The 71482-nt window shown below is 46.3% G+C and overlaps 4 protein-coding genes across 6 annotated transcripts; all 4 read right to left on the minus strand.

Annotated features, from left to right (window-relative positions):
* Nucleotides 1-5393: 5393 nt before the first annotated feature.
* LOC142497166 (gap junction alpha-4 protein-like) lies at nucleotides 5394-10136 on the minus strand. The gene is made up of 2 exons (XM_075604605.1): nucleotides 10024-10136; nucleotides 5394-6469 (listed from the first exon to the last, which is right to left on the minus strand). The coding sequence occupies exon 2, from the start codon at nucleotides 6449-6451 to the stop codon at nucleotides 5429-5431; it is 1023 nt and encodes a 340-aa protein (XP_075460720.1). The 5' UTR covers nucleotides 6452-6469; nucleotides 10024-10136; the 3' UTR covers nucleotides 5394-5428.
* Nucleotides 10137-13077: 2941 nt separating this feature from the next.
* LOC142497167 (gap junction alpha-8 protein-like) lies at nucleotides 13078-21637 on the minus strand. Of its 2 annotated transcripts, none has more exons than XM_075604606.1 (2): nucleotides 21528-21637; nucleotides 13078-15058 (listed from the first exon to the last, which is right to left on the minus strand). In XM_075604606.1, exon 2 carries the CDS (start codon nucleotides 15054-15056, stop codon nucleotides 14385-14387), a length of 672 nt encoding a protein of 223 aa, XP_075460721.1. In that variant the 5' UTR covers nucleotides 15057-15058; nucleotides 21528-21637; the 3' UTR covers nucleotides 13078-14384. The 2 variants fall into 2 exon arrangements, with proteins under 2 accessions (XP_075460721.1, XP_075460722.1); XM_075604607.1 differs by lacking the exon at nucleotides 21528-21637 and adding an exon at nucleotides 17239-17471.
* Nucleotides 21638-27859: 6222 nt separating this feature from the next.
* Nucleotides 27860-28945, minus strand: LOC142496476 (gap junction alpha-2 protein-like). The gene has a single exon (XM_075603164.1). It carries the CDS (start codon nucleotides 28874-28876, stop codon nucleotides 27860-27862), a length of 1017 nt encoding a protein of 338 aa, XP_075459279.1. The 5' UTR covers nucleotides 28877-28945.
* A 4410-nt stretch (nucleotides 28946-33355) lies between these two features.
* On the minus strand, nucleotides 33356-42362 carry GJB3 (gap junction protein beta 3). Of its 2 annotated transcripts, none has more exons than XM_075604608.1 (2): nucleotides 42228-42362; nucleotides 33356-36332 (listed from the first exon to the last, which is right to left on the minus strand). In XM_075604608.1, the coding sequence occupies exon 2, from the start codon at nucleotides 36316-36318 to the stop codon at nucleotides 35512-35514; it is 807 nt and encodes a 268-aa protein (XP_075460723.1). In that variant the 5' UTR covers nucleotides 36319-36332; nucleotides 42228-42362; the 3' UTR covers nucleotides 33356-35511. The 2 variants fall into 2 exon arrangements, with proteins under 2 accessions (XP_075460723.1, XP_075460724.1); XM_075604609.1 differs by lacking the exon at nucleotides 42228-42362 and adding an exon at nucleotides 41024-42196.
* Nucleotides 42363-71482: the final 29120 nt, after the last annotated feature.

Genomic DNA, 71482 nt, shown 5'->3' on the forward strand with positions numbered 1-71482 from the left:
GTTAAGTAACTCATATGTATACTATGGATGGAAATATACAGGCAGCTCAGCAGCAAAAATGTCATAAAGAGATACATTTTAATTTGACATCTTTGTCTCCATCTAGCAAGATTGGCCCCGCGTGTGTCAGCTTGTGATTTGGGGAGGGTCAGTAAGGGCATATATTATATAGAGATGTCAAATCTGCACAATTTTCCCCCTTTTCTTTGCTCCAAAAATACACAGAGGGATCTTTGTGTCAACACAAAACTAACACTAGGTGTATCATAGAAAATAAAAATGCAAAGAATGTAATTTTATTCTTTGATACATTCAGTGCAATTTTGCAAGTTTGCCCTAAAACAAAACCTGCCAGGTTTGACGTGGTGTGATCCGAGATTAACAGCTTTCTGGCGGGAGCACAAAATGGAGCAGTAGTGTTGTTCCATCTCCTGCCTTTGCGCCAGATCCTTTATGAACATAGCAACATAAGATAGTAACGGAGTAAATTATGTTAAACAAAAAACATAATGATATACTGTATCCATCATCCTTTGGTAAAGTCTAACTGGAAATACTAATGATATTTTCCATACTCTGCCGGCACTGGCTCAGTGAGTCTGTCACCAACAATCATTGTTGCAGGGAGTCTCCGGAGCTGAACCCCATTCATTTCAGTGCCGGGAACCCCCACGCTCTCCCAAGATACACACCTCCGAAGGGGGTGCTGGCATCCTGGCAAAATGTAAAGCCCCCAGCCATGTTTGCCAAGAGGAAGCCTCACCGGGTGATGTCACGGCTTCCTATTGGCCTGCAGGGCACGGGAGTTTGGAGATACCGCCATTACGTGATCCCTGGCAGCCACGCGGAGCGTCTACCGGCACCCCCTATGGAGATCTCTATCTTCAGAAGCAGGGCATCCTGCAGCTGAAATTAATGGGGTTCAGCTCCCGAGACCCCCTGCATCAATACTGTGTTAAAAAATAAAATCGCCTGCTTGGATTGCTGCTTTAATGCTTCAGTCCCCATATGTCCTGCAGCATAAATTGTAACCCGCAATATCACCATTTAAAAGTGTCGTTTCTGATCTTTCAGTACAAATGACCACCCATCCGCCCTTTTTGACCTTGCGCCCAAACTTCACAGTGACATCATCCAGTTCTTTTGTGTTTCCGAAGCCATCAAGAAAAATGGTACAATAGGGAACATTTTATTTTTCAGGATGGACAGTGAACTGGTTAATGATGTTGGAATTCTGTCCCTGCGGTTTAATTGCATTTTTCACCTTCCAAAAGGAAATATCACGTGCCGGTATTTGTGGATTGCTGCATCAGAACAGGGAAAGATAACAGTCACCAAATAGAGCATATACTGTAGGTGACAGTGACAACGGATTCGTTCGTCAAATTAGAGTATCGGGGATTGCACATTGTAAATAGAGGAGAAAATGACGGCAAGGTACATCAATTATAATAAACCTCTTTATAGTATTTGATTGAAACGTCTTCTTATTGCTCCATATAATCTATCTCCTGTAACAGAGAAGTTCTAGACTGTCCAAAATGCAGTTGCTACATTTTAAGCGTGTTCCCCCCCAAATGTAATTTCCTGTGAAACGTTTTGCCAAGCCTCAAAGCGCTAGTAATGTCACCAAATTAGTAAGCGTTCAGCAAATTAATCACCAGGCCGTGAGCGAAACATAAAGTGTAGGCCTTACTTATAGTGCCAGCATTAAGCGAATCTAAGTGATTTAAGACAATTTAGCAAAAGAATCTGGCGCTTTCAGGAGGTTTCGCAAGTTACAGTAGCGTATTAACCCCAATGCACACTGACTCCATGCCTGGCGCTCCGTCTGCGAACCCTGACTGAGCTGCGACTTTTTCCGTGACCAAACAGGGGCCAAACGGTTAGCGACCTCATGCGGAAGGTTTGCACATCTGTACATGGCAAACGTGGTGTCAAGTATGTAGACAGAATGATGTTAGCAGGCACACTGTTGTAATGGCTCAATGTCGGGTTAAACATCCTCGATGCTTAGCTGAGTAGAGCCACATCTTTCTCTTTACAAGCTACCGCCTGCATTTCATATCAGAAAGAAGTTGAAAAGCCTTTTTAAGGAGAAATGTCGCAGCACGGATATAACACCAGTAATGCCATCAACCTCCCAACAAATTCGCCCATCTCATCCCTGCTATATTCCTTTGGTTCCAAATTGTTCGTATATGCCTCACGTGACCACATTATGCGGGCCCTGGATTCAAATTTTCCTTTATATACATGTCTCGCGCTATTTGAAATTACATAATGATGCATTAGATTTGTTAGAAAACTACCACATTACAACGTATTTGCTGTGTAACTTTAAGTACTGTCAGACCTTTGGTGTAGGAGCCCTTCAATTACCCCCTGTATGATCTCACGAAAAGATTTAAAGAGGCAATTCAAGCAGCTTACATTTATATATATATTTTAATATATGCAGCATTTGATTACCTTTATTGAGACCTAATTAGCTAAGCTGCCGATCGATTGGTTCTCCCGTGATCGATCAGCAAAATCATTTCAATCGGTGTAACTTAGCAGCTACAATGTATTCTTATATCACTACGGTAACATTATCTAATGTTACAGTTTGCAGCTCAAACTGCTGGGAATATTAGCAACAAATGATCACAAACAGGAAAGTGTTGCAAAGATCTTGCACTTCTGGGGATGTGGGCTAAACCTGCTATAGAAATCAAAAGTTGCTCAGTTCATGTATATAAAAACGTGCTAAAAATTGCATTGAGTTGAATTTTAAAATAAAAAAAGGTAGTAAGTATTATCTAATACTACAGAACTGATTTATTTAAAAAACAAACACACGTAGGATATTACTTGGATTGGTCCTTTTTTAATGCCCATACATACCTGCAAGGGTCAGAGCGAAGTGTCTACCTGTAGGACCCCCAGTGGCTCTGGCATGCCCAGCATAGGTGTGTGGGGTCAGGAGTGATGCCAATCTCCTCTGTGAGAGCCATGTGAAGTCCCTGGTGCCAGGAGCTGTGTGTGATAAGGGACGCAGTCAGGCTTTACCCTAACCCTATTCAAATGATACCACTTGTAAAGGAAACCATGGGACGGGCTAAGGGAGGTGCAGGATATCGGGGGTGGGCACAGGGGAGTGGAGAGTCTATTTTTTTTATTGGAGGTGTGGAGAGGTTCTTAACCCCTTTGATGCCAGATTGTCCAGCAATGCATTGAGAATGAATGTACAGTATAATGTTACTAACCCATTCCACCACTTTAACTTAAAACATTTGGGCTATAATGACCTCGCTCAGTATTTGAGGAATTACTAGCTCCATTGGTTGTGATGGCATTAGCACATGTCATAATACTGTACGTTACCAAACCCATGATACATTTAGCATAGTATTCAGTAGTAATGTTTGCACAGTGGGACACTATACCATCACGCCAAAAGTAACATATCTAGCATGCTCTGAAGGCTACATCAGAGTTCCCTCACTTAATGATCACATGGATCCTAACTGTGGCATTTTAATAAATATTCCACTACCTCATATAGTGGTTGTCTACTGGATCACACTAATAAGATACAAAAAATAATTAGTCTAACCCATACACATGATGTTTTTCTTCTAATCTTATGTGGACCATCTGAGATATAATAGCCGTTTCGGTCCTGGAGAAGTGTAGATTCTTCACATAGTAGGTTGTGTTACATTTTAACGAACAAGAGAGTTCATAGATGCAACAGTGTGCACCGAACTTTCCAAACCTCACAAGTCTCTTCAGGTTGCACAATAGCACATCTCTTAGTCTGTTAAAAGGTATAATTTACAACGCATGTGTCCATCTCAGAAATCTGACATTACAGTATCTCTTCTGAATCTCTACAGGGGGAACATGCATCGTGTCACAGCCTGGAGCATTGCTCCAAAAACAGGCACAAATTGCACTCTACGTCACTTTGTGGCAATGTATCAAGGGGCATTGCTCCAAATTGCTCCACTTGCACCAGTGAGTGTGTTGGGGAGTGGTTACAGGAAAAGTTGGGGCAAAAGAAACTTGCCACAATATTATAATGAGATGTATCAAACTTTTTACATATAACTGATAGCCTTCCTCGCTCTTTGCATCAAATACATTCTCCATGTCTGAGGTGATGTTAACATCTGATCCTGAATGATGCAAGCCAAATGTAAGAAGCAACATTAACAAGATTCATACATATGGCATAGGAGCAAACTGACGTAGAGGAACGTTTTCCCTTCGTATTTTGGAGTAGATTGTTCCTCTTGATACAGATCCCCCACCCTATGTGTTGTGTGCTTCCTGTGGCATCAGTTACCAGGCCCGGGATAGTAAAGTTACTGTACATTAAATCCCTAATCTTATACTACTAATACGATGTAGACATTCAGTGCTGTAGGGTAGTTTTCACAGAGCCACAGTTGCTGATTCCCTCTCTCCACCCATAATGTTTGTTATGAATGCCAGTTAAGTGACCCCTAATGTGGGGAAAGACTTCCCTGTTGGTTTATATTGCGAGTACGATCCATAAATAAGTCGAAGGAAGTTAATATTAGAACAGCTGTCTAGCCTGTGCTGATAAAGAGATCTTCATTTAGATTAAGCGGTCTAAAATCTTCCCCAGCACAGAGAAGAGAACCGCACAGCATAATAAGGGCCGAAATGCAAAAAAGTTTCCTTGGAATACAGAGTATACAGTATATACTGTAGTAGTGCTTTCTTTATGGATCAACAAGGGGTCATACTTTTATTAAGTAAGAATATTGCACTGACCCCTAAACTGCAATGATTTGGGATGCATTGTAATGCATCTTATAGAAAATTCACAATGGTAGCCATATTTAATTGGCCCAATAAACATTTTTTCATCAACATTTGCTTTAATATTAATATTTGACAGCACGGTTTGTGAATAGGATTTAAAAAGCAAATGTAATGGTCATTTTTTAAAAAGACATTTTTATTTTTAAATAATCTGTTTAGTACTTAAACCTCCGTTTATTCAATACCTTACTAATCCTGACATTATGGGTCTTTGGCAGGGACATTCTCAGGCAGGAGAAGGGAGCGAAACCACAGTCATGACTCCCTAGTAGAGATAAAGCATTTCAGCTTTTCCTCTGTGGCAGTGAGATAGTGCGTCGGAAATGAAAGAATGGAACATACCAAACTTGGGCAGGACAGCGCTTCCATGTCATGCAGAATCCTTGATAACATTTGTCCTTTAGAGAGCCATCCTTTGTCATAAAGTGTATAAATCCTTGTAATGTTCACCAATATGTGGGAAAAGGATAGTAAAAATGGAAGCAATGAGCAACATCTTACCCACCCCAACCCACCCATCAACCAGCAATGAAAGAGCTCAGGGTGAGAATCCCTGCCCTGCCTGGGCAATGTCAGGATCTCAAGCTTAAACATACTGTTTGTTGGAGGTGCAACTACTTGCTCTGGTAGAAGCAGACATAGGATGGCCATTGAAGGCACTATGGTCCAAAGTTGATGGGATTCCAACATTCATGGCCAGATGCTTCTCAGTGTTGTAATTGGCCCAGTTTTGCTCGTTTGACATTTTGTAGGCTGGGTATGGTAGGTGGTTCTTGTCCATGGGAAAGTAAAGGCAGGGCTTGTCCTGGACTGGGGCACTGGGCAGGTTGTAGGTTTTATCTGGGAATATACCCACTTCTTTGGGGTATTTGGCTAAGGAACAGCTCTTCACATTCCGGCAAATGCACCGTCCAACAAGATGGATCAGCTCCAGCAAATTTAGCACAAGGGCGATAAGAGACACCACCAGCATGAAGATGATGAATATGGTTTTCTCCATGGGTCGGGACACATAGCAGTACACTATATGGGGACATGGGTCCCTCTCACACTCATATTTTGGAGGCATCACAAAGCCGTAAAGGTACCACTGACCCAGCAGGAACCCAGCTTCGAAGATACTCTTGAAGATGACACTGGTGATGTAGGTGCACATCAGGGCTCCCCGGACCTTGACCCTCCCGTCTTCCTGGACGCAGAGTTTCAGGCGTTTCATCTCTATGTCAACTATGGAATGGTCCACCTGCTCATCTTTGTCCTCCAGAGCCCTCAGTTCATTCTCCTTCTGCCTCAGCTTCTCATCCCTTCTGGACAGGTAGATAATGTGGCCCAGGTAGACCAGGGTGGGGGTGCTGACAAAGAGGAACTGCAGCACCCAGTAGCGGACATGGGAGATGGGGAACGCCTTGTCGTAGCAGACATTAGTGCAGCCTGGCTGCTTAGTGTTGCAGATAAAGTCTGACTGCTCGTCTCCCCAAACCGACTCCCCAGCCAGGCTTAGGATTAAGATGCGGAAGATAAATAACACCATGAGCCAGATTTTTCCAATGGCTGTGGAATGCTCCTGCACTTGATCCAACAGCTTTTCAAGAAAGCCCCAATCTCCCATAGTGCCTGGATGTAGTTCCTGCAATTCAGAACCACAGAAGTGAATTGTTAGTAATACAAATGTCTTACACACACACACACACACACACACACACACACACACACACACACACACACACACACACACACACACACACACACACACACACACACACACACACACACACACACACACACACACACACACACTACTTCCAAAGGCTGCTCCCCTTACAGCTGTCTTGATTCAGACATTCCCAAAATTATCAGTAGTATGTTAGGTGTTAATTTAAATCAGTCCCACCCACCATGTCACATTAGTCTGTACATGCAACCCCATGTTGGTGTCTGGTATATTTCACCATGGCTTGGGTTAATCTTCTAGTTTATGCTGCTAACACTGGGGGACACACAGCCTGGAATATTTAAAGCTCGATTATACATTGGAGAAGGGGAGATACTGCAGGAGGGAAGAGAACAAGCAAAATAAAACCTAGTAGGTGGGATAGTCTAGTCTAGGCTGAGCTATATATTTCATCTCAATGCGTCACTGTGCCAACCTACCGTGGGAGGGACAGACTCAATGGTCCATTCCAAACCTCTTGGCTGTGAAATTATCCTTACCATCAGCCTAAGCTAATTCAGTTAAAAATAACTGTTACTTTTATTACATAAAGTCTGTAACATTGCAAAGTTTTGGTGATAAACTTGCACCTCAAAGCTGGAATTTTATAAAGTGAGATTATAGATAAAAACAAATCTATATCGAGCTTGCCTTCCAAGTGTATTCTGTTCTGTCCTAGTGACTTTTGAGGTGATCCGTAGAGGTATTTTGTGTCAATGTCACTGTCATGCTACTATGAAATGGCTTAGGGTCCTTTTTGTCTGTCTTATCCCTTCACATTACTGTGGATGTGAGAAAACATGTAGGAAAGGAAATAAAACAAACAGTCACCCTGTGTGTTAGTGTAAAGTGACAGCTCCGTCCCCATTATTTATGGTGCTTTGTTTTAATGAGTCAGCTCCCAAACCTGTGTAAATACATCATATCCTTCCTGGAAGGCTCTGTGATCTCAGGCACAGAAGGGGAAGACGTGTGCCCTGTCTTATCGTTCACTGCTCAGCAAAATCATCAGAACAAGCTGTGTTACCACGTTATCAGTTCAGGTTTTCTGTTATTCTTTGCCTACTGCCAGGGGCGTCGCTATACAAAAATATTGCAAAGTTTAGACTGCAATGTCAGTGAGTAACATTGGAAAGCACGTTAAACAACTGGTAAAATATATACCAGAGTTTAGACTGCTCTACCCAGTTGGCTACAATGTCTACGTGAACAATAGACCCTGAGAAGTTGCCAGTGGGTAATGCTGCTGGGAATGGCTGGCACCAGTGATATTTAAGTAAACCAAAACATTACATCTACTGTGGGATCTGCGTATCATGCGTCACAGAGCCCTGTTTTGGCCTTCAGGGTAATGATAGGAGTAACATTGAGGGGAAGAGATATCTCTTGATTACTGGTTGCATCACTAACAAGAGGCCTTCCCATGGAGAGACAGAAAATGAGGGCAGGTAAGGGCTGTTTGTCCCACCAAGTCTACCCATTTCTGCTATGATAGACTCAACCATGGCCATACATCTGAGCTTGCTACCTCTGTCGGTGTTCCTTCAGTGTATCCCAAGCATTCTTGATTTCTCTGAGTGGATTTGCTCCCTACCATGTCTGTTTGAAGGCTGTTCCTTGTACCTGACTACCCTTTTCAGCGCTTCCTCACACCCTTAGGGGTCTGAAGTGGCCGTTTGCAACCGAAAATCCCTATTGAAGTTGATAGGGGGTTTCAGCAATAGACTGTCCAAATGGCCACTTTGGATTATATACTGTAGAATCAAATCAAATAGCTTTATTGGTATGACAGAAAGCATTTCAGTATTGCCAAAGCATGAATAACAGGGGATACGGTATAATGATTGCACGGTACATGGGTAACAGTTACACACAGGGATGTGGGGGTTAGTGGGCGTCTCTCAGTCTGTGGCAGGTGCTGATATAGTGTGTATCCAGTCCTGCTGTGGTTTTGTCTTCTCCTAGGAAGATCGTTATTTTTTGGTTCTCTTTTATATTATTAAAGTTCTGGATATGAGCTGTGAGTATTTCCAAGTGGGACCTCCTCACATCGCTGGTATAGAATTACCCCCTCAATCTAGCATGGAGCGGCTTCAAAGCGAGACTCTGTGTCCTGGTGTATCCTGAGTTCTGATAACAGGAAAGCAGAACTGAGCTAAGTGTTTATTTCTCCCGCAATGTCTCTTATAAGAGACGGGACTCTCTGTACCTATTATCATAAATCAGGCAGTGGTACATTCAGTGTGTGTCTTACACTACTGTATGTGCAGGCTGTGTGTGCAGTGATGATTCCCAGATGTGCAGAAACTGTTCCCTATGCTCCGTCCCTCTGTCCTTCCCCCTGTGACTCTGCCAGCAGGCAAAGTGTTAACATGGCAGCCCACACCAGCGGTGGGTGAGTAGGTATCCGTGAGTAGGTGCTCCATGTCTATATCAGGCCTCTGTTTGTGGAAAATCTTTCTGACTTCACAGCTCTGTGACATTATCCAGAGATGCCCAGTGCAGGGAGGCAGCTAGGATTTCAGCTAACCCATGCACTGCCAGAGAGGCCTGCAATCCATTGCTACAAACTACTCTGGCTGCAAACAGGTTAACCCCTTCTCTTCTGGACTGATGCAAAAATGTCCATCAAGCTTTAGAACATTTCAGGAGTTTGGTGACCAGAACCACTCCACTTCTTTACAACGTAACCGCACGGCTTTCAACTTTGGACCAAGGGACATTTTTTCTGATTGTACAGCCGAAAACTGCTTAGCACAGCTGTGGTATATGGAAATTCTGGTATATATGTTGCTGCAGAACATGGAGACTGGATACAGTATTAGATGTATGAAGGGATATGCTAAACAGCAACATATGAAACAGAAGCAGTATTGATCCTCACAGTGATCTGATTGAGCAAATAATCATTTCTTATAATGTGCTGACAGTACACGCAGCACTGTACATATCATTTTACAGACATCAGTCACTGCCCCAAAGAGCTTGCAATCTCATTTTTGACAGGGAGATAAAGTAAATTCCCACTAGGTCACAACGGGCCAGACCCTGGGATTCAAAAGCAGTGATATTACTATGAGTATTGATCCAGGGAGAGATCACAGAAATATTTCACGACCCCATATAGTGGAACTGAGGTTTTTGCCTCATCTGGATCAATAGAAAATAAAATGCGAGTATCTCAGTTTTTAGCGAAGGTTGAACTAGATGTACACGTGTCTTTTATCAACCTCAGCTACCAAGTTACTGCAGATCCAACCCATTACTCTGCTATATACAGAGCTGCGCACATCGCCAGCGCTATATACAAAAATGCCACGGATCAGCTATGTTATGGTGCTGTGCTTCAGTTATATTACACATTAGAGTGTATGCTGTTTGGAGACGGTGTCTCATTCTGCACTGCTGCATGCTGCATACTGCCAGTTCTGTATGGAATTGTTATTAATCTGTATTGAGCGCTCACTCACCTGTGGTGGGGTCCCGCTTCCCGCTCGGAGTCTGGGATGGCTGGACAGGGGGGCAGACAGTGGTGCAAACGTTGCACCCCTATCACGAAAGGTCCAAAATGCTAGACTCCGACTTATTACTAAAGGCAGGAGGAGGGAGTGCAGGATGTATGGGGGAGGGACAGGGAAATGGGGCAGGGCAGGTTATTTTAATCCTTTACAACACTCTGCAAAGGATTGTAATATATGTCTATCACCCTCCCAGCTCACACCATGAGGTGCGCCCCCCATACCTCTCTCCCCCTCACCATGAGGTGCACCCCTCAAACCTCTCTCCCCCTCACCATGATGTGCGCCCCTCAAACCTCTCTCCTCCCCCCTCACTATGAGTTTCGCCCCTCAAACCTCTCTCCCCCTCACCATGAGGTGCGCCCCTCATACCTCTCTCCTCCCCCCCACTATGAGTTGCGCCACTCATACCTCTCTCCTCCCCCCCCACTATGTGGTGCGCCCCCCATACCTCTCTCCTCCCCCCCCACTATGAGGTGCGCCCCTCATACCTCTTTCCCCCTCACCATGTGGTGCGCCCCTCATACCTCTCACCTCCCCCCCCACTATGAGGTGCGCCCCTCATACCTCTCACCTCCCCCCCACTATGAGGTGCGCCCCTCATACCTCTCTCCCCCTCACCATGTGGTGTGCCCCTCATACCTCTCACCTCCCCCCTCACTATGAGGAGCGCCCCTCATACCTCTCTCCTCCCCCCTCACCATGAGGTGCGCCCCTCATACCTCTCTCCTCCCCCCTCACTATGAGGTGCGCCCCTCATACCTCTCTCCCCCTCACCATGTGGTGCGCCCCTCATACCTCTCACCTCCCCCCTCACTATGAGGTGTGCCCCTCATACCTCTCTCCTCCCCCTCACCATGAGGTGCGCCCCTCATACCTCTCTCTTCCCCCCTCACTGATGTGTGCCCCTCATACCTCTCTACTCCCCCCTCACTATGATGTGCGCCCCTCATACCTCTCTCCTTACTATGAGTTGCGTCCCTCATACCTCTCTCCTCACTATGAGTTGCGATCCTCATACCTCTCCCCCTCACTGTGAGGTGTGCCCCTCATACTTCTCCCCCCTCACTATGAGGTGCGATCCTCATACCTCTCCCCCCTCACTATCAGGTGTGCCCCTCATACCTATCTCCTCCCTCCTCACTGAGGTGCACCCCTCATACCTCTCTCCTCCCCCCTCACTATGAGGTGCGCCCCTCATACCTCTCACACCCTCACCATGAGGTGCGCCCCTCATACCACTCTCCTCCCCCCTCACTATGAGTTGCACCCCTCATACCTTTCACTTCCACCCTCACTATGAGGTAAGCCCCTCATACCTCTCTCCTCCCCCCTCACTGTGTGGTGTGCCCCTCATACTTCTCCCCCCTCACTATCAGGTGCGCCCCTCATACCTCTCACCTCCCCCTCACTGTGAAGTGCCCCCTCACACCTCTCCCCCCTCACTGTGTGATGCGCCCCCTCATACCTCTCTCCTCCCCCCTCACTATGAGGTAAGCACCTCTCCCCCCTCTCACTGGGAGATGCCCCCCTCATACCTCTCACATCCCCCCTCACTCTGAGATGCCCCCCTAATACCTAGGATTGCCAGGTGTCATCCAAAAATACTGGACACAATGGTGAAAGGTACGAAGCGCTTGAGAAAAGTCAGTGGGGTGGGGTCTGTGGAGAGTGTGCCCTCCCCAGAATCATCATCATCATCTCATTCCCCCCTCATCATCTCATCTCCCCCCCATAATCATCTCATTTCCCACTCACATCATCATCATCTAATTTCCCCCCATCATCATCCTCTCATTCCCCCCCATCATCATCATCTTATTCCCCCATCATCATCTCAGCTCCCCCATCATCATCTTATTTCCCCACCCCATCATCATAATCATCATCTTATTCCCCCATCATCATCTCTGCTCATCTCCCCCTCCCCTCCCCCAATATCATCATCATCTTATTCCCCTCCCAATATCATCATCATCTTATTCCCCTCCCAATATCATCATCTCAGGCCAAATTGTAATTTCTCTTTACCGTATCTCCTGGCAGGCCACAGACAGCACCGGAACCTATCTCTGGGCAGCCGGGGTGTGGGCTCTGACCCTGCCATCCTCTGGTCATCCTCTCCTCCACTCAGACAGCACACGAGTCCTCCTGACTGCTCCCGGCTATCGTCTGCGGCCCGCCCTCTCAACACCAGCACTTCCATCCGCCCTCGCGCTTGCCACCGCCGCCACCCTCGCGCTTGACACCGCCGCCACCCTCGCCACAATGGTAATACCGGACACATACGTGTCCAGTATTACCTCCAATTTAATACAAGACACACAGCAAAATTACCGGCCTGTCCGGTTGAAAACCGGACACTTGGCAACCCTACTCATACTTCTCACATCCCCCCTTGCTGTAAGGTGCCCCCTCATACCACTCCCCCCTCATTGTGAGGTGCACCCCTCATATCTCTCTCCTCCCCCGTCACTATGAGGTGTGCCCCTCATAGCTCTACCTCCCCCCTCACTGTGGTTCCCCCCTCATAACTCTCACCTCCCCCCTCACTATGAGGTGTGCCCCTCATGTCTCTCCCCTCACTGAGGTTCCCCCCTCATCCCTCTCTCCTCCCCCTCTCTATTAGGTGCGCCCCTCATATCTCTCTCCTCCCCCTCACTGAGGAGCACTCCTCATATCTCTCACCTCCCCCCTCACTATGAGGTGCGCCCCTCATACCTCTCCCCCCCATCACTCTGAAGTACCCCTCTCATACCTCTCTTCTCCCACCTCTGTGATATGCCCCCTTATACCTGTCTCCCCCTCTCACTGTGAGGTGCTCCCCTCATACCTCTCACCCCCCCTCCCTGTGAGAAGTCCCTTTATACCTTTAGCTGTTGGGGTGCCCTCTCCCCTCCCCCTTACTGTGAGCTGCGTCCCTCATACCTCTCCACTCTCCCCTCATTATCAGGCTGCTCTCTTTATACATATTGCCTCTCAAAATCACAGAGAAACGAGACAAGGGGTGATAACATGCAGTTTATTTGTCTGGAAAGAAATAAAGCACTCAGGATGCAGCCATATTTAACATGGCCTACAGAAAATACACATGCAAAGGGTTCTGCGTTCAAATCAGATACCTTGTGTCAAATGTAAGAGCCTTGTTAACTCAAGATTACAGGCCTCTCTGGAACTGAAATGGTTAATCCGGTTCCCTACATGGGATATGTTAGGAATGAGGAGAGAGACATAGACGATATATATATATCTCTCATTATAATAATAACTCCTAACATTTCTTCACTCCCCTAATCAGTGGTCAAGGTGTGATGGCACAAGAGAGTACCACTGCTTTTTACTTTCACACCCACAGTACCACTGCTTTTTTTATTCACAGACTTACAATTCCACGCTCCTTTGAAAGAAAGAAGAGTGAAGTGGTATTTGGCAACCCGCCCTTTTGTCAGTGAAAGGTAACGTGTGTCATTATCACCCTATCGTTTGCCAAAGAGATAAAAGCATGGATCAGGACTTGTGTGTCAGACAATTAATTTTCGTAGGAACCAGTGAAAAAGCTACTTATTTTTCCTCCCTCAAATCTAAGGGTGACTGGATCTTTCAAAGGATGCCAATGTCATTAACCCATGGAGTGCCAGAAAATCGGCAGTAGCCAAGTACCACCGACCTTCCGGATATGAACCACGTGATTGCTGGTAGAGCCCCCCAGGATGCTTACGGACGGGGAGGACACTGCACTGGAGCAATGAACCCAATCTCCCTCTAGAAAACGGGCATTTCTAGCACAGAGTGCCGCCACTCAAAGAGTTATCCTAGGACCAAAGTTAATGGCAGGGACATGTTGCAAGGTTATATGTAGGTCATTGATACAATTTTTGTATAAAATAAGTTTTTTTTACCAATAAAGTTTTATTGTCTCCCTAGTAACCAGAAACTTTGGATGGTTTATTCAAACTTCACCTAGTCTCCTTTGTGATAAAACTATTCTATATACAGGGAGGTTGTTCGGTCTTTCCCCTCCCATGTTGTGTTGGGCTAATGATGGCAAGCATAATTACTTGAAAAAGATTAAGGGGAAAGTACAATAATAACCAGATACCATTTGAATTAAGCAGACCCGGAGAAAACTGAAACTGATTAATTTTGCACAAGTAACACTAGAATCTACGGGTTTATTGCATCTTTCTAAGGAAGCCGTTGCAGTGATAAAGTTGTTTTAAAATAACCTTTTTGACCAGCTGCGTGGTATTGCTACTGCAATGAAGGAAGAGTACATAATATACAGGTGATCTTTAATAAAGCTGGGAAAATGCTCATTTGTGCAGTCTCCGTAGCACCAGGAAAAGCATCTCTAGCAGGGTGAGGAGCAGGGATGCCCCGGTTTGCCCTAACACAAGGGCGATGAAGATGTTTTTCTTGGTGGGGTTTGGGATGAAGCAGTCTATATTATGTGGGCAAGGCTCCTTCTGGCAAACAAAGCTGCCTGGCACCTTAAATCCCAGGAAGTAGTACTGGCCCACTATACAGCCAGCCTCCAAGAGCACCTTGATCAGGAGGCTGAGGATATAAAAGCGCGGGAGAGTCCTAGGGTTGGACCCGTGCAGCTCAGGCGGACTGGTGACGTTTGCGGTATCCTCAGGAGAGGTTGGCAACCACTCTACCTTCTTGGCATGGGGGTCTTGTACCATCTGGGGCACACAGATGGAGGTACCCAGGTAGAGTAGAGAAGGACAGGTGACCAAAAGGAGATGCAGGAACCAGTATTGTGGGTAGGTCATTGGGGAGAAGGATCCATAGCACGTGGTGCTGCACCCGGGTTGATGGCTGTTACACACAAAATGAGATGCTTCCCCCGCCCACACGGACGTCTCAGCCAGCGCCAGCGTCAGCACACGGACCAGGAAGAGGACTGGGAGCCAGACTCTGCCCACGAGTGTGGCGTGTCTCAGTGCCCGCTCGCTCAGGGCCAGCACCCGCATTGCCATCTCTGTGCAAAAGGAAAGAGGATACAGGTTTGTCCAATCTCCCATAAACCCTCGTCGCTGCCGTACTGGGCCAGAACCACAGCTCAGGACAATATATTGCCGTTCCTGCAGCTGCCAAGGGGTTGAAAGTGCAACCTGTAAAACAGTGTGTTTTAAAAAGACCCTGAATTACAAAGAACTCCTAAATAAATGCAGCAGGTGCTCTACATATTTATTTGGTACATTTTGTTATATACACTAAAGTTAGGACAAAAGTAAGCTTGGGGTGGTGATAGGTTAAATAAGAAGTTCTCAATTCCTGTCCTCAAGAACACAGAGAACAGGTCAGGTTTTCAGGATATCCCAGCTTCAGCACCGGTGGCTTAAATCAGTGCCTCAGCCGAAGACGGACCCACCTGTGCTGAAGCAGAGATATTCTGAAAACCTGACCTGTTGGAGGATCCTGAGGACTGGAGTTGGGAACCTCAGGGTTAAATGGCAGTGATTAATGTGTTAAAGGATAAATCGTAAGGGACATTTATCACAGACAAACACAGAAGATGGCTGTTACTGTACATACTCCCATTAATACTTATCTAATGCACTTTACTGCCACAGCTACCAGTGCCCCCTGTTAAAGACTCTTTGGCCATCAAAGTATGAATGAATTAAACGAAGGTAGAGTTAAAAAATGAAATATGAAACGTAATAACGCACGCTTACATGTATAGTGTAGATCATCAAAATGCCTTCCATTTTGTGATGATAAATGCGTTCTTTTTACTGCATGCATTAAAAATGTGTGTATTGCATGGTTTGGGAACTCTTGTGATACTTTGCTGCACGCTGGGATATAAATTCATTCTTCCCGCATATTAGACACATGCTGGCAGCTCTGCCATCAGGGGGAGTGCGCCAGGGCAGCAGTCAGGCCCAGCCGCAGTGGATGCTTGCTTGGGTGACAGGGGCCTCTTCCTCTGCAGGGCCGGAAGCTGAACAGGCTTCCTGTGCCAGCCGATTCGCCCCCTCCCCCCGCTTAACAATCATGTCACAGGGTCGGGCGATAGGCTGATGGGGGAGTGCATGGAAGGAAGAGTGAAAGGTGGGATGGAGTTTAGAAGGGGTGGGCCACAGGTGAAGCCAGGAGTTGGGCAGCTCTGGAAGGGAGAAGAGAGCATGAGAGGGGCATTGGAGCAGTGATCAGGGAGAAAGGCAAAGCTCCCAAGTGGAGTCACCACAGCAATCTCCACAATCCCATGAGCGAACTGCCTCTTAGAGGCAGAGGGTACGAAATATGACATTCTCCGATAAGGAGAATTAAATATCAGTAGGAAAAGTGGCAGAGGGCGAAGACCAAATTCTTGGCCAAACAGCTCATAAAACCGGTATACAGTAACTAAACAACCGCCACTGGCTCAGAATTGCTAAAGCAGTAAACAGCTTTGGTATCCTACCTTCTGAGGCGCAACACAGAAAAAAACAAAAAAACACTATACGCGAGCACACAAGAGGCATATGTATGTCAATTTTGGAATCTTGAAGTTATACACTATCTGAATATCATTGCAGTTGATGAGTGTTCACGGACACCAACTTTAATGTATATATTGTGTAGCCTCAAATTCAAAAATCATTACTCGCCCACCTACACCTGGGTTTATAACCAGAAGAAATAAGATGTTACTGTTGCTAAAATAAAAAACACATGGAAAATGTACTTTAACATCTCATATAATTACATACTTCTTCTCCACATTATGCCGTCAGTAATTAATGCTATTGTAGCATGTAAAAATATGATTTTTTTTTTAAATAACACTAATTATACCCGTAAACAAATCTCTTGCTTAGGGAGTGATTAAATGCACAATGGTAAGCGGGATTCTCAATCATCATCATAAAAGGTCTTTAACACTAACATCAAATTTATTTATTTTTGCCTGGTGGGGTTCTTACTACCTCCATAATATACTGCACATGGGGTATGAGGAGCAATGGAGATCTCTTATGTCCGTGAAATTCCGTGTCATTGACACCCATTGTCATTCCATTTTATGTTTGTCACGGGAGACCGGGCAATTTACACCTTTTTACCAGGATCATTCATTGAGCAAAATAAGGTAATGAAATAAATTGAAGTTTATTCGCACAAATTCGCTTACACGCAATGATACACAAAATACAGACTAAAAGACACACTTACTTTGGGACTGGGGTCGAAAACTAGACTTTCCTTGGTGCAGGGAACTCAGTAGATGAGTTTTACCCTGACCGGGACTTAGCCCAGAATTCCCTGGAACTCAAATCGGCATAAAGTTCCACACGCCACCGATCCCTTCTCCACTGAGAACTCGGACTTTCTTGACCGTGAGTTACTCCAAATCGGCATAAAATCCCAGCCGTGTCCAACTACGTTCGATTTTGAGAACTTGGGTGCAAAAGTCGGGACTTAGACTCTGGCAGGCAGGCTTCTCAGGCTTGAAATCGAAGCCGGTTGCTCTGCTATTCGCGCAAGAGCAACTTTGAAAAGCCCGCCCGCACTGTTACTACTGGAGAACTACAATCTGATTGGCTCACAGATTCTTACAGTATTCTGAGTTTCATTCACAAAACTCAGCAGCCAATCATCGCATGGGAAAATTCCCAAGCAACCAATCAGAGCCAAGCTGGCTAGAAAAGCCGGGTCAGCGGGAAATCTGTAATAGCCAAGGGGCATGTGCAAGTTTGCCACCTTCGTCCCTGGCTATCTCCATGCCACCCGCTGGGACAGGCTCCACCAGGTCTGGCAGAGCAAGTGGCAGCCCGGACGACTGCCATTGATCTCTGGACCTGGTTCTCCACCTTCCCCTGCTGCCCAAATGCTCCCTCCTCACTACGCTGACTCTCTCATCCCTCGATCTCGGCTTGGACCTCGACCTGCCAGACCTCTCGTATCCTCGACCCTCAGCCACGTCAACCACCACGATTCTTCTATCCCCGGATCCAGCAAGTATCTTGGTTACTAAAGTCTCCTGGCGTGGCTACGCAATCTACCACATCCCGGACACGGTCCCTCTGCTGCAGGTGCGGGTTACTATACGTCCCACCTCAGTAAAAGGACGGGTCTGGTCTGCGGGCAGCACTACCGTGACAGAGAGCCTGGTTACCCCCTACCGTCATACTGTACACGGGGGTTGAGGAGAAATGGAGATCTCTTATGTCCGTGGAATTCAGTGCCATTGACACCCATTGTCATTCCATTTTATGATCGCCTATCCAAGGCTGGCATTGGGCCTTTCTTCCCTGGGGTAGGTGATAAAAATGAGTATATTTTTTGGCAGTAGTCACAAATTTCACGTTAGTGTCAAAAGTGGCAAAAAGAACGCATTGTCGGTAAATGTACAGCACAAATATTGCATTGCCGTACTGGCTGCGATAACACCATAATGACTTGCATAGATAAAATATATCTATATGGTGATTTTTTTCGAGGCGTTAATACTGCATCTTTGGCTCCTCATAGTTTGATGACTAGGCCAGGAATGGCCAACTCCAGTCTTCAAGAGCCACCAACAGATCAGGTTTTAAGGCTATACTTGCTTCAGCACAGGTGGTTGAGTCAAAGACTGAGCCTTTTGAAGACTGGAGTTGGCCACCCCCTGCTCTAGGCCTTTATCTCGCTCGGCCTCGGGTAGCAGAAAGTAGCTCCTTGGAACAGTGATATGCCCGTAGTGGTAGCTTCACTGTCTGACGTGGGGGAGTAGAATGGGAGACTGTATTAGCTCTTTGTGATCTTGTACCACATAGGAATTAGACTGTGAGTGCTTTGGCTCTATATACACAGTGTTCGTAAACTGTGTGTATGTGCTTACTGCCAGTGCTATGAAAAAAATGCTAATGGGATAGGGAGTACAGCCATATTATCATTTGCAAAGCGACAGTTCCGCTTCCGAAGTAAAGAATAAGGGACTGGTTCTGAGAAACGCTTCCGTTTTTAAGGAAAATATTCTACAACCTAAATGTTCTCTTTAATGAAGAATATGGGTAGCTCCGCTGGCTAATACTGTAATACAGGGGAGTGCAATATTTTTTACCTGCGCTTCCCCCCTTAACTCGGCTCCGGCATCATGTTGCCATGGCAACGTGACGTCACATGACCTGACAGCGTCAAATGGCGACACATCTCCAGAAGCCGTCTGAGCCAAGGTAAGTGCAGTTTACAGAGGTCTTCGCCGCTTCACCGGCATTTAATTTAAGTGCCTTCGGGATGTGGTGGCTACTGAGTGTGTGTGGTGCGTTACCTGTGGCTCACAGGAGGCCTGAACCTCTGCTGCTGGAAGCCTGGGGTGTGCCTGATCCGTCTGGTGACAGCGCCTCCACCTGCGCGGGATCCTACTATGTTGAATAACCCCGTCACAGGACCCAATGCAATAATACGCAAACTGATAAAGATAACAGTTTACTGCATGCATATGAAACGGGAACAATATAATATCCACACCAAATAGGCCAGGCACGGCCATAACTCCACAGTGTCCTCCAACACAATGTCCACACTCGGATGGGATATCCCCCCAAAGTACTGAGGTGCCCCTGGGCACCCAACCACCCTGGTGTCCACAAGAATCAACCCACCCAATGTGTGCGATACCGCTGCCCACAACCCGTATTAAAGTTAGTGCACTTGCAGGTGTGATACCTGCCAGGTACTCCAGCAACCGGTAGCGCTGACTGAAGATAAAGGGGCCATCCGGTCCCACGCCGTCGTCGTCAGCAGCGATGAGTCCGCCTCCACATTGGGTGGTGTCTAGCTGGAGGAACCCACCATGAAGAGAGTCTCTTATCTGTGGGGTGATCTGGTCCCAGACCACAGGATTGACAGTTCGCCGCCGCGTCTTGGCTGTGTCTCCCACATTTGGCACTACAGGGGCAGTGTCCCTATCTAATGGGCCTGTCCCTGCAGCAACCACAAGCTTAGGGGAGTCGGGGCCTAGCTGGGCCTAAGGGAGTCTCTGGCCTAGTGCAGGGGCCACAGACACCCTGCACACATACCTCCTACCCTCTTCTTGAACCAGCACCGACTGGCGTGGTCCTCAGCGCACGAAATGTAGCAATGTGAGAGCAGGAGAATCCAGGAGCCCTATTGGCTGTAGTGCAGGAGGTGATCCACAGTGCCGGGGGCTGCTGGGAACTGTAGTTCCCCTGCGGGGCTTATTGGTAATGGCCACCACAACCAGGCCTGGTCTGCGCAATGCGACTCCTGCGCCAGTCCCAACGTGGCGGCACCCGCGGAGCCTCCGGAGTGCTCCCTGCACATTGCCCCCACTTCTCTGCTCTTATCGGAGGTTCTCCCAGCTGGTGGGAGGTAAGCATGGAACCAAGCGGGATGCCCGGTGGGGAGACCTGGACACACACACACCTTAGCTGCTTGCAAATGCACTTACCAGAACGTCCTTTTGTCTCTGTAAATTCTCCATACTTACAACTTAGAGTGTAAGCTCTTCGGGCAGGGACTCCTTTTCCTATTGTGTTATGTCTGAAGCGCTTATTCCCACTATGTGTTATAATATTATGTCACGTATATTACTGCTGTAAATGTCACGTGCCAAATGGGGCAATAAGAAGCCGCAACGCAATCTGCCTCTTGGCCCACGTGACGCAGGGGATTTAAATAGCAGGAAGCGCCGGCTTTACCAGGAAGGATCCTGGGAGCCAGGGGATCACAGGAGCTGAAATTAACATGGTTGAGCTCCAGGGACCCCCGCTTCCCATCCTGATAAGAAACAAATAAAATAATAATAGATGGGGGAGGGAGGGTAGGGGAGGTACTGCTTTTTCATTATTAATTACGGAGAGCCAGTACAGTACTCCAGGCACAAGAGAAGGGGAGCGAGAAAAAGAGAGTAAAGGAGGGAGAGGCAGAGGCAGAGGGAGAGGGAGAGGGAGAGGCAGAGGCAGAGGGAGAGGCAGAGGGAGAGGCAGAGGGAGAGGCAGAGGGAGAGGCAGAGGCAGAGGGAGAGGGAGAGGCAGGGGCAGAGGGAGAGGCAGAGGGAGAGGGAGAGGCAGAGGCAGAGGGAGAGGCAGAGGCAGAGGGAGAGGCAGAGGCAGAGGGAGAGGCAAAGGGAGAGGCAGAGGGAGAGGCAGGGGCAGAGGCAGAGGCAGAGGGAGAGGCAGAGGGAGAGGCAGATACAGAGGCAGAGGCAGAGGCAGAGGCAGAGGCAGAGGGAGAGGGAGAGGGAGAGGGAGAGGGAGAGGGAGAGGGAGAGGCAGAGGCAGAGGCAGAGGCAGAGGCAGAGGGAGAGGGAGAGGCAGAGGCAGAGGCAGAGGGAGAGGGAGAGGGAGAGGGAGAGGCAGGGGCAGAGGGAGAGGGAGAATAGAAATAAGCCAAGTTTTTTTTTTTTTTTTTTTAAGAAACAACGAGATATTTCAAAATAGAAAAAATAAATAAAATCAGTGGTACTTTGTACCACCACCACGAGCCCAGATGTTCAGAAGCTGCTGATTTGTGGGTACCTGTTTCGGGAGGGTGTGGACGGCAGAGTAGCAGATTACTTGCACGGTTCTCTCTGGAATAAACAACCGAGGGAGAAAGTGAGAGAGAGGGAGATAGAAGGAATGTTACTAAACGTGGTGACGTAGCGAGAGGCGGAGGGGACGGGTTTGTCTGGTGTCCAGATATCAAAGTCTTACCCCTTTGCTTTCAGAGGGGCCAGCAATGTCTTGCGGAGCCAATCCCTTAGGCCGTGTTCAGGGTGGCTGCTACGTGACGTGCGCGCGCTTGGGTTGTTCGTGGGAGTGTTCAAACTGAAAACTCCACCGGCGGCAACGTGCAGCGTTGTTTTGCCGCTACAACCCGAGATGATATTTCGGGCTACAGTCGCGTCACGTGAGCTGGTTCAGCAAACCAGCTCCATGACACGTTCGCCCCGCCCCCGCCACGCCCCCAAACTCCGCGACCCGACTCCTGCAGCCTGAACACAAATCTCTGGGCTTCAGGAGCACGCGGGGGAGGCGCGCACAGACGCAAGCGTCCGTAGCAGCTACCCTGAACTCGGCCTTAATTGCCAGGCTGCTTAAAGCCTTTCTCTGGGCTTAAATCCCGCTACGGGGAGTGCAAGAAAAGAAGGTGTAGGAGAGGGGTGGGGGACACGCAGAGTATAGACGCATCCAACCTTATTACAATGCAAAATTAAACGTGGCGTGGTATGAACACGAAAGGTTGCCGGCATTTTACCACACTGATACTTTAACGGGAGCAGTAACATTGGCTACATCTGTGGGTGCAAGACACGGGTGGTAAAATAGCTCTGTACTGTATACACAGTAGGGACACATCCGTCTCCCATATTACAGCACTGCATGTACTCTCTGCCACTGCTGCTTCCTCCTCCTCCCGTTTCTCTGTCACTATCTGGCTGCTCCCCTCTTGCTTGTGTCTGTCACGGTCACTTCCCCTCTGCAAGTCTCCGCAGGGTTTATTCTTCGTGTATAAAATATTTACAGAACCAAGCGTAGTTTATATAAAATCTAGTGTATGTATTTATACAGAACCAAGCATAGTTTGTATATCAGACCCTTTAACATTGGGCATAGGAAAATACGTATCACTTTAGTTCCTCTACCAATATACAGGAGTTTACAAGCGAGTGGTGACCTCTTATTTATTATATGCAAATATCAGTTTTAGCAATACAATATTTGAGTGTGTTTGTATGTACTAATATATACTTGAAATACAAGTAGGGATACATTCCCAATTATATGTGGATATCAAGCTGCTGAAGTTTCCGTGATTCAACCAATGAGAGAGTCAGTGGGTACACAGACACAGAAGGTACACTTGGTTTAAAAAGTTATATGTACAGTTGGAGAATATAGGGTGAAGCTGACAAGAGTGGCGCTCTCATACAGTAACAGTGCTAGTATAACAGTGATGTGCACTTAGGTCAAACAACCATCAGAAAAAATGGTGACAGTGTGATCAATCACTAAGACCACTATTCCCACAGTGGTGGACAGTGGCAGTGACATGAAAGTGAAAATTGTAATAAAAAAAATAATATGTATATATTGAGTCCTCCACTCAACGTTCAAAAAGAAACAGACACAAGAGGACTTACATCGCAGATGTATAAATAAGTGGCCAGTTCAGGCCCTACAGATCAATATAAACTATCCTATATGACGAAGTGGGACATAGATATGGGTGAGGAACTGGGTGAGGAGGATTGGACGGCCATACTGAACGTGGCAGCCAAGAGCTCGATCTGCACTACATTAAAGGAGAACGCATATAAAGTTTTAATGAGGTGGTATCTCCCTCCACAGAAATTAGCAGGGTTTGTGCCAGGATACTCCCCGCTGTGCCCGCGACAGTGTGGAGTATCGGCGGACCTGTTGCACAAGACCTTGTTGGACAAGACCTCGGATAGCTCCATTATGGGAAAAGATTAGAAATTGGCTACAGAGGATTTTTGACCTCACAATTCCACCAGACCCGTGGCTGTTCCTCCTGAACAGACCATGGCCGGGTCTCTCAAAAGCGGGTAACAAATTGATTGCTCATTTTGCAACGGCCACGAGGTGTGAGATCGCGGCACTGTGCAAACAATCTGAGACTCCAACAATTCCCAAGATTATAAATAGGATGTGGTATATTTGCCAGATGGAAAAATTGACAAGCCTGGTCAATGACACTGGCACCAAATTTCTAAAAGTCTGGATGCCGTGGCTGGCCCAGACAGATATCCCGGGGGTGGAGATATCCACAATATGGCAATGATAGAGATAAATGCGTTCTCATTTGATTGGTGAGTTGGAGCGGGAAGTAGTAAGGCCATAGGCAAAAATCGATTCTATCAGGACGCAGAAACTGTTTATGAGGGTCAATGGGGTTATATATGTAACCATGCTGTAAAATGGTTGCAGTCATCTCTCCTGCTGACAGTAAGGCCTGGTAAGTTATGGGCATGCCAGCAGTAATCATGGAGGTTTGTCCTCACACCCTGGTGAGGTGCCCTATGTATGGATGGGAGTGGTCACAGGCTCTGACTCCCTGGTTAGTGGTCAGAATTGTGTCAGCCCCCAGAGGATACATAAGGCACAGCACTGATCAAAAGTTAGTTGTTAGCGGAGGAGTTGCCAAGTGATTAGGAGGAGAAGGAGTAGTTGCAAGGTGGTTATGTTATAGTAGCTGAATAAGGAGACTGTGACCAGGGACCTGGCACAGAATAGATATCCCTGTGGGGATAGTTAATCCCTAATCAAGGAGGACAATACCTTTCAAAGGGAAGTACGGTGAACAATGGAGGGCTAAATACACCCCATTGTGGAGGGCAGCTGGCCCACCGTACCAATAAAGATGACTCTGATAAAAGAAACCCTCGTGTGTAAGTGTGGAGTGATTACACAGGGGGCTGCACCACAGAGGAGTTCCTCACCAGGACCATCCACAAGCTCACGCTGGGATCCTGATGAGGTGGAGGCGCTGCACTGGATCTAGGTAGGACTCAGCACACTACCTCAGCTGCTTGTCTGGGTTGGCAAATCCCCACACACCATCATGCGGGAGACTCAGGAGTCCTGTAGCCAACAGGTGCACCACCAGACACTACACCGTAATGGGGACTGGTTAGACCACAGGGGCCAATATGAGATTGGGGGGGTCAGACCGGTTCAGAAAACCCGTTACATATACCTCTGATAAAGGAGACAGAAAGTAACCTTGATAGCACCATGGAGGAGCGGTGGAGGAGTGGCTCCACGCCCAGTCCGTACCTACCCCCCCCTCCCATCCCTTATTTTATTTTTATTTCCAATTAATCGTTTTTGTGAATTTCAAGTTGTACAGCATTTCCTTATGTTGTTTTTGGAGCAGCTGTTAATAACATGCTTTGATATGTACCGACGGTAAGATATATAGTGTATGCAATGGCAAGTATTGTTCAAAAACAAATTCAATAAAAATTGAAGTTGTATATATATATATATATATATATATATATATATATATATATAAAAAAAAAGAAACAGTTCTCCAGTTCCTCAAACGCAGTATTCCAGAAGAGATGAGGGAGCAGGGGACATCAAAAAATGTGACAGAAACAAAAAACATATTGCCACAGATTGTGATATGCCTAGAACTTTTGGAGGTTCTTCTTTAAACACTGTACCCCCCTATGAGACATTACTACTCTATGGTCTGTTTGATGTTTTTCACATTTTATTTAATGTCCCCCGCTCCCTCATCTCTTCTGGAATTCTGCAGTTGGAGAATATGCCGGGCAGTTTAACCATGAGGCAAACTAGGAGGTCGCCTAGCGAAGCAAAAAAACTGGGAATGGCGTGCAACAGCAGAGCCGCTTTTAAGCCTTGCCCCCGCTGCTTACTACAGCGTCCGCTGTGGCGGACGCTGCGCGCACGAGAGCCCTCCCCGCAATGGCGCCGGGCCCGCTGCGAGCGGGGGTCGCAGCGCTCGCGCGAGAGCTATTCCTGCTCTCAATAGAATTGAGAGCAGGACTCGCGTCGAGCGATTAGGCACGCCCCCCGGCGGTTCAGCCAATGAGGGCGAACCTGCCGGGTGACGTCATGGCCGCGCCCCCGTCACTCCTCCGCCACGCCACGCCCGGTCTCTCCTCCTGCAGTTAGCTGCAGACCGGGGAATCGGCTGAACGCGCCTTCAAAAGCGCGGGCGCGCGTTACAGCGGAGAGACCGGGGCCTTAGCCTAAGGGGAGGGGAAGGCGCGCGTTGAACATCAGGGACTACTGTACTGAGTAATATTGGAGGGTGCATTCTCCTTTTTAATATAAATACAGAATTGTTATACCAATGCACAATATACATTTTTTAAAGTGGATTGTGGTGGGTACAAGGCTGAAGGTTCGCCTAGGGCGCCTAATACTATTGCACGGGCCCAGAGGATATGATATAACCCCTAGCTGCATGATCAACCGAAGAGAGACCCTGAAATGCATTCTAAGGCTTTGGCGACATGTGCTTTGGGCTGAAGGCGTTAAACTTGGCAGGAGGACAACACGTTGAGAAGAGAATATGAGTGACAACAAGAGTGACACCCAGTGGCCCAATATAGGTAGGACACAGCACTGCTGGCACCCTTTAATACGATGACAACACACAGTTGCTTATAAGCCAGTCACTACCAGAAGATGGGTTTAATGAAGTAACTGCAGAAGTTTGGTAGAGATCAGATACACTTGGGATATATTTTATTTGTAAATTAGAGGGACTTTGTATAAAAACTCAGAAATTAACATGATTTATTCCATAGGGGCACTGCTCCTGTTCTGTGTATCAGTGCAGACTTGGTATACTGTACAGTATGTCTGCGAGTTTTAAACAGTCACTGTACCTACTCTGTTTGCAGGTACCTAATTGGTAGTGGTTCATGGTCCTAAGATGTATAAAAAAAAGTCACCTACTGTATGTGGTTTGTCCCCTGTACAAATGGAAGATTTGCAGTAGTGTGTTAGTGGGCAAAAGTTCAAAATCATTATTTTTGTGTAATAGTGTAGCTTATTTTCCAAGGCAGTGTGTATTAGGGTAAATTTGGCTCTGCTGCACTTGTTCTTCTTAAGAAAACCTGAATAGAATATGGGATTGGCCATTGTTAATCCGTATTGCCTATTAATGGATGTGTTAAAAACTGTAGTTTGTGAAGGGTAGAGAACAACACTGCTGTTTGTTTCAGTCTTGAATGGCTGCTGTTGTGCACAATTAGTAAACTGAGCAGTGCATGTTCAAGGGAGACACTTCTGTCATCTGTAATTTGCCCTCCAAAACTGCCCAGAAGCTTTGAAAAACAGGACATACAGATGCAGACAAGGTTACTGCACCTACGTGGGATATTCTGCGTTTACCCTGATGAAGGTGCTTGTATGCATCGAAACGTTAGATGCGGTTATGACTTCTTTAAAAAGGACTCATTTGACTTGACCGACTTCCTACTTTTTTCAGTGTGCTCGACTATTGCTTTACCTATATTCTGCGTGATAACTGCCATTCATTCCTATGGAAAAGTTGTAATTTTCTGCATTATAACGCAATATTCAGTGTTATGAGCAGGTGAAATAACCTTGGCTACATCTGCAAAACTGAGCCAAGATTACATGTGCCAAAGAAATCTAAAACACTGGGGGGGGGGAATAGTAAGCAAACCGTGCTCACATTTTTATTTGTTTTCTCGTTAGTGCTGAAACAGTTCATCAGAGCAGAGGTCTCACAGAGTCAGGGAGTTCTCAAAAGACAGGTTATAGATCCATTGCAAGTGTCCTCCGTGCTATACGTTTTAACCAGGAAACTCCTGTCTTGGTGCAATTCAAGATGTAGTGTATCTGGCACGGAACTGTCCCAAATGGAGTTTTCTGATTGGCTGAGGCATGTGTGTGTAGAACCTGTCGGAAATGGCATCTTTTAAAGTCTTTAAAAGGTTCCATTCAGCTACAGGAAGTCAGAAGACACACTGTTAGGGTTCTTGGCACCTTCCTCCTATTAAATTTAAGGAACTGTGAAGTTCATCTCATTATCAACTACTGTATGAAATTCTTTTAACTCTCTATAAAACAACATATTTTCATTTTGTGTGTGATGTGCTTAGTTATAAAGCTATATAGCTTGAGACCCATGAATCACCACCTGTGCTCAGTTATAAAGTGTGGTGGAGATCATGGAGCTTTATCCCCAACTCATTCTCTCACTCAGCACAAATCCTTCACCCCTCAACAAGAAGGCCAAACGCAGACTTCCCCTGCTCACCCTTATCTCAATAACATCTCCTCTGCATGTTGGGTATCAGACAGTAAATCACCATGGGATATCTATATTAGCATTAGATGTACTGTTGCTTAGAAACAGCCTGATTTTTGCAGGTGGTTGTACCCAGGTTGGAAACTAGACCCGGTGCCCCAGAGACCATCATGGAGATACCACTTTGGGACCAGCAGTCAGAGGATGGCTTTGTCCTGACAAGACTGTTGACCCGCTGCTCCATCCTGATGCTGGCCCAGTTCTGCCCACTGGACAGTTTATTATAAGCTGGCAGCTCCGTGTCCTGGTCGCTGGATGGGGGGCTGGAGTAGGACTCATGTGGGTGAAGTTTGCTTGGGGCCCCTTGTGAGAAGTCGCCAGCGAATGAACAAGATGTCCCCTTCTTTACAGTCTGATTAAACTGCTTGCAGACCAGGTAGATCAGTTCCAGCATGTTGAGCAGCAGAGAGATGAGAGACACCACCAGCATGAAGAGGATGAAGATGGTTTTCTCCATGGGTCGGGACACAAAGCAGTCAACCTTGTGGGGACACGGAAATCTCTCACACACATAGAGCGGAGGCATCACAAAGCCATAAAGGTACCACTGACCCAGGAGGAAACCAGCTTCGAAGATGCTTTTGAAGATGACACTAGCAGTGTAAGTGCCCATCAGGGCTCCTTGAATTTTCACCTTCTTGGTGGGTGCACCATGTTGAATATCTTCATCCACCTTTGGCTCTGTTGCCTTCAAAGCCCTCCCCTCATTCTCCTTCTGCCTCAGCTTCTCGTTCCTGCTGGACAGGTAGACTACGTGGCCCAAGTAGATCAGGGTTGGGGTGCTGACGAAGAGGAACTGCAGCACCCAGTAGCGGATGTGGGAGATGGGGAACGCCTTGTCGTAGCAGACATTGGTGCAGCCTGGCTGCTCGGTATTGCAGGTGAAGTCTGATTGCTCATCCCCCCAAACAGACTCACCCGCCAGGCTCAAGATGAGGATTCGGAAGATGAAGAGCACAGTTAGCCAGACCTTCCCGATGAGCGTGGAATGTTCCTGGACTTCGTCCAGTAATATCTTTAACAGATCCCATCCGGCCATGTTTTACAGCACCTGCCAATGTGAAGAGACATGAGGAATAAACAGGAACTGTTTTTTGCCCAAAGATTATAGGAGACACAAGGCCATATTCATTAAACAGTTGTACTCTATAAACCATCTTCTAGCACAGATGACTAAATATGGCCCTTTACTACCTGTAATGGAGAAACATAGCTCAGTGAATATATCCCAATCACTTTAATGGTGAAATTGGACCATTCCGTCCTGATTTCTTCCAGAACATGTGTCTCATAGGGTAGCACTGCTTAGTAAATATGGCCCGTAGTGATTAAGGTGTTGGTCTTGAGCAGAAGCTTCTGAATGCAGTTTCTGGCGAGCTACATTTATTCATTCTGTCACCTCCAATTCTCCATGTGCAAAGAATATCCTCCCTTCTCAGGACATATTGAAAGCAGCATCGGTTGCATGTATCAAAGCAAAAGTGGTGCAATTCTGGGGGAGAAACATTACTTCATATGTATCAAAGGGAAAACTTAATTTTAAGGGGATTTTTCTCTCTTTCATCTGGTGCAGTTTGTTTTGCTCCAGAATTGCACCACTTTTGCCTTTATACATATGGGCAGTGTGTTATGGTAGTTTTTTTGCCCTGTTGCCATTGGAAATACCCCTTTTCAGAGGCGTATCAGTTTGGATCCAGGCTGAAATATTGCAATCCTTATTTTCTAGGGAAATATATGAATAATAATTAAAGTGCAACTCTGTGTTAAGTGTGCAAATGTGGGGTCAATTTTCATGCATCCCATTAAGATGTTCTCTAGAGCAATAAGGAATTTCTCCAAACATTTCAGGGGGCTGCAAAATAATCAACACCAAGTTATTTGCCTTCTGGATTGTGATAACCTGGGGCAGTCTCATTTAGTACCTGCTTTGCAGAGCTACAGATTTTAGGACCATGCTGAAGTGATGTCTGATTGAAAGTCAGGACTGGCTGAGCCTGGCCATGCGGATTGGCAGCCAGGTGGTCAGTAGAAAATCCAGACACTGGTTTTAGTCATTGATGATTTGGTTTAACTCTGCTCCAGGTCAGCAAAGGAACAGTGATCCAGGCCCAGTTGGATTCTGACAACCACAGGTTACAAACGAACACTCAGAGGAAATCTCTGGAGTTCTGCTGGACTGAGAGGTGATATAGAGCAGTGCACACAGACACACAAAGTATTATAACAGGGGGGAATTACAGCAGGGGGGGCACTCAAGATTGTATCAGCTGCTGTACAGTGTGCACCTGATGTACCCAGGAACAGGCTGAAGTCAATGGGGCATATTTACCAAGCGTCACAAATTGCTTTTGTGGTGCAAAATTGGTGCATGGAAAGCTTATTTTAGATTCAGGTGAGTGCATAGGTGCACACGTGCAAATGACTTATTCTGCACCATCAGGGTAAACAGTTTTTTGGCACACAGAAATGGGCACGCTAGTTGTAGAGATGGAAATGCTATTTACGAAACAATGATTGTGCGTCAAAAAAAAAAACAACATACAAAGTGCCAATTGTCTGCAGAGTTGAACTTGGCATAAATGCTAAAAAGTCTGATTTACAGTGTTAGAAACTTAATTCTACACTAGGTATCAATCAAAAATGTAATTTAACATAGCACGGAGGTTTCAGTACATAGGTTGACAATTTATTTTCACAAATATTAAATTCATATTTACTAAGACTAAGTATAACTTCAACCCCGCCCGCCCGCACGCAATTCTATTTTAAACGGCATGAATCAGGGATTTATCAAGCAATGTGTTAAAATACATTTCAAACAACAAAACGACTCTGCATGCTGCATGAAGTCTTACTACATACAACACACATTTTCTGGAGGTTTGTATTACTTTTTTACAGTGAAATTTTCACTCACATAAAAAATAATTTCAATCTGATCTGTATGCATCAGCCTTGTTACATTGCGATAGTGACCCAGTCCTTACCTGGCCACCGCTGCACCACAGGTCTCCTGACCTTAGCACACTCCCAAGTTCTTCAAATGTGCTTAATGAGCAATTGGCAATCACTGTCAGCTGTAGAGCCTCCTTAACCCCGACACTGCCAGGGGACCCTGACCACAAAAAGCCTGCCACATAAAGTAACACTTAGAAACACATTTTAAATCAACTTATTACTGCAATCGGTTTATTTTATTTTTTAAAAACCCACAAAGTTGTTTTTAATGTGAAACTTGCGCTTCACTGTGTCACGCTTATTGTGTGTAAATAAATAAATAAAATAATGACACGTTTCTGTTGTCACCAGGCCACGTGAAACTCATGCTTATCAGATACTTGGCTGGCATACACTTTGGGCTGGTAACAGCATCATCATCTCTTTACCAGTACAGAACAGGAGAGATGCAGTGGGGATTATCAATGTAACTGCGAAAGACATTGGATAAAGATGGTAAAAACCCACTGAGGCCTTCGGTTACGAGAAAAACAATTGAAACGTAAGAACAAATGTATTTTAAAATATTATTGTCTGATTTGAGAAAAAAATGTTTAAGGCTTGCCCATCAGCTGTAATTAAACTAATAAACATGCCACAAGTTTACTTTAGTTGTAAGTGGGACGACCCCTTTAATTAACCCCTTCCCTTGTCAAAGGAGCCTGCAATGTACTGCTGGCATCTCTGGCAGCGTAGGGGTTAAACATATTTGTTATGCTGTGTTCAGTGATGCTTCCCTTTACTTCTTAAAGCAGCAGTTCAAGCAATATCCTACAGGTGTGTTTTTAAAAAAAAAAAAAATCAGTTCTGTACTATAAGAAAACACTTGTAGCATTAAAAAAAAAAAAGAATGTTTTAAAGACATAGGGCACCAATTGTATCTAGTAACTTCCCAGTCAATCATATTCCAGGACTACTGTACATTGCCCAGAATGCTGTGCAAGAACTGAATTAAATAACCATGAGCAGGCGATCGATTACAGGAGAATGGATCGATCTGCAGCTTAGCTAACACTTGTCAGTGTGCAGGCTGTATTAATGCACATATTGAATGGGAATATATATATATATTTTAAAACGGCAGCTTGAACTGCAGCTTTAAAGTGTTTTTTTTTTGTGTGAGATGGTAACACATAGGAATATATTCTGATTGTGGTGTCTGTGTATTTGATGATGTTTAGGGGTGTTTCTCCCCTCTTGCTCGGTATACAGGTTTTGCATCTGGCTGGATACGGATTGAATTCTCTGTTAGTAACACAGCGCTAATCTATTCCTGTTAAGGGAAGAACATTTTTTTTAGCTATCAAACTGTCACCTGCTGTAAAATGTCAGATAACACAGGGAGAAGGACGAGTTATCTGTCTGCGAGATAGGCGAACCCGCTTTGAATCTTGTTTTTATCTCATTTTCTTCCAAGAAAAATTGCATGTTGTTATTTCCCTGTACTTCATGCTTGTAGCCTGTGGGGGCAGTATTGCACCATGTAAAAATATATCTCTATATAGGGATACTGTACCAAGTTTATCAGGTCTGTGTTATAGATAGAGGCTGGCACTGCCGCTGCCCATGCTGTACCTGTGCAGTGTATAAATGTCAGGGTTGGCAGTGCGTGAGGGGGAGGCTGGCACTGCCGCTGCCCATGCTGTACCTGTGCAGTGTATAAATGTCAGGGTTGGCAGTGTGTGAGGGGGAGGCTGGCACTGCCGCTGCCCATGCTGTACCTGGTGTATAAATGTCAGGGTTGGCAGTGTGTGAGGGGGAGGCAGGCACTGCCGCTGCCCATGCTGTACCTGTGGGGTGTATAAATGTCAGGGTTGGCAGTGTGTGAGGGGGAGGCTGGCACTGCCGCTGCCCATGCTGTACCTGTGGGGTGTATAAATGTCAGGGTTGGCAGTGTGTGAGGGGGAGGCTGGCACTGCCGCTGCCCATGCTGTACCTGTGGGGTGTGTAAATGTCAGGGTTGGCAGTGTGTGAGGGGGAGGCTGGCACTGCCGCTGCCCATGCTTTACCTGTGCGGTGTGTAAATGTCAGGGTTGGCAGTGCGTGAGGGGGAGGCTGGCACTGCCGCTGCCCATGCTGTACCTGTGCGGTGTGTAAATGTCAGGGTTGGCAGTGTGTGAGGGGGAGGCTGGCACTGCCGCTGCCCATGCTGTACCTGTGCGGTGTGTAAATGTCAGGGTTGGCAGTGCGTGAGGGGGAGGCTGGCACTGCCGCTGCCCATGCTGTACCTGTGCGGTGTGTAAATGTCAGGGTTGGCAGTGTGTGAGGGGGAGGCTGGCACTGCCGCTGCCCATGCTGTACCTGTGCGGTGTATAAATGTCAGGGCTGGCAGTGTGTGAGGGGGAGGCTGGCACTGCCGCTGCCCATGCTGTACCTGTGCGGTGTATAAATGTCAGGGTTGGCAGTGTGTGAGGGGGAGGCTGGCACTGCTTTTTTATTGTTGGTCTGTTCACTGCATCTACAGTAAGGTTCCATTTACATGTAAGTTAAACGCTGCTTAGAATTAGAGACAACTCTGTCATTTGATATAAAAAAAGGTACATTTTAATAAAATATACACATTTCCATAAATAATAAATACAGTGATGTCATGGAGATGGGATTTCTCTGGTCTGCAAAAATCCAAGCTAAAAAAATAAAAAGACTCTTGTGCCTCCCTTAAACTCGTCATTGTCAGGTTCCCTGCAATGCTTACGGGGGCTCTCTCTGGCAGTGGAACAGTTAAGCATTGGAGAATCATTAATGAGCCATTGTAGAAGAATGATTGTTCGCCTGTACTATGTTTATATAATACATTCGGCCATCTCTGCCATGCCCTCTTCTTCTTCTTCTTCTTCTTCTTCTTCTTCTTCTTCTTCTTCTTCTTCTTCTTCTTCTTCTTCTTCCTTTAGGACCTATAAGCTATGATTCTCAATTAAACAAAAGAATACTTTTGATGCTACAGAGATAGCTGCTTGGACTAACTTTTTTTTTGGTCAGGTTGTGTAAAAAATGGCTGCTGTTATTTTTAGTAAGAAATAACCTTTTTTTTGATGCCTGTGCATTAATTGTGTACACAATACAGACGTTTTCACAATGGGAAGTGTCAATTGTTACATAAGTGCCTAGATTTCCTGGGTCCTGTTTGCTGCATACAGTATAGTATTTAAATGTGTCCTTTGTAAGTATGGCCTCAACATGTAGAATATGTTGTGCCGGTGCTCCATTTCCTATCTTTTGTTGTTGCTGCAATGTTCCTATACTATAGCTATAGATGTTGAGGTTACATTTTAACAATGGCTTACAGCTTTTCTTTAACGGAACCTGCATAAAGAGTCCAGGCCTGCTCTATTTAACCCTTTCGCTGCTAGAGTCCAGCAAACTATTGCTGGCCCATATGACAGCGGAGGGGTTAGTAGATGTTCCCACACCAAATGAGACCATACAGAGTATGCCAGGGGTGGGCAACTCCGGTCCTCAAGGGCCACCAACAGGTGCGATTTTCAGGATCTCCCTGCTTCAGCACAGGTTGCTCAATCAGCGACTCAGTCCTTGACTGAGCCACCTGTGCTGAAGCAGGGAGATTCTGAAAACCTGACCTGTTAGTGGCCCTCGAGGACTGGACTTGCCCACCCCTGGAGTATGGAGAACATTACAGTATACGTCTATTACTAAACATGTAATAATCACTGGGTATATAGAGAGTTCCCATCCTAATAGTATACTAAATTCCAGTAGAAAAACAAGCCCTCCTAGAATATAGGCCTTTTGAGTGAAAAGTAAAAATATATACACGCTTTTTTCTCTCTTGTATCAAAGCAGTTAATTCTGGCCTTTTGTTTAACCCAACATTACAGAAGATGTATTGTTACGGTGTTAGTGTGCTTTGCTTGAGATACAAATTATACATGTTTCAACATTATCTAGTGTACAGTATATACATAGGATATAAAACACGGGACATTTAAGAGTTGGCAGTAAATCATGTGCAATGTTAGGCTAGATGTGTATAGTTGCACATTCTGACATATTCTGTTTTGGCTGGTCTGCATCAGTCATTAAGTTCAAGTGCCTGTTTTTTTACAAGCATATTGCATATCCATCACTTGGGGTCTGCTGTGTTTCCATTCGTTACTCTTGGACAGCCCATCCAACCAGTTCTCTGTAAAACAGAATAGCGGTCATTTGTTTGACGTTTTCCTTGATTGGCTGATAGGTCTCAGTGACCTGGAACCAAACTATGAAATGCAAATCATGGACTTCTACAATCTGTGACCCAAAGACCTGACAATCTTGTGATCATTATTTGAGTTCTCCTATCGCGGTTTGTCCTGGTGTACTACATGAGTGTGGTTGCCACAACATGATACAACTCCTAGCAAGGTCTTCCTTTGCTCTTTTGAGTTTTCCAGAATTGTGCTAGCTGCATCTTGTAAACTTTAATTAAAAGCAGGTTGTATATCCCAGTGTATTGGCAGCAATGCAAGAAATGGGCAGCTCAGGCGTTATGGTATCAAGATAAAGTTCTCCATCATGTCCCCTGATAGCTTTTTCAATAGTACAGAAGAAAGTGGAAACATCATACTGTATGAGTTATCTCCCAGCAGTAGGTCGGAAGACTCCCCCCAGTATAACTGCATGCCATGGTTCTCCCATATAGAAGATGGTTTTTTAATTGGCCCATCCAACACACTTTTGCTATATGGATGTCAAGTTTGGTGCAGAAGCTCGGAGAGACTCCACTGTCTTGTTCAGGAGTTTCTTCTCCATGGTATCCATCCCAATATGGCAATGGCAGGTGGAAGCTTTGCTGTAGGTCACAGAGTGGTTGCTGGACTTTTTGTACTTCTGCATGCAGTTCACCATCCGCTTGAAGATGAGGTAGAATATCTCACAGATGCTGATGATGATGCAGATCGCGGAGGCTGCCACCATGAAATAGGTGAAGATCTTCTTCTCTGTTGGCCGGGCAATGTAGCAGTCCACGATGTTGGGGCAAGGGTCCACGTTGGTGCACTTGACCAGCCTCGGCATGTCAAAGCTATCCCACATCTTGTGCAGGATGTACAGGAAGGTAATTTCAATGCCTGTCTTGAAGAAGAGGCTCAAGATGTAGGTCCACCATAGGCCGCCATGCTTCTTGCCTGTGTTAGAGTACAGCTTGGAGCAGTTCTCTCCATTCTTCGTTCGGTTCTTTTTCTCCCGGTCCTCCCTGTAAGCTACATGCATAATGACCAGGAGGGATGGGCAGGTGACGAAGATGAGCTGTAGAGCCCAGAGCCGGATGTGGGAGATTGGGAAGTAGTGGTCGTAGCAGACGTTGGTGCAGCCCGGCTGGCGGGTATTGCAGTCAAAATCCTTCTGCTCATCGCCCCAGACTTTCTCTGCTGCCACCACGTACACAAGAACCCTGAACACGAAGACCACCGATAGCCAGATGCGGCCGAATGCCGTGGAGTACTTATTCACACCACTCAGTAAACCTTGCAATGTCTTCCAATCCATGGCAGGAAATGTATCTGAAAGGACAAGAAAGGGGACACGATTTTACTTTTCAATCCATTTTACAGGCAAAATGAATCTCCACTTCCAACTATTGTGAGCACTTTGCAAGATGTTGGAATCTAATGAGACCTCATCTTGGATGTGGCTTTATATGAGCTTTTAAGGATCACAAAGGGAAGGGACGCAAATATTCAACTTAACCGTTTATGAAGAACTCTGGTGTTAACTCGATTAAGCATTTCAAACCTGCAAGAAACATGCAATAGCTGGAATTGATCCAAGATAACACAGAAAACATTTAAATATCTTTTCTGATTCCATGCTCATAAAAAAAATATGAGATCATTTCAATGGTTGTTCTAATTTTCTACCCAGAGATCTTACGACATTTTTAGAATTAAGGTTAAAATATCCCTGTTAATTGTTACTTTCACAGTATATAGTTCTTTCTTTACTTTTTCACCAATAAGTTGTTTGTCAATAGTGTTAATTTCTCTACCCTTTGTCATACAAATAGTTTAGATGGTTGCCAACGTTAGGATAACTTTGCGATTTTGCATTGGAAAAAAAGCTCACCAATAATACCTTTTGAATGAAACCCCAGAGTACCTTATTGTAATCACATGGCATAATACCCTAACTTAACTTTCCATTGCATTGTTTAACTGACTCTCATTCCAGATGCATTAGCTGTTTGATCACAGCCAGATTCCCGAGAAATTACACAGCATGTTATCCATTAAATTCTAGCCTACAATATATTATTAGGGCTATAAATAGCCCTGGTTATGGAAGGTTACAGTTATGATGAAGCTTCTGCTGTTGGGCCAATGAACATTGTGCTAATAAACAATGAAGCTTAATTAGAGATTGTTGCAATGAGAAGCTCCGAGACTGCAATTGGGGCTTAAGATACACATCATAGCCAAAGATCATTTGTACTGTGGTTCTGATCTGATACCCAAAGTTTAAGACCTACTGTAGAAAGGAAGTTGTATAAACGGAAGTCTATCCCTCAAAGCACAAGTGGACACAAGGAAAGAAGTAACTGGTGTTGAATATAGTGTACCCAGTGCTCACACCAAAGGGTAACAGTTATTCCACAAAATAATTTTCCTATGGCCCTTATAGTGACATACAGAGAGAAGGGGGTGATGGCTCTTGTAGTGACATACAGAGAGAAGGGGGTGATGGCCCTTGTAGTGACATACAGAGAGAAGGGGGTGATGGCCCTTGTAGTGACATACAGAGAGAAGGGGGTGATGGCTCTTGCAGTGACATTCAGAGAGAAGAGGGTGATGGCTCTTGCAGTGACATACAGAGAGAAGGGGGTGATGGCTCTTGCAGTGACATACAGAGAGAAGGGGGTGATGGCTCTTGCAGTGACACACAGAGAGAAGGGGTGATGGCTCTTGCAGTGACATACAGAGAGAAGGGGGTGATGGCTCTTGCAGTGACATACAGAGAGAAGGGGGTGATGGCTCTTGCAGTGACATACAGAGAGAAGGGGGTGATGGCTCTTGCAGTGACATACAGAGAGAAGGGGGTGATGGCTCTTGCAGTGACATACAGAGAGAAGGGGGCGATGGCTTTTGCAGTGACATACAGAGAGAAGAGGGTGATGGCTCTTACAGTGACATACAGAGAGAAGGGGTTGATGGCCCTTGTAGTGACATACAGAGAGAAGGGGGTGATGGCCCTTGTAGTGACATACAGAGAGAAGGGGGTGATGGCTCTTGCAGTGACATACAGAGAGAAGGGGGTGATGGCTCTTACAGTGACATACAGAGAGAAGGGGGTGATGGCCCTTGTAGTGACATACAGAGAGAAGGGGGTGATGGCCCTTGTAGTGACATACAGAGAGAAGGGGTGATGGCCCTACTTATGACATACAGAGAGAAGGGGGTGATGGCTCTTGTAGTGACATACAGAGAGAAGGGGCGATGGTCCTTGTAGTGACTGAAGGAACCTATTGCCTATTGATTCTGCCACCACAACATAGACTGCCCTTGTAACATATACACAGAAAGGACATTTGGTCAATTCAGTTTGTCGCTTCAAACATAGGATGGCCTAGTGACAAAGAGACAGAGGGGACGTATGGCCCATTGAGACAGTCCCTGTTAATATACAATAGGATGACCGTAACAGAGAGACAAAGGGGACTTATCACTTAATGCGCTTGTCTCGCCTAAAATAGGATGACCTAGTGACACCGAGTCAGAGGGAATGTATGGCCCATTGACACTGCAGTAATATCATTACATAGAATCAAGAGAGACCTATCATTTAATACAAGAGATCCATGGTCAATATTAATCTTATACAGCATCTACTCTGTTAACACTGTCTGCTAATAACCCGCTCCTGGTTAATTCTTTGGTTCTGTTCCAGTGGCCTGCTCTTCCGGTTGTTGTTTGTATCTGGTTGCCCAATTTGTTTGCAATAATTTGTTTCTGGTGCACGTGCTGCGCTGGCTGCGTCCTTTAGGGTTCACTCGGCTGGGAAGCTGCACGTGTGTGCGTGTCAGGGAAGGACAAGGATCATGCCTGCTTCTGTGATGTCACAGCAAACGTGAGCGCTACGTGGCTCTGACACCACCAAGAACTGGCACCTTTGGCATTGACAGCACCAAAAATAGAAGAGGAGTAGCCTTATGTTTGTCAAAGCACTGACCACTGAAGTGGGAGGCAACCTTGAGGAACAACTCTGTGTGACTTTGGACAACTGACTATCTTTCTGTACCATAAACACCAATTAGATTGTAAGATGTTTGGGATTAGGCATTTCTATGTCTTTAAGTTTATAATGGTGGTATGATTTATTCACCTGGTGTAGGACAAACACATATTTTTCGCTCCGCTTTCCACATTCATACAAAGTAAAAGGAAATTCTCACGCATTTTAAACATATACAGAAATGGGCTTTAACAAAGTAATATGGATATGATTTATCAGGCTTGAAGGGTCCATTTATTATTTCAAGTAAACAGTGAAGACCAGACCTATATGTTACACAAAGTTCAAATGCCTGGGATTCAAACACACATTCTCCTCTACAAGAAATGATTTGTCCCCATAGACTTCCATGCATTTAGCTTCGGAGAAATGAAATAGGTGAGCACTGTGGAATGTTTGAGAGCTGCATTGCTGTGTGTTTGCTCACTGTACATTTGGGAAGGAGTTAAGCATCTAAATGTTTGTCTCTCATTTGAGAAGCAAAAATTCACATGAGCAGAATAACCTGAAGACTGGGTGTAGAGTTTCAGCAAACTGGCAAAGCCGGTTCCATGAAAAAGCTTTACACTGTACTAAGAGGCAGCTACTGTACAAAGCCCAAGAGAAAATATGTTCCTTTGACAAGTAAAGGGATGTAACAAAAATATGTTTAAGCCTTACGGAACAGACTGAGATGATTAACCCTTAACATGCCCGTGGACGTGTGATGCGTTGTAAAGCAGTGTGGATCTGGCCTCTATCGCTGATTTAAAGTACATTTTGCAAATCCAAGTACAGTGGGAAATGAGTTTGGAGTGTCACCCGACTCACAATGGAGGGTTTGGCGGCTAGTACTGTAGGAGATAGAAATAAAGGGAATTTTGCATGGTCACCACTCGTGCTGCTTATTCCTCTCTCTTTCCCAATGAAGCAACCCAAATGGAAATGCAAAATAACCCAATTTACCATTCCAAATGGCCGCTTAAAATACGGCTAGGGGTTCTTCTCATTCTGACACAAGTTCCCCTCTTACAAATTGTTAGTGCTCTCCTGGCCCATCTTGATACTACAGGATACTGTGTTCCTTGTAGGTTTTTATACTTTGTATAGGATCCGCATGGATGGTTACAGCTCTCAAGCCTGCAATTACATTTTCCCTAATTCATACTTCACGTTTGCGAAAAGGGCTTTTAAAATATCTTGCATTGTTGATCTAATGAAAGATAACAATCTACTCCACCCATAAACCCATAAACTGTACTTCAACTCGCCCTGTGATAACTGATTTGACCCTATACACTTGAATAATTTCCCTTTACCAGAAATTATTTGCCACCATAGAATTTTTAGATCCCCACCCCCTCTACAAGAAACACTTTGTCACCATAGACTTTCATAGTATCCTGCTCCAGGGTGTTAACAAATGCTCATTAAAACCCTTTCCTCCATGACCAAGACTCAAACCTCCAACACCAGTGTGAGTACATAACTGCCATTCACATACCATGTAGAGATTATCTTTTGGTCCCCATAACAAGCATCAGTTGGGTTAAAAGAGCATTGGGACCCAACCCATTCACATTTACAGTTCATGCCTTGGGCAACTTCTTTGTATTGTAGAACAAAGAGTTTGAGAAAATGATACATTATGAGGAAAGCGGAAGGGAACGAGAAACCCCATAACACAACGTTTTGATATAAAAGGGATCAAAAGAAGTTACAATAATTGGTGTAAGAACCGATGCTGTAACTTCAACTGCCATTAGCTTTAAAGGACACAATTTACTTTATTTTCATTTTATTTATTAGAATCTACATATTAATTCTATGTTTTAACTTCTCTTAACTCTTTTGCTGCCACAGGGGCCAGTGACACATTGCTGAATGTCATGAATAAACAAAAGGAGGCTGTTCCTAAATAGTATTTTGGAGGATGTGTCCTAATTTCCTTGGACTTCCTTGAACCATGAACACTTTTTGTAATTACCTCCATGCGTGCAGCCACTTCGTGGGCGCAATGCCCTCTACGAGATACTCATATTGTGAGAAGAAAAAAGACAAATAAGGGAGTCAGTGGCACAGTGAAAACTGTACGTAGCTGAGACACTATTAAAAAGCCATTTGCCTATCCCGTCGATTATAAATTAATAGATGGGGTGACAGTTGTTGCAGTCACACTCATAGGAATAAGGCACTTAAGAGATAGAGCACAATTAAGAACTGGGTTCAGATTTAGTTTTTGTAGTGGGGTGACTATCCCCTATCAAGTATCACAGGATCTCAATTGTCAGAGTATTTAGGGAGACAGTCTCATGACTGGGTACACTTGAGGAAGCGACCTGTGTTGTTGAAAAGCTCTGTACAACTAATCTCATCTATAAAGAACTCGCATATTGTTCCATCACGACCTGCTGCAGGACCAGCTACTAGAGTTGTGACCGACTGTCCCTTTTCTACTACGTGCGATAGAAAGAAGTGAAGTCGTAGGCACTTTGACCACTGGCTAAAGCAATGGGGAAAGCCACCAGGGAAAGCTATTAGCTTAATAAAGAATGTGGTAGTGATGCCACATTATAGATCATTCCTAAGATCTCTTCATTACAGTGATGAGTTCTGAAAAACATATCTCCAGAAGGACATAAATAACATTGGAGACGGGGCAATGGTACATGGTCTACATCATAAAACATATCAGGAAAGACCTCATCAGGTACAACTTGGAGGAGAGAAGGGAGTGGGGGGATATGATGGAAGCATTCAAATATATCAAGGTTTCAACAAGGTGCAGGAGGGAAGCATATTTCAGAGACCGAGAAGTGCTAGAACAAGAGGTCATTCTCTGGAACTGGAGGGTGGCAGGCTAGGGGGAAATATGAGGAAGTACTTCTACACGGAAAGGGCAGTGGTTTCATGGAATAGCCTCCCAACAGAGGTGGTAGAGGCTAATGCAGCAAGATAATGCAAAAAATGTTTGGTGTAGACATAAGACTATCCAAAGGGGGTCTAAGGTTTTACTATAGGAGAATGTGCAGACTATATGGGCCAAGTGTTTCTTATCTTCCATAGAATTCTGTTTCTTACGCAGATTTACAAACAAGTTTGCACTGACGGTGTCCGTTCCAGCTGTTCTAGTCCAGAGGTATAAGGAGAGCTCTGTAAAATGGAAAGGGTTAATTGATGGGGTAGCTTACCTGGGGCTCAGCGTGTGGCAGAGGGGAGCTGGGTCTAGATAGTGGTGAAACGAGTATAGGCAGTGAAGCTGTGTGCTTGCTTCTCTCTCCTTGCTAAGGTGTGTCCAAGAAAATACCTGAAGGAGGAGACAGGTTGAGCCTTGTACATGGTGGAGAGAGAGAGAGGCGGAGAAAAGTGTCTGTGTGTGTGTGTGTGTGTGTGGGGGGGTAGGCTAGAGGAGAAAGTTAAAAACAAACCATAACTCTCTGCAGGTTCCTGCATGGACTTTCTTGATTGTAGACTTAAGAACGACAACAACAAGTTCTTTGTCAGCTTTGCCTTTTAACCCCTTTACTACCTGAGGGGCTTCCATGAATTGTTTCAAAACAAAGGGGTTAACAGTAATTTTATGACATCCATCCACAGTGACCCACACCTTTTAGTGTCCGTCTCCAAAGAGACCCTATTTAGTCCCTTATACATTTTGTGTGAGGCATATGCTTTCCAGTTGAGGGATCCAATTGTTTACTTTTGACGCTCCTATTATGTAATTGTCCCTCCGTCATACATACAGTATTCTATGTATATGTGAGATGAGTTTAGAATGGTAAGGAGTTTTGGAATTTAATAATGATAATTATGAATCAGTGAACTAGTTTGTCTTATCAACCTGAGCTTGTGGAAAAATTACCAAGTCACTGTGCTATATCAGGTGGATGAACTCTGAATATTCCTCTGAACCACGGAGTGTAGACTTTAACCGTGATAACAGCTATGTTTATTAAATGACTGCCTGATAAGCCTGGGATACATCACAGCTCTGAGTGATCATTCACATGGGCATGTACATTTATTCCTGCGGGGTCTGTATGCTTTACTCTTCAGCGTGGGGCCTTCTGACATCTTAGGGGTTTAGATGGATTTTGGGATAGCCTGGAAGTAATACTTAAGATTGTACCATGTGAATTTTCTAAAACCTCTCCTGCATCCATGCTTCAACACTCTCTCTGCCAGAGGGTCGCAGGGCCTCCTTGATGATGGTTCCAGTGGTGCGACTGCACCGGGCGCCATGCTTAAAGAGGCCCCACGCTCTACATCGGCCCATCGTCCGTAATCACAGTTTAAACGTTGTAATGATTAAAGTCACTTTAACCACCACTACCTTTAAACTGTGATTACGAAAGTTGAGCTGTGGGAGAACGAGGGGCACCTCTGTAAGCACTTGCATCTCCAGGTACGTGACGTCATTCTGTGACGTGAGGAAAGGGCTCTGGGGAGGGGGAATAAGAGGCCCAGCGAGCATACACTGCACCTCGCCCTGCCATGGTCCAAGCCAGAGCTGCAGAGGGGTCAGCGGCGTAAGGGGTTAATCATTCATTTGACTTTTTCCTTGGAGTACATCACTGACTCACCCACCCACATCTGAGGTATGCAGGGTTAGGAGGGTATGTCCGTGCCAGGCTGGGATGTTTACTTTGTTACCATGGATGTAAACCTCTGTCTCAAACTCTGCAGCCCACTGCGCTGTGAATTCTGTGGGGAGGGGGTGGAGGAGCTGTGTGTCACGGCTCAAAAAAGTTTGCACTGCTTTGTTTTCTGCTTGTAGCTGCGACAGATGTTAATTATGTTTCTTACATCTGGAGCAGATCAAAAGCCCGGGAGGTAGAGTTATAGAGAGTAATAGGAATAAATCTATGTATCCATGTAAGCGTTCCGTATAACGCCTCCTATGTATCCATATAACTCCTCCTATTACTCCATATAACCTCTCCCTATAACTCCTCCTATTGCTCCATATAACCCCTCCCTTTAACTCCTATTACTCCATATACAGAGGCGACACATTTAATCCTAAATTGGCTAGTTCCGCAAGCCGGGAGATTTCCCGGCTTGCTAGCCAAATCCCCTCGGCGTGCCGCGCGTCACCGATGCGCGGTCATGCGTCATCGGGTGCCTGCGCCCCCTGCACGCGTGCCCAGGGCTCCCCGAGGGAGCCCTGGTGTCCCGCGATGTGGGGGACGGCGGTGGGGGGTTCCGGGGGACCGGGCGGACCCGGAGAGGGGAGGGAGAAGCCCCGATTGGAGGACCGCTCCTCCGAGGCTTCGGCGCGTGCACGGGACACCCCGGCGCGCGCCCGGTTACTGTCGCGGCCGAGACCGGGTAAATGTTAGAATAAACTCGGCCGCGACAGTAACTCCTCCTATTGCTCCATATAAGCCCTCCCTTTAACTCCTATTACTCCATATAACCTCTCCCTATAACTCCTCCTATTGCTCCATATAACCCCTCCCTTTAACTCCTATTACTCCATATAACTTCTCCCTATAACTTCTATTGCTCATATAACCCCTCCCTATAACTCCTCCTATTACTCCATATAACTGCTCCCTATAACTCCTGCTATTGCTCCATATAACTGCTCCCTATATCTCCTCATATTGATACATATGGTCCCAATCCACAAAGATCTGTTGTCACTTAACGTGATTGTAACAGGGACTTATCACTGTTTGAGAGAAACGGCCTCTAAATCCAGCAGGGAGCTGCTTAATTGCAGACAGGCAATTAACTAGACTCCACCTGGCCACATTAGAGCTCTAATAAGAGCCTCCTGTTGGAAACAGGAGAGAGATTTTCCTCAGTACACAAGGGTGCTGACAAGAGAAAAGAGGTCTTGAGTGCACCGAAGGACTGGGCATTGAAAACAGGACAGAAGGGGACCAGACCTCTTTTCCTGGACACAGGACCCAGGAACTGCCAGAGCCTGGACCCTCTAACACACCAAGTCACCTGGACACCACTGAACGGAAGGGCCACCTGCTTTTAGGTACCGCTGAGACTTTGGGGGTGGTATACTGGTAAGGGGCTTTCTCCCCCAGTCTTACAGATAGGGACTGGGGAGTGAGTTAGCCCATACACAGATATAGGTGTTTGTTGTTTTATGTATATTTTTGTTTGCTGTGTTATTTAACGGAACAGGCAATTAAGCCTTATATTAATTTCACCCTAAAAACGGTCTCCATTTTGCATACCTCTGCACACATCTCTTACAGTGATGTGAAACTAACGTAATGTTAACACTAATGGTGTATTTTCAAATGACAGCACCGTAGCGTTAAGCCTTGTTTTCTCCTGTAAAGAGCACAGGTTTAAGTGTAAGGTTCATTAGTGGCAATGATATGAAATTGATATGCAAATAAGTACGGTGACCAGATGTTCTGGTGTAGCCGGGACAGCCCCATTTTTTGCATCAGTCTTTTTTTATTGGCAGCAACAAATACAGACATGGATACAGGAGTGTCATAGGCACATGACAGCATTTCTTAACTGGATACAACAGTATGTTGGCCAATGGAAATTGTGGTTGGGTGAAGGGGGCGGGAGAGAAGGAGGCGTAGACAACCGGGGGGGGGGGGGGGTGAGGAGGGGGGGAGGAGGGGTATCTGGGGTCTCCGACCTCATCTTCCGCCTGTGTCTGGTATCTCCAATTCTAGAATTCTAGTGTAGGCCTAAGCCCTGCGGACCGATACAGGGATCCCAAGTGTTCCAGAACTGTGGCATTTTTTGTGTGGAGCATAGCTGTGAGCTTTTCCATTGTCATTACTTCATCTATTCTTCTGATTACTGTATATCTCACGCGGGCCTTAGTCTGCTTCCAGGCCGCCGTGACCGAGCATCTAGCTGCAGTTAGGATGGATGAGACCAGTCTGCTCTGGGGGGGGGGGGGGGAAGGTCATCAATGGGTTTGCTCAGCACAAAGGTCAGGGGGTCTAGGGGGAAAAGAAGCCCCGTGATCTCTTGGAGAAGCATCTGGACCTTAGTCCAGAACCTCTGGATCTCTGGACATGACCACCAAATGTGGGCCATGTCGCCCTTTTGACCACATCCTCTCCAGCACTGGTCAGTGGTGCCGGGGAAGATCTGGCTCAGCCTAGCCGGGGTCAGGTACCACTGGAATAAGATTTTGTAAATATTCTCTTTTGTCACTGTACAGATTGAAGTCTTTGCGGCCAACTCCCAGATATACTCCCACTTGTCCCTATCTATTGGTATGTTAAGGTCTTCAGACCATTTTTGCATATAGTGGTGGGTCGGAGGGTCGGTTGCCGACTCCATCCCCCTGTAGATCTCCGAGATTATGCCACTCTGATAGGTGCTTTTAATGCATAGGGTTTCAAATCTGGTTAGTGGGGGGAATTTGGAATTTTGGGAGAGTGATAGTAGAAAGTGCCTAATTTGCAGGAATTTGAACAAATGGAGATCTTGGGATTGGTGTTTGTCTCGGAGTTCCTGGAAGGAGAGAATCCCCTCTTTCTTCAGCAGATCGGCAACCAGCCTTATACCTAGATCTTGAAATTGGTCAAATTGCCTTTTAGAACACCCAGGTGGGAAGCGTGGGTTTCCAAAAATTGGGGTGAGTTGAGACGGGGTAGCTACCAGGCCATACTTCCCTTTGCTCTTAAGCCAGACGCCCCATGTGCATCTCATTGCCCCTAGATCAAACCTCCTCGGTACTCCTTCCCTTCCCCCCGGGGACCATAGTTGGACCTGGAGAGGAATGGTAGCTGCATACTGTGATTCTATTGCTAGCCAGCAGGTGGAGGCCGGGTCGCAATTCCAAACTACAACCTGCTTCAGCTGGGCCGCAAGATAGTATCTGACCACATCGGGTACCCCCAGACCTCCGTTCGTTTTTGGGGAGAGCATCACCGATCTTGGGACCCTTGATCTCCTATCGTTCCAGATAAATTGGAACATTAGGGACCTGAATATTTTTTAGGGCTGCCAGAGGGACGACTACGGGCAGGGTTTGGAAAAAATAAAGTAGTCTCGGGAGGACATTCATTTTAATAGAAACTATTCTTCCGAACAAGGAAGTTTGGAGCTTTTTCCATGATTCCAGGTCCTTTTTTATTTGGTCAAACAAGGGGGGCTAGTTGTATTGGTATAGGGACCCGTAGGTGCTTGAGATTCTAACTCCAAGGTATTTGATGTGAGTGGTACTCCACTTATATTTATAATTAGATTGTAGGAGTGTCCACGTCGGGACTGGAAGGGATATGTTAAGGGCTTCTGACTTGTCCATATTAACTTTGTAGTCAGAAACTGTGCCAAATTGGTGTAATAATCTATGGAGATTGGTCAGCGAGGGTCAGTATCACATCGTCTGCAAACAGGGACATTTTGTATTCTTTTTCGGCTATTCGACTCCCCTTAACGCTTTTATCTTCTCTTATTTTGGCCGCAAGTGGTGCTATGGTTAGAGCAAATAACAGTGGGGAGAGCGGGCACCCTGTCTGGTCCCGTTTCTGATGGTGATTGGGTCCGAATAGCCGAATAAGGGAATGTTGGGAGCGTGCGGGGGGGGGGGGGGGGGAGCGTGCTGGGAGCAGGGGGAGGGGGGAGTGGAGGAGAGGGTGTGAGGGATGGGGGTAGTGTTAGCAAGTGGGGGCACTTCGGTGTCACGTTGGTTCTCTGGAAGCTGCGGGGGGCGATCAGGGACACATATAGTAATTACTAGGGGGGGGGGGTGGTAAGGGAGATATATACAACCTTACTCTCCTGGTCCGCAGAGAGGTAGTTCGTAGTTGGCGATTGGAAGGGGGCGGCGAGGAGATTCGTCCATCGTGTTAAAGGGGGGGGGGAGGGGGTCAGATCAGGGGGAAATATCCAGGTGCGGGTTCTCTTCATCAGCTCATCAACTGCGGGAGCTTCTGGGGAGGGCGGCTTGCGAGGCATCAGTCCTGGGAGCTGCCGTGGCCAGTGCTGGGCTGCAACAGGGTTTGCGGGGGGGAAGAGGCTCGGTGGCATCCGGACCAGACAGAGGTAAGGGCGTCGAACAGGAGCCGCGTCCCCCAGAGAGAGAGGCGAGTGCTGGGTGGAAGATGTTAGGGAGCCATCAGCTCCATGGGTCCAGAGGAGGTTGAGTTGTCGGTGGAGGTGGGGGGTGGGAGCGCCTTGGAGGGTGTAGGGGGTAGGGGCAGTGGGGGGGGGAGGGGAATGGGGGCCAGAGAGGGGGGGGGAGTAGTGGACCGGGGAGTGGGAGGGGATTGAGGGGAGAGAGGGGTGGAAAACAAGGGGGAGCGGGACCGGGGAGGAGGGGAGGGGGGGGGGTGAAGGGGGAGAAAAAGGGGGGGGAATTAGGGAGCGCTAGGGCTAGCTTGGGGGGGAGGGGGGTGCTTTTCATGGAGGTGATATTTTCCTAGGGTTCCAGGACCTGGGCCAGGTGTTGTGGGCGGCCCCGTGGTACTCTGACGCCGGAGACTGAGGTGGGAGGAAAGCAGTATACAGGATCTACTGTACGCTGCACAGATCTTCCATCAGGATTCGGAAGATACCGACAGGGTGTTGGTTAACATCTTGTGGAGGCTTCCAGCGAGGAGAACTCCGCGGCCTTCTATGAAGTATTCTGCTTCCAGCGAGGAGAACTCCGCGGCCTTCTATGAAGCATTAGTAGGTAATTGGGAGGGGGGCCCTCAATTAGATAGGGGACACTGCGGGAGACATAAGTCTTAGTCAGTAGCATTGGGGAGCCTCTGATTTAGCTAATTGCTCCGAGGCTCCGGAGGGTTTCTGCTTCTTCCGAGTGTGCTGCGGTCTTTGAGGCCGTTCTTCGGTCTTGCGGTGTGCTTAGACCCAGTGCTTTGAGGAATGACGGGGAGTCTTCTGGTCTGGATATGGTGTGATGGCGGCCATTTCGCAGAACTATCAATTTGAAGGCGAAGCCCCAGTGGTAGGTGATGCTACGCTCTTTGAGGATATTGATGAGGGGCTTTATCTCCCTCCTCTTTGCGATCATAGCTCTCGACAGGTCACTGAAGATCTGGATTGCGTTGTCTTCTATTTGCAGGTCGCCAGCTCTCCTACTTCCGGCCATTATTTTTTCTTTGGCCGAGTACATGTGGAGTTTCACCACCATGTCTCTACGGCGAGGTAAGTCTGGAGAACGTCAGAGGAAACCACTTCAGGGATATTCCTTATGCGTAAGTTTTTTTTCTGCGATCTCTATTTTCTTGGTCCTCCAGGGCCTCGGGTAGTTCGCTGACCTCTTGGACCAATCTGACCACCTCTTCTTCTGTAGAGTTTTGTGATCCCATCACGTCTGCTATTTTGCACTCCAAGACGTCTGTGCGTTTTGTGAGGCCGTGTATGTCCGCTCTTAAGCCCTCCATGGCTGTGTTCAGGTCTTCCTGGAACCCCCGTCTCATTTTGTGAAACAGGGACTCAAAATAATTTTTATTGAGGCCGAGCTCCTGCAGCTCCAAATTTTCTGGATCGGCTGCCGCTTCCATTTGTGCCGCGTGGGCTGCTTCTTCGGCGCCATCTTGGGAGTCTCCGCTCTGCTCCAGCGGGCGGTGCGCAGGGGCAAAATACTTAGTGACCCCTGGCCCTGGTTTCCCTTCGGTCTGATAGGCATGTTCTCCGCTCTTTGAGTAATTTCTGGTGTATTTGGTGAGATGTTTTCGTGGCTAAAATCGCTCGTTCTGGCGGGTTGTATGCGAGGTTTTCAGGAGCTCCTCTTCTACCCGACCATGCTCCTCAGCATCACCGGAAGTCCTCCGACAGCCCCATTTTTTAAGGAATTGTGCTGGTGTCCCAACAGTTTTTGAAATGTCCCAGGCTTGCGGAGGTTGGACTGTTAGCAAAGTGGAGCAGGGTCAGGGCAGTTCAATGACTCCTCCAGCCTTTAGGTGGCACTGCATAGGGGTGTGTGTATGTGTGATATATGCTGAGTGAGTGGTGAGAGTGGGGGAGGGATAGAGAGGGGGAGGAGGGGAGGGGGAGATGAGAGGGGGGAGAGGTGGTAGGGGGTGATGGGTGGGAGGGGGATAGGGGGATAGAGGGAGGGGGAGAGGAGGGGGATAGAGGGGGGGAGGTGGAGAGGAGGAGGATAGAGGGGGGAGGAATGGAGTGGGATAGAGGGGGGAGTAGAGGGGGATAGAGGGGGGGTGGAGAGGAGGGATAGAGGTGGAGATGGGGGGGAGGAGGGGAGGGGGAGAAAGTGAGGGGGGAGAGAGGGGAGGGGGAGATAGTGAGGGGGAGAGAGGGGAAGAAAGGGAGAGAGAGTGGGTGAAGAGGGAGAGAGTGGGGGGAGAAAGGGGGAGGGAGAGAAAGAGGGGGAGGGGGAGAAAGAGGGAGGGGGGAGAAAGAGAGAGAGGGGGACAGAGGGAGTGGGGGGGGAGAAGAAGGGGGGTGGTTAGAGGGAGGTGGGGTGAAGATAGGGTGAGGAGGGTGGGTTGAGGGAGTGGGGGGAGAGGAGGGTGTGGTGGGGTGAGGGAGAGGGGAGGGTGGGGGAGAGGGTAGGGAGAGGAGGGTGGGGTGGGGGAGAGGGTAGAGAGAGGAGGTTGGGGGTGGGGTGGGGGGAGAGAGAGGGGGAGGAGGAGAGGGGGAAGGGAGGGGAAAGGAAAGAGGAAGAGGATGAAGGGAAAGGGGGGATGGGATAGAAGGGGGGGAAAGAGGGGAGATGTGAGCGAAAGGGGGGAAGGAAATAGGGGGGAAAGGAGGGATAGAAAGAGGGGAAGAGAGAGAAAGGGGGAAGGGAAAGAGAGGGGGTAGGGTGGAAGGGTGAGAGAGGGGAAGGGAAAGAGGGGGAGTGGAAAAGAAAGAGAGGGGGAAAAAGATAGAGAGGGGGATGGGAAAGAGAGGGGGATGGGAAAGAGAGGGGGGAAGGTACTGAGCCCCTTAGACGACTTGCATATATGGCCAGTTCACCTGGGGAAGCTCCATAAAAGAAATTGTGAATAACTCACTGTTTGTTGTCTCGTGGCTCTGTCCGGGTAGGCGTGCTCCGCTATACATGTAATCTTGAGAGATGAGGGTGGGAAGGGGGAGAGAGAGGAGAGGGTGGGAAGGGAGAGAGAGAGGAGGGGGTGTGAAGGGAGAGAGAGGAGGGGGTGGAAGGGAGAGATAGGTGGAGATAGGAGGGGGAAAGGAGAGAGAGAGATAGTTGGAGGGAAGGGACAGAGGAGGGGGAGGCAGAGAGACAAGGGGTAAGGGAGGAGAGAGGAGGAGGGTGAGGGGGGAGAGAGGAGGAGTGGAGGGAGAGAGGAGGGGGAGGAGTGAGAGAGGAGGAAGGGGGAGAAGAGGGGGGGAGAGGGGAGGGAGAGAGGAGGAGGAGGGGGGAGGGAGAGAGAGGAGGGGGGAGGGAGAGAGAGGAGGGGGAGGGAGAGAGAGGAGGGGGGAGGGAGAGAGAGGAGGAGGCGGGAGAGAGAGGAGTGGGAATGGAGAGAGAGGAGGGGGGAAGGGAAAGAGAGGTGTAGATAGGAGGGGGAAAGGAGAGAGAGATAGTTGGAGAGAAGGGACAGAGATGGGGAGGCAGAGAGACATGGGGTGAGGGAGGAGGAGGGGGAGAGAGGAGGAGCGGGGAGGGAGAGAGGAGGAGGGGAAAAGGGAAATAGAGGTGTAGATAGGAGGGGGGAAAGGAGAGAGATAGTTGGAGAGAAGGGACAGAGGAGGGGGAGGCAGAGAGACATGGGGGAGAGAGAGGAGGAGGGGGGAGGGAGAGAGGAGGGGGGAGGGAGAGAGGAGGGGGGAGGGAGAGAGGAGGGGGGAGGGAGAGAGGAGGGGGGAGGGAGAGAGGAGGGGGGAGGAAGAGAGGAAGAGGAGGAGGCGGAGGGAGAGAGGAAGAGGAGGAGGAGGTGGGAGGGAGAGAGGAGGAGGTGGGTGGAGAGAGAGGAGGAGGGGGGAATGGAGAGAGAGGAGGGGGGAGTGAGAGAGTAGGAGGGGGAGGGAGAGAGTAGGAGGGGGAAGGGAGAGAGGAGTAAGGGGGAGGGCGAGAGAGGAGGGGGAGGGGGGAAAGGGGGAGAGAGAGGAGAGGGTGGGAAGGGAGAGAGTGGAGGGGGTTAAGGGAGAGAGAAGAGGGGGGAAGGGAGAGAGATGTGGAGATAGGAGGGGGAAAGGAGAGAGAGAGATAGTTGGAGGGAAGTGACAGAGGAGGGGGAGGCAGAGAGACATGGGGTGAGGGAGAGAGGGTGAGGGGGGAGAGAGGAGGAGGGTGAGGGGGGGAGAGAGGAGGAGGGGGGGGGAGAGAGGAGGAGGGGGGAGGGAGAGAGGAGGAGGGGGGAGGGAGAGAGGAGGAGGGGGAGGGAGAGAGGAGGAGGGGGGAGGGAGAGAGGAGGAGGGGGGAGGAAGAGAGGAGGAGGGGGAGGGAGAGAGGAGGAGGAGGAGGTGGGAGGGAGAGAGAAGAGGGGGAGGGAGAGAGTAGGGGGGAGGGAGAGAGGAGGAGGGGGGAGGGGGGGGGGAGGGGGGAGGGAGAGAAAGGAGGGGGGAATGGAGAGAGAGGAGGGGGGAAGGGAAAGAGAGGTGTAGATAGGAGGAGGGAAAGGAGAGAGAGATAGTTGGAGAGAAGGGACAGAGGAGGGAGAGGCAGAGAGACATGGGGTGAGGGAGGAGGTGGAGGAGGGGGAGGGAGAGTGAAGAGGGGGGAGGGATGTAGGGAACTTTTTATGAATGGTAGTGTGGTGGGAGGTAGAGAATAGGAGGGGAGAGAAAGGGGAAGAAAAAGTAAAGAGCTTTATGGAACTTCCATGAATTCCATGGCCCGGAGCTCTGGTTTCCTTGGAAACTTGGGAGAAAACAGGGATCAAGGGTAAGTGTGGGGCGCACACGACTAAGCGTACCGACTGCTTGGGAGCGCATCTCAGTGTACCGAGGTTGGCTGGGTTCGCTCCGGTCACCCCAGGGACCTATTCTTGGCATAAACTATTAATGTATATAACTTATCACTCTGACTCCACCTTAACATTGACATACAACACCATTGTATTTCACTTTTGCATAAAACCTTAATATACTTTAAGATGCATGTGAGATTAGCTCAATTTGCCCCCCTTGTTAATCGGGTACCTCTTTTGCTTAGCCCTTTAGTTAGGTGCTCACTTGTTGGTACCTCCTTTATGAATAACCTGTAGTGTAGTGGGTGGGCCAAGTTGCTATTGTCTTTATTTGTTTTAAGACCTATACCAACTGGATATAACCTTAATCTACGTTCTAGAAAAAACAACTAGTTTAAAGTGAACTTTTTTTTTTTTTTATTGTTTTTTTTATTCTCTCGAGTACTTCTTATAAATCCCTTTCTTAGGTTAAATTAGTCTGCTATCTTACTAAGAACCCCATATAAACATATGTTGCTGCTTGAGCCGAAGCAGAAACTTGGAGCTCAAATGAAATACTAAGTTCTAATAGATGTCCTCCTATTGCCCCCCCCCGGGTCTTCTCTCCCCTCCGGAGACTCTAAGCCGGGAAAGCAGTGGTTTCTGCCGGAGTTTTGGGATCTTTACTCTCTAACTTGTTCCATTCACTGCCTCCCAGTTTCCCAGTGCCTCTGTGACAGTTGTTAGCTAGTTGGGGGGGCGGCTCATGAGGGATAATGTATCCATAAATGTTACCTTCATCTTATGTGTGATAGGTGTGACATATCATCCCCTCTGTTAAGTAATTGGCGGGTCCCCCCACCTCCCATGAATAGAGTGGAGTTGGGTCACGACCTACCGCCTACCCTGGGACTGCTCCTCCATCCCCCCCAAGATAACCCGTGTAGGACTCCTTCTTCCCTGCAGCATATACTGTTCCCTTACATTCCCTCTGAAGGGTCGTCCCCCTTTGGGGTTTATTGTTCTACCTGCCGGTCGCAGTGGATCCGTAACGTCTCAGTCCAGGCTCTTGATTCCCCCCCCCCCTCCCCTCAAGGTCGGACTCATCCCCCTCCCCGCCCCCCCGGGATAGTAAGTGTGTTTTTGTCTGTATTTTGTGTAATTCTTTGTGTTGTACGTGGGTTTACCCGAATAAACTGCATTTTGTTCTTAGTGAATAATCCCAGTACAAATTTAAATGTGTTAAAAGTCCTGGTCTCCCATGACACAGAGAATGGAGGGATGAGGGGGGGGGGAGAGAATGGAGAGAAGAGGGGGAGATAGAATGGAGGGATGAGAGGGGAGAAAAAATGGAGGTATGAGAGTGAGAGAGAATGGAGGGATGGGGAGGGAGAAGGAATGGAGGGATGGGGAGAGAGAGAATAGAGCTACGTGGAGGGAGAGAAAATGGAAGGGTTATTGCGGTACTCATCGTCGGGGTAGACCACGCTCGAGTTTATTACTTCAGTCGCAAGACTATAGGCACAGGAGAATGGTCACTGGATCAACAGATATTCCAGCCGATCACAGTCAAATGGGGAAGATCATCGATAGACTTGATGGCAATGAGATTCAATAATGAATGCCGTTTTTCTTTTCAAGGCAGCGAGATGTATAGACACATGGAGTAGATGCTCTCGCACTGGATTGGAATGATCCCCTAGTCTATGTACTGTATTTACACCAATAAAAACAAATAAACCGGCGCCTTCAAAAAGAAATATAAATATAGCCTGACCAAATATAAAGTCCAATACAGCTGGGATGAAATCCAAAGCAGATTCTTCAATGAAGTCTCGTGGAAAGACAAACAAACAAATAAGACAAAAACAAAAAAGAAAAAAAGAGAAAAAGATCATAGTGCAACTAAAAACAACTTAAACAAAAAATCACTGATAAGGTTGACAAGAGAATAATTACAAATTTAATGCAAATGAATTAAAATGTATATAAAAACAACAAACACTTGAATGTTGGGCTAGAGACACTATAAAGCGATGACATCCGGTAGGGATAAAATTGAAACCCTACTTACAGCAAAGCTGATGGTAATACGCCCGTAGCACAATGTCCTGATCTCAAAACCGAAGCCTGGTAAGTAGATGTTGTAACTCAGCCTCTACAGGTCCGCGATGCCGGGAACTGCCACTGCTAACACACTCACGAATGTACTGATGTCTGGGGGGTGCCACAGGTAAAGACCTGTACTTTTTCTGAATATAGTGGTCTCAAGTTTACCGTCCGTATCTTTGGTTAGAGTGATATCCAGAAGATCTATACTCGAAGTACTTGAGACAAAGGTAAGTTTCAGGTTGTATAGATTGGTGTTAAGGGCATCCACGAATTCATTTAATAATTCCACAGTTCCTTTCCATAGTACAAGGATATCATCAATGAACCTTAGCCATAACTCTATGTAGCCAGTATACATTTCCAGGGCCTCGCCGAAGACCACAGTCATGAGGGACAGATGTACAGTACACTTTTCTTTTTCTATACCTCACCCGTTCTTTATATGGAACATTTCAGTATCTTTCACTAGGGACTATATATAGCTACTTAGAGATTACCCTCTGTTCCCTGTGGAAGCTACTACACCACCCATTTTTAATTGTATTTTATGTGTTTGCGCCGTTGTTTAAGGTTTAATAAAATTTCATTATTTTCGACCTATTCAGGTTTTTAGTGGTTACTGTCCTCCCACAGTGTTGGGAGATGTTACTTCATGTACTTATATAGCCTATCTGACATTATGTTGGGGAGTATTAAACCCCCTGTATTCCAGCAGTTATAGAGTGCAACCATTGGGGATCTTTGGGAGACCTTGTGATCTTCTAGTTTGTGTTCATGCAATACCTCATCCCCAACCTCATCCCCATGCACCAGCTGAATTCTAACTAATTATTGAATACATTATTCTTTGGAGAGCGGATTACTATAAGTTTAGTTTTACAATCATAAATATATTCAGGACTTCATCAGAGCCACTGGCAAGATCAAACCCAGATTCATGGATCACGTACCTCCATGACATCTAAATCTAGTCCTTCAAGTGCTGTAGAAGCCTCCTTTTGAACCATTACAGTCAGTGTCCAAAAAATGGTTAATACTAAAGACTAACTTCCTAACAACCCTCACATTGGCTAGAAGGGTAAGCAAGCTCGGACCTCTTTCATGTGATCCACCATTCTGTGTTTTTCATCAAGATAAAGTTGTTCTCAGAACGCATTTTGTCTGTTCCAAGGTTGTCTCATCTTTTCACATTAATCAGGAAATAGTCGTTCCATCATTTTGTCCTAACCCCAAGAATAGAACAGAGCAGTCATTTCATACCTTGGCTGTCTTGAGAGCAGAGAATTTCAGGAATACTAGTATCCTTTTCATCTTATTTTCATGACTTCAAAGGAGTAAATCAGCCTCTAATGCCACAATATCAAGATGGATCAAAACACTGATCATGGAAATGTACAAGGCATAAGGCATGTAGACCCCACATGCCATTAAAACTAATTCCACAAGAGCAATGGCGACATCTTGGGTGGTGAAACAGGATGCATCAGCAGCACAAGTCTGTAAAGCCATTACATGGTCATCCCTCCATACCTTTTCAAAACATTATCAAATAGATGTCCGCATCATCAGAAGAAACGTGAGGGAAGAAGAATCTCCAAGTGACTATATCGTTATAATTTACCAACCTTATTACCAGGGGGAACTGCTGTGAGACATTCCCTCATGTCAAACGCTGACAGGAGAGAAATCGGAAATTTCTCTTGCCGTTAATTTATTTTCTCCTGGTCCCTCCAATTCCCACCCTATTGTGTTTAAAGAAGGATTTTGTAGTACATTTTTTAACAGATCTTACTATAGTTTCTTCTTATTCTTGAGTGAGAATATGTAGGTATGTGAATAGTAAGCTTGGCTAGACGTACCACTGGAGGAGGGTTCATACAGGTCTCAAAGAGTCAGGTATTCTGTGTCCAGCCTCAGTTGGGAGGAGCATATCCCTCATGTCATCTGCTGCCATGGAGGGACCAGGAGAAAATAAATTAATGATAAGAAAAAAATTCAGTTTTCCTTTATACAGAAAGAAAAGCTGCAAGTTTGTAAATTAACCCTTTCGGTGTAATGTACAGTACATCATGTACTGATGTTAGTACATCATGGGGTGCGGGACTTCAGGGGCCTCATGAAGTAGTATCTAAGTCAGCGGTGCGCAAACTGGAGGGTGCACCCCCCAGGGGGGGCGCGAGACTTTATTGGGGGGAACGCGGGCCGCGATAAGTGGCTTATCGGCGGGCATTTGGCGGATTTTTTTTTAGAGCAAAAAAGCCACGATTTTTCTCTTATTGACAGCTTATCAGGGCTTACTGAATAGCAGTAGGCTTTTTTGGCGATAAGGGGCTTATCGCTGCTTATAGCATGAGGCCCATAGTATGATTTATATATAAAAGAAACGTCCGGTAGAAAATAATAATGCTAAGTAAAGGAAAATGCAAAAAAGTAACACTAGTACTATAAATGCAACATGAAAATTATGGCTAATACAAACTAGGGGAATAAAATATTCCCATAGAGTGTTTATAGAATGGCCGGTCACAGAATGTAACACCTCAAAAATGTATATGGTAGAACAAATTAGAGATATACATATATCTACCCCCCTTTATTTGGATTTATTTTTCCTTTGGAGCTGAAGCATACTATTTTCAGCTCTGGGTTCCTTACAGTTTCTGAGATACTCGACAGTGAAGTTACTGGGTTTAGATCTCCCTCTCCAGTAAAAACAAAATGGCTACCTTATCAAGGACCAAGAGGTAGATAGAAACGATATTAGATGGCCAATTTAAATCCACTTTAGAAACCAGGAAGTTATGCTGGTAAGTTCACCTGTAAATATCTCACAAACCAGGGTGTTCCCATATCTGAATATAGCACTGCCCAGTACGGGATGACCCCACCCCCCTACCTCCATTCCAACATGGTAAAAGAAAAAAGTAGGTTAGCTTGTGGGTATTGCTCCTTTAAATTCCTCAGGCACGGAGCTCTGACTTTGTTGTAACTTGTCTCTGAGATCAACAGGAGTTCCCCAAAGGGTGTTTTTATACTCCCAGATCTGAACACTACAAGAGTATTCTTAGAAAAGCCCCGAGCTACTTGTCTAATGGTGTTTTTTCTGTACCGCACCCCTTATGCAAACCTTATTCAACACCCACCACTGTACTCTGTATAGATACATGTCCCGTCTTGTGATATACAGGTAGTGGTTTATTAGAGATTGTGTGCAATGGAAGAGTACAGAGGTTGTACTGTGCTTTATCTCTGAAGAACAAAAGTATTTCAATACGGCAAAACCCCAAGGGGCCTATTCTACTTCCATGAGTTTGCTGTTATCTCGCAAGGTTTGGCATGTTCCCGCCGAACGGGTTGTCATTTATGTTATCACGGTATTCAGAAAGAATCTGGGACCCTCTCAAACCGTGGGGCAGGAAAATGCCAAAACCGTACGGCGCAACAGCAAAGTGATCTCAATTTTTTCTAAGTTCTCCCCTATACGATCTGGCCACGTTCTGAGCTGAACAGAGAGAGCCGCCTCTCCCTGCGCAGCTCTCACAGGCGATCGCACTGTTTTAATTTAAAATGTAATACTAGTGTGCAAAAGCAGGGGGTCTCCGGAGCAGAGCCGCGTTGATTTCAGATCCGGGGACCCCCTGCTTCCTGAGATACAGGCCCAGTTATGGGGTGCCGGTATCTCCTATGTCCCGGACAAGTGAAGCAGGAGATTTAAACATTGCATGGGGTTACCGGCACCCCATAACGGGGCCGGTATCGCGGGAAATAGGGGTCCCCAGACCTGAAACAACACGGTTCTGCTCCAGAGACCCCCTGCTCCCGCACACACATTAAAATAAAAACAGGTTCGTTAACTTAGCGCAGGTTTAGGCTAACTGGGGGGCACGGTGGTTGCAGATTTTTTTTTGGGGGGGGGGGAGGTGGGGCATGGCGGTGGCAGAGGCCCACCACTCTTCCCCAAAACATTTAAATTAAATGCCAGGGGAGCGTGCGAGGCCTCCGTAACTCAACTTACCGGGATTCAGAAGGCTTGGAGTGACGCCAGTCCCCATGGCAATGCGGCGTCAAATTACGCCGTGGGGTCATGTGACGTCACATGACCCCACAGCGTCATTTGACACAGGAAAAAAAGGTAAGAAGGGTGCGAGCACTGGGGGGAGCAGACAAGTGGGCGCAGCTCCAAAAGTTTGCGCTCCCCTGCCTTAGCGGCTAGCCGCTAAGGCAATTAAGGGGTTAAACCTGAATAGCCTGTTTATTGGGGACAGTGGGGGTGGAGGAAGGGGATAGTTGCCCCAGGGTGGTTGGTTAGGCTTGCCGGGAAGGTTGCGGGAGGAGTTAATCCTTTCACTACCATAGCGGTCGGAACCGCTATGGTAATGAAGGGGTTAACCACTGCCGCTACCCACCTGGTAGGCCTAACCACCCAACCTCAGGGCAACTACCCCCTTCACCCAATCCCTCTACCCCCAACAAACATTAAAAAACACAACAACATGGGGCGTGGCCAGGACATTGAGCAGAACAGCCGCACATTGTTGGTTAATTGGCTGGCCTAACACACCTGCAGTGGGTGGGGTTAGTTAATTGATAACCTAACACACCTGGTGGGTGTCCCTATTTAAACAGAGGCTTCTAACGAATCCCGAGCTTGCGTGTACTGACTGATATGTGTGGTTGATTTGAAGTGCTGGTTGTCTAAAGTGTGTGCAGTTAGAACCAGAAGGAAAGGGAAGTACTGGGTATACTAGCAGGGGTGGCTGTTTTTGGGGAGAGTGCAGTGGGTTAATCTATTTTTAAAGTGTGCTGTAATTTGAAGCCTGTAACTTTTTTTCCCCTTTCTCCTGCCTGAGGCAGAGTGGGTGTGGTTGGTTAATTGGTTGACCTCACACACCTGCAGTGGGTGGGGTTAGTTAATTGATAACCTAACACATCTGGTGGGTGTCCCTATTTAAACAGAGGCTTCTAACGAATCCTGAGCTTGCGTGTACTGACTGATATGTGTGGTTGATTTCAAGTGCTGGTTGTTTAAAGTGTGTGCAGTTAGAACCAGAAGCAGTTTGAACAAGGAAGCAGTTAAACAAGGTATAGTTATTGAAGTACAGTTTACTGTTAGTACTTCTAAACTTCATAGTTGCTAGAATGAGCAGGATTGAAAATGCCACTCAATGCACATCTTGCCACATGTATGTGCACTTGGAGCAGCTGTTCCAAGGAGCATACCGCTGTGAGAAGTGTGAGCGGGTGGTCTCTTTAGAGTCAGATTGCTGATCTGAAGAGGCAACTTGCAATATTGAGGGACATTGGCAATCTTGAAAGGGAATTAGAGCTCACTGAGCAGGCCCTTGCTTCGACTAGTGATGCAGATGGTAGCACTGTTAGTGAGGAGCAGGTAGGTAGCTTGGTTGCTGTTAGTGAGGAGCAGGTGGGTAGCTGGGTGACAGTTAGAAGGGAAAGCAGGGGCAATAGGGAGAGGCAGGTCGTTTCTGAGCTGACACATCCGAATAGATTTGCCATGTTGAGTGAAGATATTGGGAATGTTGGGGCAGAAATGGCAAGGCTGGGGGAGACTACTTCCTCTAGCAGCCAGGGGAATAGTTCCTCCAGCACAGTGGGGACACAGGATGCTCAGATACAAAGAAAGATTGTGGTGGTAGGGGACTCCATTATTAGGAATGTAGATAGGGCAATCTGTTGCCAGGACCGCATGAACCGAACAGTTTGTTGTCTCCCGGGTGCTCGGGTTCGGCACATTGCGGATCGGGTAGACAGATTGTTGGGGGGGGCTGGGATTGACCCGCCGGTCTTGGAACACGTTGGCACCAATGACAAAGTTTTAGAAAGATGGAGGGTCCTAAAAAATGATTACAGGGATCTAGGCCAAAAGCTTAAGGCAAGGACCTACAAGGTAATATTTTCTGAAATACTACCAGTGCCATGCGCTACCGCAGGGAGACAGTCAGAGATCAGGGATATATGTTAATGCATGGCTAAGAAAGTGGTGCAGGAAGGAGGGGTTTGGGACTCCTTTTCTGAGAGGTGCCATCTATATTCTAGGGATGGATTGCACCTCAATGAAGAGGGATCTTCTGTGCTAGGGGGGAGAATGCTAAAAAGGTTGGAGGAGATTTTAAACTAGGATGGAGGGGGGAGGGGAATGAAACAGATAATGAACTAAATGGAATAGATGAGGATACAAGGTGGTATGGAGGTAGAATGGGGGCAAGTGCAAGTTTGACAAGCAGTGAGACACCCATAGTAAATACAGATAATACTAGAAAACTTCTAAAGACTAAACAAAGTGGGCACAGAAAGGAAGGAGCAGATAAGATAATAGTACAGGCTAAAAAAAACTGAAATGCATGCTTGCTAATGCAAGAAGCCTGACAGATAAAATGGGTGAGCTTGAATTAATAGCTGCAAGGGAGCAGTATGATATCATAGGCATTACTGAAACATGGTGGGATGAAACTCATGACTGGACAGTTAATTTAGAGGGTTATTCTCTTTTTTGGAAGGATCGAACAAATAGAAGGGGAGGTGGAGAATGTTTATATGTTAAACCGGATCTAAAACCTATTATAAGGGAGGATGTCTATGAAGGGAATGATGAAAATGTAGAGACTTTGTGGATAGAAATTAGAAGTGGAGGTAAAAGTACAAAGAAAATGTTTGTGGGAATATGCTATAAACCACCAAATATCTGTGAGATTGAGGAAGCTAAAATACTTTTGCAAATGGAGAAGGCATCAAAACTGGGTCATGTTTGCATAATGGGGGATTTTAATTATCCAGACATAGACTGGGGCAATGAGATTAGCGTTACAACAAAAGGGAACAGATTTTTGGGGGTGCTTAAAGACAATTATATGACCCAAATTATTGAGGAACCAACCAGGAGAGGGGCAATACTGGATTTGGTCATATCAAACAATGTAGAAGTAATAACAAATATTCAAGTCCTGGAACATTTGGGTAACAGTGATCATAACATGGTCTCATTTGAAATAAATGATCAAAAAACAGATTACTTGGGTTCGACAAAGACCTTCAACTTTGGAAAGGCAGATTTTAATAAACTGAGGTCTAATCTAGTAGTAATACAATGGGATGATGTTTTTGCAGGGAAAAATGTAGAAGATAAATGGGCAGTCTTTAAAACATTGTTAGAAAAGCACACTTATCAGTGTATACCCTTGGGTAATAAGTATAAAATAAATAAGTCAAAACCAATGTGGCTAAATAAACAGGTAGGGGAGGAAATGGACAAGAAGAGGAAGGCGTTTAGATTCTTTAAGTCAGAAGGGACAGAGACATCGTATCAGAATTATAAGGAATGTAAAAAAAATTGCAAAAGGGCAATCAAATTAGCAAAAATGGATAATGAAAAAAGGATTGCAATAGAAAGTAAGGTCAACTCTAAAAAATTCTTTAAGTACCTTAATAACAAAAAAATGAGAAAAGAAAATATAGGACCCTTTCAGTGTGAGATGGGTAGGCAGATTATTGGATATAAGGAAAAAGCTGAGGTATTAAACAAATTCTTTGCCTCTGTGTTTACCAGGGAAGAATCAAGTTCAATAGTAATGCCGCAGGAGGAAGCCACAACCTCCATATTAGTGAACAATTGGTTAACTGAGGAAGAAGTTCATGAGCGACTTGAAAAAATGAAAGTAAATAAGGCACCTGGCCCCAATGGGTTAAGCTCAGTAATAGCAAAACCATTATATTTAATAATAAAGGACTCCATTTCCACAGGCTCAGTACCACAAGATTGGCGTAAAGCAGATGTGGTGCTTATATTTAAAAAGGGAGCTAGATCACAACCGGGAAATTACAGACCTGTAAGCCTGACTTCAATAGTAGGGAAACTACTTGAAGGTTTAATACGGGATAATATTCAGGAATACCTAATGGAAAACAAAATTATTAGTAATAGTCAGCATAGATTTATGAAGGATAGATCTTGCCAAACTAACCTTATTTGTTTCTTTGAGGAGGTAAGTAGGAATTTAGACCAGGGTAATGCAGTTGATGTGGTCTACTTAGATTTTGCAAAGGCTTTTGATACGGTTTCACACAAGAGGTTGGTGTACAAAATAAAGAAAGTTGGACTCAGTAATAATATATGCACCTGGATTGAAAACTGGTTAAAGGACAGACAACAGAGGGTTGTCATAAATGAAACTTTTTCAGGTTGGGCTAAAGTCGTGAGTGGAGTACCTCAGGGATCGGTACTGGGACCCCTGCTTTTTAACTTGTTTATTAATGACCTTGAGGTTGGGATCGAGAGCAAAGTCTCCATCTTTACTGATGATACTAAATTGTGTAAGGTAATAGAATCAGAGCAGGATGTAATTTCTCTTCAGAAGGACTTGGAGAGACTGGAAACGTGGGCAGGTAAATGGCAGATGAGGTTTAATACAGATAAATGTAAGGTTATGCATTTGGGATACAAGAATAAAAAGGCGACTTACAAATTAAATGGAGATTTATTGGGGGAATCCTTGATGGAGAAGGATTTAGGAGTGCTTGTAGACAGCAGGCTTAGCAATAGTGCCCAATGTCATGCAGTAGCTGCAAAGGCAAACAAGATCTTATCTTGCATCAAACGGGCAATGGATGGAAGGGAAGTAAACATAATTATGCCCCTTACAAAGCATTAGTAAGACCACACCTTGAATATGGAGTACAATTTTGGGCGCCAATCCTAAGCAAAGACATTATGGAACTAGAGAGAGTGCAGAGAAGAGCCACCAAATTAATAAAGGGGATGGACATTCTAACTTATGAGGAGAGGCTAGCTAAATTAGATTTATTTACATTAGAAAAGAGGCGTCTAAGAGGGGATATGATAACTCTATACAAATATATTCAGGGACAATACAAGGAGCTTTCAAAATAACTATTCATCCCATGGGCAGTACAAAGGACTCGGACCATCCCTTAAGGTTGGAGGAAAGGAAATTTCACCAGCAACAAAGGAAAGGGTTCTTTACAGTAAGGGCAGTTAAAATGTGGAACTCATTACCCATGGAGACTGTGATGGCAGATACAATAGATTTGTTCAAAAAAAGGTTGGACATCTTTTTAGTTGGGAAAGGTATACAGGGATATACCAAATAAGTATACATGGGAAGGATGTTGATCCAGGGATTAATCCGATTGCCAATTCTTGGAGTCAGGAAGGAATTCATTTTTCCCCTTAATGGGGTTTTTTGTTTGCCTTCCTCTGGATCAATAAGTATAGATATAGGATAAAGTATCTGTTGTCTAAATTTAGCATAGGTTGAACTTGATGAACGGAAGTCTTATTTCAACCTCATCTACTATGTAACTATGTAACTATGTAACATCAGCTCCGCTGAATCACAGAATTAGTGCCCATAAAAAATGGGGGAAAATATTCAGAAACCCCCCAAAAATAACGCAAAGCAAGGAGTACAGGTCCTGGAGCCTTTCCATACATCTGGCCAGAAACATCAAGCGTGTGAACCATGTAATCACTTGGGATCCGTAGGCCCCTCTCTAGCTTCGCAGCACGATAGATTTAAAATGGCCGCCGGACCTGCGCTGGGTCAAAACTAGTGTCTGGATCCTAACTGAGTCTGTCCTAGTGGAGGGTGGGAGAGAGCTCAGGGTACTGTACAGCAGAGCCTATTAATCACCTATGTCCCCGCATGCTACCGGAGACGCACTGCCTACCCATTCCGTGAGGGCAATGGGAGCGCTGGTAGAGAGGTGGCCATTTCTCCTTGGGGGAGCAGCACCAGAGCGGATCGATTCACTTCCCCCTGAGGGATTGGGCCTACCACTAGACGGGGAGATCTGGGCAGAGTTTCCCCCGACGATTGAGGTTGCCATTTGCGGGTGGAGGCGACGCGATAGTACCAATCTGAGCCCTTGGCCAGACCGACCCTGGGGACAAGATGGCCACCACTGGCTGGTGAGTACTGGGAAACGAGGTGGCTGCGAGTGAGGTGGTGAGGCCATCTTGCCTATTCACCTGCTGACAAGGCCGCCGGAGCGCACAGACCTACCTGTTCCCCTACATCCTGCTCACTGGCCAAGCCTAACATCTGGTCACGTAGCACTGGGGAATGTAAGTAGAACTGACATAAGAGCATCAATCCCGCTCCCGATCCAACCCGACTGGGGACAGGATGGCCATCGTTGGCCTCTGAGGAGGTGCGGGGGGACTGCAAGTGTGTTGGGAGAGGCCAGCTGGTTCCCACTGACTGCCAGACAATAAGAAGTGTGGGCCCTTACACCTCTCTTCCCCCAAAAAATAAATAAATAAACAAATAAAAGCTCAGCCTGATCGTACCTTGGGAGCTGCTTTCTTTAGAGAAAGAAACTGTGAGAGACCAAAGATGCCAAAGTCCGCAGATCTCAACATACCCTTAACATAAAGTTGTATGCTGGTTACAGAGGTGCTCTGAAAACACAAACACTTAAAGTAATTTTATGGCCAGGGGTGTCAAAGACTTGCTTAAATTCCTTCTTGAAGTGTGGAAAGTCTTGGATAAGCTCCGGTCTCTGCTCACAGAGGGGAGCACGGGGATGCCCGTGCCAATGCGTCTCCGGTTAATAAAGCATTAATATAGGCCACCTTAGATCTATCAGAAGAGAAGCGGGAAGGGTTTAATTCGAACTGTATGTCACATTGCTTGAGGAAACCTCGGCATCCATGGGGATCTCCTGCATATCGAGTGGGGAGACGTGGCTCGAGTGAGAGAGTAGCTTCAGGAGAAGAAACAGAAAGAGTAGCAGGCCTGAAAATTCTGGCTTGTGATTGATTAAGAGAAACCGTGGCCAGGTTTTGAGTCAGGGAAGCAATCTGATTATCCGGGTATTGGAAATGCTCAGAGATCGAAGACAGAGCTTGACCCACCTCATGGGTGTCCATGTTCATTGGGCTGAGCATTCTGTAACACTTGCGCTGCCCACGAGCAAGACAGGACCCCGGTACTGAGGTGGGGAAGTAGCAAACCACGCACCCACAGCAGCGGAAGAGTGCCTGGCAGGCGGATTGTCAAACGTAGCCGAGTCTGGGTTGGAGAGAGTGTGTTAATCGATACTTGCCAAGGACTTGGAATGGAGAGTTCAGAATAATCAAAGTCCGTTAGCCGTGGTCTGGGGTTGGAGAGGTCAGAATCGTGGAAGTCCGTATAGCCGTGGTCTGGGGTTGGAGAGGTTAGAATCGTGGAGGTTCGTATAGCCGTGCTTTGGGTTGGAGATGTCCGCAGAGTCAAGGGTAAGCCGGGGTCAATATCCATAGAAGTTCCAAGGTCAAGCCGGGTCAGTACATGAAGGGTAAAACTGCAAGATAAACACAGGACAAGGAGCAAGGCACAACAGACGCAGGAGCTCAAGGCTACAACAAGTTATGCTCAGCAAGGTATGAGAGGAACTGCAGGGTTTATGTAGCACACAGGAACCAGTAGCAAAGGAGGCTGAGTGGAGGCGCGGCCTCCGCGGAGGCAAGTATTGGCTGCAGGAGACAAGTGAGCTAAACGAGTACTTCCCACTCAGCTGGGGAACGGTGTGCACTCCGTGGGAGAGAGAAGCGCGTTGCGTCCGTGGAGGTGGAGCTAAGCTCTGTGGCACTCTAGAAGAGTTGCGCATGCTTGCGCACTCTGTCAGCAGAGCGGGGGTGCGCACACGTGCTGGTACCAAGCGGAGGTCTGAGAGCTTACAGGTAAGGAGGGAACACGTCGCAAAGGACGTGTTCCCCAATTCCTTACAATAGGTAACCACACTGTCAATGAATGGGTGTATTGGCTAATATTCTGTTTGTTTATTGTGGATAGCGGGGGTGGGTGAAGGTGGCCTTTGGCCTGCGGTGGGTGTTTATGCCTATCGGGTGGGTAGCAGGAGAGGTTAACTTTTTCATTATGAAAGGGTTAACTCCTCCCGTAACCCCCCACAAGGCCTAAACACCCACCGCGGGCCAAATACCACCTTCACCAACTCCCGCTAACCACAATAAACTGGGCACTGGTAGTTAACTTCTTCATTGCCTTCGTGTTTAGCCGGTAAGGTAATAAAGCTGCCTGTAAATGTATTTTTATTGCATTGGATAGAAGCCGGGGTCTCCAGAGCTGATATTAATGTGTATCAGCTCCGGAGACTCTCTGCTTCAATCCGATGCAGGAAAAATGCTTTTCCCCACTCAGTCCTGCTCTCAGATCCCATCTCGCTACCCTAGGGCTGGCGAGATGAGATCTTCGATAAACTCACAATTCCAGAGCTCCGATTATCACATCGGAGCTACTAGAATAGCCGAACTTTATAGAAATGGCACTATTTGGATTTTTGCAGCTCCCGCTCGATGTGTTTGAGCAGGATCAAGAAACTGCGAAAAAATGCCTTCCCCGTACGATTTGACCAACTCATCGAGGCTTTCTGAATAGCAACCTTGCAAAATGTTGCGAGAACTGCTCAAAATCCTTGATAAGTTGGATATCGAAGCTACTCCAAGACCCCCAAGAGATCCCTTGTATCCAAACCAGGTCAGGTCTCTCGGTGTAGGGATGTTGCCGTCCAATAACAAAAATCATTATTTTTTTAAAGATGGCAATTTATACGGGGTTCGTTGGGAAACTTCCTGGCCATTAACTGTTGGGTGCCATTTAACGTAGCTACTGCAATCCAGGGGCCCCATGTCATAGAAGCTCCGTCATAATCTACATCCTCATTTTACAAGATCTTCCTGGAGAGGAACATAGGATGAAGACTCTTTCTCTCCATAATCAGTGACGGACCGATCATGTGATTTCTTCGGAGAAGCGGTCACGTGATCATGTGTGTTGAAGGGGCCGCGGACACTCCGGCACGCAAAGGTTAAGGGGGAAAATGTGACATTATTTGGGATATGGTTATAGGAACAGTGTGACAAGAGGGACAGAGACACGGGGAGATACAGAAAGAATAGAGAGGACATTAAGTGTCAAAATGACAGAAATAGTGCATCAGAAAAATAGACACAAAGAATGATAGTTTCCCTGTGTCATTAGCATCATTAATTATATTTCATTATGTGGAATCCTTACTCTTTTAAGTGGAACTTTGTTCTTTGTGCAGCGAATACAGAAGAAATATTGATTTCTTTTTTTTTGGGTGGGTGGAGGGGGATGTGTAAAAAGATTGTCAACCATTGTTATAGGAGAAATTACCTTGCACAGTGTTACCACCGTTAATTGATGCTGAGTATCAAAGCATTGTCATGTCTGAGGCAGCCTTTGTGCCTATGAGATTAGAGCAGGTAGCAGCCTTATCCCACATCCGTGCACAAGAGGAAAATCTTGCAATGCATTAACGTGTAAATATTTGCAGTTTGATACTAGGTTCCCTTAAAATGACAAAGTAATCAGTTTATCCAGCTAACCCGGCTGCACCTGACACCTGCACAGTGTTCTACTTTCCTTTGGTTATTTCATTTAGAGACTTTGTTTGTTGCTAATAATTATATAGTAGCGGTGTTTAATGAGCCCACGCCTAGCAGAACACTACACTACCTACATTGTAACAAAATAAGTTTCTAGTAAGTTTATTCAAGTGTGTGATTCAAGTACGGCGAACTAGAAGCCAACTACACCCTGTTATTACTGGCGGACTGATTTAAAGGTCATTGGCTTTTCATTTTATTTGTCACCAACCCACCAGATCCCCCTTTTATCAATGGCATTCCATGCCAGTCCTGGTTTTAAATAACCTAATACAATAAATATTCCCATACAGTCAAATGGAGATGAACCTTGTAGGGGATGAAGGCTGCAAAAGACTCCCTTTAATCATCTGTAAAGTGGAGCTGTCTCATCCTGTCGGGGATAATCTGGGTACAGATGGACATTCTGTATAAGAGGACTGTCTGTGCCTGTCTCTGATTATATGGAGTCAGGAAGTCACCTTACATAAGATATAACACAAGGAGTTTCTGAGCCTGGCCCTGGGAACCTGCAGTCAAGCAGTCATCCTACATTACATATAAACCCAGGACTGTCTGAGCCTGTCCACGATAATCTGCAGCCAGGAGGTCACCCTACAGTAGATAAAAGCCATGACTGGAAAAGTGTGCCTATAAAACAGAGATCTAACGCCATACTTAATTACGTTCTTACAAGATGCTAACAACACATACCTACCTAGGCAATAAGGTGTGTTTAAACATCCTCTCACATTCACTGTCTGAGGCCATCTGGTATAGGATATAGAGCTAGCAAGAATCTTGAGTTTGGCAGAGTGACTTCCAGATGACAGACTCCTAGTTTAGGTAGCAACCCCTTTGGAGGTGGAAGGACTTGCAATGCATTGGAAAGTAATAATGCAGCATTGCAAAGTAAGTGCAGCATTAAAAAGTAATAGCGTGCATTATGTTTTGGACCCTTCTATCCCTGAATGGGTTAAAAACAATCTGTTATTGTATGTTGCTGCCCTGCCTGTTTATGAGGCCTGGTCGGGTGATTAAATTGGGTCACTTGGTGACATCTCCATCAAAAAGCAGGGCGGTGGACTTACGATTACTGTGCTAGTATTACTGTATGACACCTGACACAGCTCCTCTCTCTGCTGCGATGTGAAAAAGGCCTGGGACAGACTGCCAAAATAGGGAGCAGGGCAATTGTCCGACACGCCCAAAGGTCGGTGACACCCCAAGCTCATTTAGTCTGCAATATTGAATTCAGTTTATTGTAAATAACACAGAGCACACACGGTATTAATTAACCAATTTATCCAAAATACTGCAACCACAATAAATGCATGCAACCCAATAAATCTTTGGGATAAATGATACAATCCAATTTACTTTTAGGCCGTGCGGAGGCGTGCGCGGCAGTGACATCACCCGCTTGAAGCGGGTGCGTTTTTTGACCATGGTACGTGAGCCGTCCGTGGGCATGTCTAGGGGAGTGCCAGTGATGTTACGGAGCTGGTTCGCCCTCATTGGGCGAACCGCTCACTTGACCTGTCTGTCGCGCCGCATGGACGCGAACACTGCCTTAAGGCAGTCTGTTCGCTCAGCGCGCGGCCGCCTCCGCACAGTCTGCAGTACCATGGCCCCAGCCTAAGGCTTCCAGGTTCCTCTGTTTTACCATGAATTGTTAGTCCAGTCTGCAAACATAAGTGAGCAGTTAAATAGTGGGTGATGCCCTTTTTATGTAGAATGGATATTTTAAGACCAGCTTTCAAGATAAGTGCTGTTTCTCTTATCATGGCCTCAAAAGCATGGCTAAAAAGGGTGTGTGTGCCGAGCATGCGAATTGTGACGGCCAAATATGAAAAGTTTCATACACTCAGTGATTAGCACAATAAATATAAACAGTAAGACACAAAATAATAAAGCAAATAAAAGGCTGTAATGCCGAATACATGTACAAAATAAACTGATCTTCCATTTGTGCTAGAAGGAGCCTATTCCATTGTATATCCGCTGACACAGCCGATCTGGAAATTTTCCGGCAAAATTCCCCATTTGGAGTCAATGAGGAATTTCATCTGAAAATGTCCCGATCGAATGTACAGTAGAATAAGCTCCTAAGTATACATGCCTGGCTCCATTCATACATTGATATGTACAAGTTGTACAATCTGCATTGTAGTCTTGAGAATGAGCTGCAGATATTTAAGAATGAGCTTAGTTATATGCACAATAAATCCTCATCAGCTTATTACAGGTGGCTGGTTGTACTGGGTTATATTTAGGTTGCATAATTATAATTTCTTGGGCCTTCTTATTGACACACCCAAATGCCATTTTCTCAGCGTGGCTGGGATTCAATCTTGCATCTTATGTTCTCGTAGGGCAGTTCTTACTGACATACAAATGTCTACTGTACTTACATAATTGTGCTGGTACAGTTTATGCTCAGGCATAGGTATAAACTGGTACCATGTCACTACTAGAGATGGGCAAATTGTTTTTGCGAATTTGGATCCGCCTCGGAATGGCTTGTTCCTTTTGTTCGCATATTTCAATGGATCAGTCTCCAAAAGACCAATCCGCAGTTTTGGATTTTCTTTTTCTTCTGAGACAGAGGAGGGGATGAACCTCAACTTCTTATACTGTTGGATCTAACCCCATACCCCATTCCTAATGTGCCTTAGACTTGTCAACCCAATAACACGTTATGTGCTATGGGAAGCCAGCAAATTAACTTCCTGCAGTTTGTAGAGTTTTTAAAATGTATTTAAAAGGAAAGTATTTCAATTCAGTGTGTGTGTCTCTCTCTTTCTCTCTTTCTCTCTTTCTCTCTTTCTCTCTCTTTCTCTTTCTCCCTCTCTCTCTCTCTCTCTCTCTCTCTCTCTCTCTCTCTCTCTCTCTCTCTCTTTCTCTCTCTTTCTCTCTCTCTTTCTCTCTCTCGTCTTTTTTTTTAATATCCAATCTGCAATCAGATTTTAGTGGACGGATTTTGTCAAAACATTCGGTGTAATTCTTCGCCAAGCATTAGGAAATCTTCTTATTACAGTATGCTCTAAATATTATACAGTACTGCATATTTTTTTATAAATGCTGCACATAGCAGGGCATTGGAGAAACTATTAACCGTATTAGCTAACAATCCAAGGCCCAG

The sequence above is a fragment of the Ascaphus truei genome, chromosome 6 (genome assembly GCF_040206685.1).
Source record: "Ascaphus truei isolate aAscTru1 chromosome 6, aAscTru1.hap1, whole genome shotgun sequence".
Taxonomy (NCBI): domain Eukaryota; kingdom Metazoa; phylum Chordata; class Amphibia; order Anura; family Ascaphidae; genus Ascaphus; species Ascaphus truei.

Bases quoted from the DNA above. Each gene is read 5' to 3' on its own strand.
- LOC142497167 (XM_075604606.1), bottom strand. From the start codon at position 15,056: ATGGCAATGCGGGTGCTGGCCCTGAGCGAGCGGGCACTGAGACACGCC.
- LOC142497166 (XM_075604605.1), bottom strand. From the start codon at position 6,451: ATGGGAGATTGGGGCTTTCTTGAAAAGCTGTTGGATCAAGTGCAGGAG.
- GJB3 (XM_075604608.1), bottom strand. From the start codon at position 36,318: ATGGATTGGAAGACATTGCAAGGTTTACTGAGTGGTGTGAATAAGTAC.
- LOC142496476 (XM_075603164.1), bottom strand. From the start codon at position 28,876: ATGGCCGGATGGGATCTGTTAAAGATATTACTGGACGAAGTCCAGGAA.